The sequence below is a fragment of the Oncorhynchus mykiss genome, chromosome 6 (genome assembly GCF_013265735.2).
Source record: "Oncorhynchus mykiss isolate Arlee chromosome 6, USDA_OmykA_1.1, whole genome shotgun sequence".
In the NCBI taxonomy this organism is placed as follows: Eukaryota; Metazoa; Chordata; class Actinopteri; order Salmoniformes; family Salmonidae; genus Oncorhynchus; species Oncorhynchus mykiss.
This window is the reverse complement of record NC_048570.1, coordinates 29,701,471-29,761,097: the sequence shown is the minus strand read 5'-3', so window position 1 is coordinate 29,761,097 and position 59,627 is coordinate 29,701,471. Positions and strand designations below refer to the sequence as shown.

General features: G+C 43.0%; 2 protein-coding genes and 1 pseudogene across 13 annotated transcripts; 2 read left to right on the top strand and 1 right to left on the bottom strand.

Annotated features, from left to right (window-relative positions):
* Window positions 1-725: 725 nt before the first annotated feature.
* On the top strand, window positions 726-6,196 carry LOC110525696 (zinc finger CCHC domain-containing protein 8). Its single transcript, XM_021606059.2, has 14 exons — window positions 726-942; window positions 1,667-1,709; window positions 1,784-1,858; window positions 1,967-2,072; window positions 2,171-2,245; window positions 2,362-2,465; window positions 2,751-2,816; window positions 2,893-2,953; window positions 3,085-3,218; window positions 3,368-3,510; window positions 3,646-3,761; window positions 3,870-3,956; window positions 4,043-4,148; window positions 4,355-6,196. Exons 1-14 carry the CDS (start codon window positions 777-779, stop codon window positions 5,245-5,247), a joined length of 2,175 nt encoding a protein of 724 aa, XP_021461734.2. The 5' UTR covers window positions 726-776; the 3' UTR covers window positions 5,248-6,196.
* A 498-nt stretch (window positions 6,197-6,694) lies between these two features.
* LOC110525694 (CAP-Gly domain-containing linker protein 1) lies at window positions 6,695-55,039 on the top strand. Of its 12 annotated transcripts, none has more exons than XM_021606050.2 (29): window positions 6,696-6,992; window positions 14,350-14,466; window positions 17,077-17,355; window positions 18,038-18,558; window positions 19,442-19,566; window positions 19,760-19,976; window positions 20,144-20,341; window positions 20,819-20,910; window positions 21,316-21,376; window positions 23,787-23,891; window positions 26,695-27,603; window positions 27,864-27,980; window positions 28,285-28,342; window positions 28,642-28,725; window positions 33,082-33,238; window positions 34,281-34,425; window positions 34,640-34,855; window positions 37,753-40,437; window positions 41,253-41,390; window positions 42,237-42,334; window positions 42,895-43,015; window positions 43,148-43,200; window positions 43,405-43,425; window positions 45,929-46,046; window positions 47,381-47,531; window positions 47,611-47,663; window positions 53,041-53,046; window positions 53,686-53,813; window positions 54,037-55,039. In XM_021606050.2, exons 3-29 carry the CDS (start codon window positions 17,265-17,267, stop codon window positions 54,266-54,268), a joined length of 6,900 nt encoding a protein of 2,299 aa, XP_021461725.2. In that variant the 5' UTR covers window positions 6,696-6,992; window positions 14,350-14,466; window positions 17,077-17,264; the 3' UTR covers window positions 54,269-55,039. The 12 variants fall into 12 exon arrangements, with proteins under 12 accessions (XP_021461730.2, XP_021461726.2, XP_021461725.2 ...); XM_021606048.2 differs by having other exon boundaries at window positions 6,696-7,189; XM_021606047.2 differs by having other exon boundaries at window positions 6,696-7,208.
* Window positions 55,040-55,134: 95 nt separating this feature from the next.
* Window positions 55,135-57,003, bottom strand: LOC110526646 (annotated as a pseudogene).
* Between the last annotated feature and the right edge of the window lie 2,624 nt (window positions 57,004-59,627).

The window sequence follows — 59,627 nt, the reverse complement described above, 5'->3', positions numbered from 1 at the left end:
TGCAGATGGAAAAGGTCTGGGATCTTTTATTTCAGCTGATGAAACATGGGACCAACACTTTACATTTCTTTATATTTTAGTTCAGTTCAGTTAACACCTGTAAAGTTGTCTGTTTCCTTTAGGGACGGGGGAGAAAACCCCAAAACACTGGAAATATTGGTATTGTGCAAAATGTCATCCGTTTGACCAGTTTTAAGGAAATGAAAAGCTGAGAACACAATGAAACACGTTTCTGATGACTTCAGTTGGTCTTGGGTGCATATTGTATGTGGTTGAAATACTGTCTGCTTGCATAACAAGTGTCAACGATATGACAGACACGCATTCACATTTTCTCAAGAGATGCTGAAAGAAAGATAACATATTTCTCCGCTCATGTTCCCTAGACAAAATTAACATGTGTTGTATCATTTTACTGCAGTTAATATTTTATTACGCTACATGTGAAAATGTATAGGCCTACAGTCAGTGTCCATATTTCAGTTATTTTTCCATTTAACCCATATGAATTTAAATTAGGAATATTCTGTTTATTCATGGGTACAGGGATACTTGTAAGTAGGATAACACAGGTGCATGTAAACAGTTTATCCCGAATACGACCTTAAGCGGGATATGAGCTACTATCCCTAAAACTGAGCATGTAAACGTGGTCACTATATCCAAATATCTGTTTTTATGGTGGCCCTTGAACATGTGGCATAAAACAACCAATCAACGCTCTTGCGTGATTAAGTGTTGACCTCTGAACTCTGGCCAGCAACAACAGAGTGAAGATGGCGGAGTTTGATTTTGGTGACTGTGAGCTCTTTGAACAATTGGAAGAGAGTATGCCTGTTGCTACTCACATTCGGTTCACTGAGGAGGGTGGAGAGGAAGGCTCTGAGCTCAGTGAAAGATTGGAGGAGTGTGAGGAGACAATCCGGAGTCTAATAGAAGAGAATATCCTTGTGTGAGAAGCTAGCGGGTGCTAGCTAGCCACCATGTCTGTGGCCTAACTTTAGCTAGCCAACGAGACATCTTTATTTCACCGCTCAACCAGTCACTGGTTGGACGTGCCTCTTGACAGCATTTCATCTCACTAGCTTGCAAACTATTTAGTCATTGCAGCTAAAAAACATACTAGCTAGAACCCATGCAAAAAAAATCGACGTTTTACTACGACTTGCCAAATAGCTAGACAGAAGACTAGTACGCTAACTCCCTAGCCGAATAAACTCAACGATTTACGATGGATTTGAGCGGCAATTAGTGTGGGTGGACTGGAGCTCCGACATCACATAACTTAATTTGATCAAAAACTACAGATTTCAGGACCGCAAGAATAATCTGCAATTACACATAACAAAACCTTAATTTTATGTGACATCTAACACATCGTTAATCGTGGAGTTGAGTTTAATCGGCTAGTAACTCCAAAATCTGGTGGGGGGAATGATAACGTCAGCCTAAAACTGTTAAATTTAGTCACTCTTGAATAAACACTGCATAGTTTATGTACAATACTAGAAGTAGATTCACTTTCAATTCATCCAATTATAAATAGTTTGTGGTTAAAACTGAATAATATTTTCCAAACAAACTAGCAGATTGGTTGAACGTGCTTGATGTCTGTTGTTTTGATCAAAAATGCCTCAGTATTATTTTTCTTTAACCTATTGTCCACATCAAGAGTTGAAGAGAAAATTGAAAGTTTTGACAAGGCCAAGGTAAGTTATTGATGCGCTACTCACTACAGGCATAACCTGTGTGTAATGTCCTCATTCAAATATTTTTCTTCCAGTGGCATTAATGTTGAAAACATCAAGATTGATGGGCCTCTTCTACAGATCCTTTTCGCAAATAATAGCATCTCAAAGTAGGATTTTTTTTTTTTGGTTTCTTAGTCAATTTCTCCAATGATTTTGTAACTTTATTTCTATGTCTATGGGCGTTAAAATGTGAACTGTTAATCTTCTTTTCCCAGGCAATGCCGTCAAGAAATTGAAGACTCCATCTGTAGTATTGTTCAGAAACATCAGCTGCATGGAGAAGTTGAAAAAGGAAATCCCTCCAGCAATGTCAACCCTCAGGTACATTTTTGGATTTGGAGATGGTCTTGCTCAAGTTTCAAAGAAGAAAATATGTTTTACATGGAAAATATTTCACATCTGTTTCCTTCCACATGCAGTCTTCAAGTTTCATTATGGAAGAAGATCAGAAGACCAAGACCTGTGGCATCAAAAAGATTAAGGAAGCCTTCAGTGTGGGTGTACTTTATTTTTTTTAATGACAATCTAGGTGTCTGTCCCCTGCATGTCTTGTGAAATGTACCATTTGCATTTGTTTGTCTGGATATATTTGTGTGTCTCTTTTTCACAGATGGTGGGAAGTGTCCTTTATTTCACCAGTTTCTGTGTGGACAAACTTGGGCAGCCCCTGCTTAATGATAACCCCCAGCAGACAGAAGGATGGGAGGTTCCAAAGTATCCTCAACACTGCTTGCTCTGCTCTCTGTGGACAGCCCTGTGTCCTTCAGTCACTTATTTTTTTCTAAAACGACACATTTCAGTGTAGAATCCAGCTTTCATTGTTGGATAACATCAACTGAAAAGAAATCTCACTTTTTGAACCATTATCTTTTCTATCTTTCATTGTGTGTATTAATGCACGTGGTAGTCGGTATATGAGTAGAAAAGTGTGCTGTGTTTTGTTACGCACGTTGAAACTACAGTTGCATCATTTAATTGAGTTCCTTAATTGTTGCGAAGATATCAGCAGGTCTTCAGCCAGGTCATCGCCTTAGATGGACAGGAAGTACAGATGAAAGAGAAAAGGTATAGCAGAGATTTTGTTTTTTTTATGCAGGAAATATCTGTACATTTTATTGTTGCTTTTGTGCCTATACTACAGACCTAAGCCTTGTTGTTTCAACTGTGGGTTGGATGGTCATCAACTGCGAGACTGTCCTCAGGTAAGTCTTGAATATCATTTGACTTTAATATGCATCTTATAACATGAAAGTTGTTTACTTACCATGGGCAGACAGAAGAGCTTAAAACCAGGTTTGACACGTGATCAACAGCTCTGTTCGTTTCCTCTTAGCCAAAGGACATGGCCAGAATCAATGAGAAGCGGAAGGAGTTTTCTCAGGGTAACCAGGGCAACTTGAGCAATCAGCGTTACCATGCTGAGGAACTGGAGGAGCGATTTGCCAGATACAAACCTGGAATCATGAGGCAAGGCACATTTGAAATGTCTGAAGGCACTGACACAAGAAGAAACTCATTTGTTTTCAGTTATTGCAAGGTCTAAGTGAAGTTGTAGAACCAGGGTTTTTGGTATCACACATCTGTTACCCGTTGCTTGTGTTTCTGGCATTGATCAGTGAGGAGCTGATGTCTGCACTGGGAGTTGAAATGAACACTCTACCCCCTCACATCTACCGCATGAGGCGGTTAGGCTACCCACCTGGCTGGCTTAAGGAGGCAGAGATGGAGAACTCAGGTCTCACGCTATATGATGGGAAGGGTAAGATTTCACCCGGAGAGACCATAACCACTTTACTAAACACTTGCCTTGCAGTTTTTGTTGAATCACTGATCTTTCCTGATTCTTCATTAATATTGGGCTGCTATGTATTTAAACTGTGTTCACCCTTTATAGTGTCAAAAGATGGAGAACTAACAGAGGTCGACCATGGACAAAGTATTTCCTATGATGTTTCCAAGCTAGTAGATTTCCCAGGCTTCAATATATCTGCACCACCTAGTGTGAAGGATGTAAGTCTTCTTGAAATCAGTTTGCTGGCCATCATTAGGGTACAAGCGTACCGATCTTTGCCACCACTTGTAGACCTTTACAAACAACATTTTCCCCCTGACTTTTAGGACTACAGGCTATATGGCTCTATTCCAATACAGCATAACCATATGAAGCAGAATTTTGCTGACTATCTGTCCAACAATTTTCCAATGGTAACTACAATTCTCCTATTCTACATTTTAATAAATTGTTTGTCCACTGTATGTGTGCACACTAAATTAATATATTTTGCCAATAGCCTGGTGCCAACTGCAATAAGAGACTGCATGAATCCGAATCAACTCCCCAGCAGACGAAAAAAAGGAGATCTGATGCCAGGAGTTCAGATATGGATGTTGATTCAGGTAGCGGTGTTATTATTCCAGGTGTCTGAATACAATGTATAACTAATTACTCTATTGCAACCAGCAGATAATTCTGCTTTTCACTGTCATGACTGGGTGGTCGGTCGGTCTGTCTGTTTGCAGAAAACAAAAGTAACTTATGTTGTATGTGTGCAATGGCCTCCCTGCTCTAGCAGTGCATAATGCTTGTCAGTGTCTGTTTCCAGACCAGGATACTACACCCCGCCGCCACCGGAGCTCAGACAGCTTCCAGTTCCAGCCCCCGCTGCCCCCTGACTCGCCATCCTTTGGTTCACCACCTCCCTTACCTCATGGTACACCACCAGCCACTCCCACTCCACCCCCTCTTCCTAAGGGAACACCTCCCCCCACACCCACTAATGGTTCACCGGCTCTACGGGGACGCACTGTGGGAGTGGGTGAGGAGTCTGTAGGTGGGGAGGAGGAAGAGCTGACACTGGAGGAGCTGGAGGAGCAGCAGAGGCTGATCTGGGCTGCATTGGAAAATGCTGATACCACCACCAACAGTGACTCTGAGACACCAGCTGTTGGAACACCCCTCCCCAGCTCGCCCAGCGTCTCCACACCTGCCCAAGTCGACACTGAAACTGAAATGGAGGAAGGTGATGCTGAAGATGAAGAAAAGGAGGGATCTGTGGAGGTTTCCAGCCACAACAGTGATGAGCAGATCAGTGTTGATCCATCTTCTAGCAAATGTCAGGATGATGTTGAAGATAAAAGCAAGGTGGTTGAAGATGAGAGCAGCTTGCTGAAAACACCAGTCCAAGAGGAGAGCCCTATGAGTCCTGAAGCTGCTGCAGATAGAGGCAATGTGCTTGCACAGAGGCCCAGCTTGCTTCAAACACCAGTCCAAGAGAGCCGTCAGCCAGACCCCTCAGATCAGGATGCTGTCGAGGGAGATCTGTCTGACTCTGTGGGGAAGGTAACAGCCGTGCCTCACCGGAGTAGGTTCGCACATGGCATTATTCCCTTTGAGGACACGCCAGAATTCACAGAGGTTGCTGAGGCCACCGGGACATACCTTCGAATCCGAGACTTGCTGAAAGGTTCCCCTCGAAATATGGCGAAAAAAAAGTGAAAAGACTGGCTTGAATTAAAATCCAGGGATTCTTTTGCATAAACACTTATTTTTTAACAAATCTGTGGTTTTCATACACTTTTCTTTAAGTGTGCCACAAAAGTTGGAGCTGAACAGTTTGGTGACCTGTCATTCAAACTTATTTTTAATGGTTTATTTTTTTTGTACCAAAATGAATGTATTTTATGCGTATGAGTTAGCTGTGGTCTATGAAGACCGCAAGGTTTTCATGGAATAGTTTTTCTTTAAGGAAACCTCATAAGCCAGTTTTGGCGTGTCTTTTTTTCCATTCACATAAAATCATTTTTGTAGCAATGACAACATCCATATTGCTCTTTTAGGTGTAAAGATACGATTTTATAAAATGTTTTTCCTCTTCTGTTTTTACCATCGATTGATCATTTTTCTATGACTCTTTGCAGTCTAGGCGCCTCTCCTCTTCTCATGGTTAAAGTAGCCTCCCATTGGCTACTCCTATCAAATAAGGACATATTCATCTCGATTTTTAAGTTCATTTGAAACTTGATTGGATTGTTGAGGTGATTTTTAACTCGATTATTTTAATTTTATTTTGACACAGGAAGTCGGTGTCTTAATTCAGAATATCACTACAACAATATGGCTCTGCTTAATATCGCACGTTTATTCAAAAAAGTAACAACCATTGTAAGTCTTTTCGTCAGCGTCATAGACTTGGTTCAGCATCTGGTTATTGCTACTACATAATGGCACTAGAGAGCAGCAAAACCTAATTGGACATTTTCAGGTAACCATATTAAATTTGACTAAGAGCAACTTGTCTAGAGGAGAAGAGTGTCAAAGGAGATCGGCCTACTTTTTACTTAGGGGTCAATGGTTTGTTTTTGTTATTCTAAATTGGACTGTCATTGTAGTTTTGCCACTGAATGTCTGAATTAAACGTACACAGTATGTGGGAAGGCTGCTTGCAGTATGAATTTCTCATGTTTCTGTTTTTAAATAGTGTTCAAGATTATAAACCATTTGGAGGGCTGGTTTTTAAGGGTCGTGCCCTGATGGTGCTTGGTGTAGAATGGCCAAAATTAGATCTAGTAATGTACTGGTCTAAAGCGATGTCACATTTCTTGACTGCCAGCCCTGCACTAATATAGCCTTTATAGAAGCAATTATTGGTCTGTTACGTATCTGTTTGGATGGTGAAATTGTACAACTGTTCTCTCCAGTCAAACCATGTGATAAGTACGTTATTAGAAAAGGACCCAACTCTTACCAGAATTTAAACGGTAAAAGGAAGCAAGTTCCACACAGGGTTTCAAAATCAGTACAGGGAAACGAGCAACTGTATTTGGGTGATAACCGTTTGCCTATATGGATTTTTTTTGAAAAATATTTGACAAATTGCATGCTCAATCAAAGTGTATAAATGATTTTTCGTTTTGACAGACGAGCAATAATAATGCAAGTTTAGTAGCTTGTTTAAAATTATATATATATATATATATATAGCAAATGGATCTTATAACCTATTGCGTGTTCGGATAACAATTCTGGTAACTTATTGTTCAATTTGTGGTCCAGTATTAGATACTTTTTTTTTTTTACTGTCTAAAGGGGCGAGACCATTTTACGTCATTGTATCACTCAATCAGCACCTCGGTCGGACTCAAAACAGAAGGCTTCGGTTGGGGAGACAACTCAGCAGTGTCTGTGGGATTGTTTCTATCTAGCTTTTCGTCAAAGAAACGGTTCATACGAGAGTGCCACAGGTAAGGAAGAGACTTGCATCCGCTATCTCACGTTAGCGTCATGGTTAACCGGGCGGGCCCTCAGCCAGGTCAATGAGCCCACAACAACCCACGGAGGAAAAGGGAGTTGCTAAGCCCCATCTTAGCTCACGGCTACATCGTTTAGCCTACTGGAGGTAGAAGAAACCAAGCCAGCCACTACTACCTGGGCCTTCAAGGTTAGCTAGCTAACAACCGGTAACTAACCACATTTTCAGCATGTTTTGATTTGGAGATTATATGTTAACAGAAGACGTGATTTAGATTTATTTTTACCGGAGATCATAATCGCTAGTTCAATACCGGTTGTCCGTCAGCGGTGACATTGCAGTACGATTCGGCGTTCGGACCTGTGATTCCGTCTAACAGTAGAACTAGCTAACGTTAACGTTAGTTTCCTTAGTAACGTCAATGGCAACCCATTGTCAGTGTGCTATGTTTGCGTGGTTTAGGAAAGCTAAAATAGTATGAAAACGTAGCAACTGGGTAGCTAACTTTTTCGGAACGCCGTGTATTTGTCAATTTTCTTCTCTAAACTTCACGATAGCCTGGCTGCGAGCAGAGACTGGAAAATGTGTCATTAGTCTAATCACTTTTCTCAAGTGGAATGATAATTTAGTATCGTATCTAGCAAGCTGAGTTGGCAGGCACAGGCCTGGCTGAGTATAGCTACTAATGTTAGCTAACTCGCTTGTGTAGTTTTTTTGCAAGACGATCTACTAGCAAGTGTTTCAATACATTTAGATTGTTAGCCCAATCGAGTTTTCTTGAAGTTCGCATCATAGCACTTTTCGAAGGTACTGTCAAACGATGTCCAGATGTGCCACCTCATCGACCACACCGAAAACAATACACTGAAATGGCAATGCGTCAGTGGGACTATGACACGTGGGAAATCTCCCAGGGAACCTTTCGAATGGACGATCATGAAGAACAACTCAAACTCAACGAACCATTTGTCTCTTGTCAGCTTGCTTATTTATACCTTGCAAGCAAACTTCAAGGAAATGCTATTCGGTGGTGGACAAAGTACCCAATGTCATACTTGAGTAAAAGTAAAGATACCTTAATAGAAAATTACTAAAGTGAAAGTCACCCAGTAAATTACTACTTGAGTAAGTCAAATTATTTGGTTTTGAATATACTTAAGTATCAAAAGTAAATTGCTCAAATATACTTAAGTATCAAAATAAAAAATGAAAGTATAACTCATTTCAATTCCTTACATTAAGCAAACCTGATGACATTATTTTTTAGTTTTGATTTATGGATAGTCAGGGTCACACCCAACACTCAGACATAATTTACAAACTAAGCATGAGAGGCAGTGGGGATGACCAGGGATGGTCTCTTGATACGAATTGGACCACTACTGGCCTGCTAAGCAATCAAAATGTAACGAGTATATTTGGATGTCAGTGAAAGTGTATAGAGTAAAAAAGTACATTATTTTCTTTAGGAATGTAGTGGAGTAAAATATTCTACCATGGTAGTGATTAAAATCACTTGATACTTTGTACCTAAACTCAGGTCAAGGTAATCTATTCTATGAATGAATGAATTACATTTACATTTTTGTGTCAAATCGCCAGTTGGCGACCCATCCCTTACTTATGGGATTAATTCACACACAAATAAACATTACATTGATTCACAGTGATAATTATTCCTGTGTTTTGGTCAGTGCACACTGCATAAATAAATAAATACATAATAGTAGATTATCTATGCAATATTAGTAACTTTGTGTTTCAAGCTCTGAATGCTGATATATGAGACCGTATACCACAGGTTTGAAAAAACATTTATATTTAGTGTTCTAATTACTTTGGTTAGCAATAAGGCACCTCAGGGGTTTGCTATATATAGGGAAAGGGGGGGATACCGAGTCAGTTGTCCAACTGAATGTATTCAACTGAAATTAGTCTTCCACATTTAACCCAACCCCTCTGAATCAGAGGTGCGGGGGGCTGCCTTAATCAACATCCATGTCTTCGGCGCCCGGTTAACAGTGGGTTACTGCCTTGCTTGGGCAGAACGACAGAGGTTTGGCCTCCACCGGTAACAGAAGCAGGTGCACCGACCAAGGTTTATTTGACCGTACATTCCTCTGTGTCCTGTGCCAGGCTCGGTGGTGGATCCTGATACCCTGCTCTCAGCCCCCAGAGCTGTACTCTGCAGAGGCAGCCAGGCCCTTTATATACTCAGGGTAAAAGAGCTCAGCCAGGTTTTAGGTTGCCAACAGTTAACCTGGTTTCCTCACTTATTGGGCACCTGAGATGCTCAAGAAGTGAGGACACTTTGGTATTTGCTCTGAAAGCTCATTTTAATTGCTAAACTAGAGCAAGATAAGTAACAGAAAGTGTGCCAGTTAGCTGACCATTTATTATTGAATAATATCTATGGCATTGAGTCTGGTGTTTGACTACCGTCTCTGATTTACAGCAAAACCAACAAACAATAACATAACATAACATACAAGCAATTCGTTTACAGTTGAATTGTTTTCACATGAATCTGCTAAATGTTAAAACAAACCAGCCAGGATTATTTGATCTCATATTTGTTTAATCTTTTGATCCAAGAAAGTGCTCGCTGTCTTAAACTCCTGCTTTGCTCACTGTACTACTGATGTTTCAGAATTTAGTCGATCCCAAACTGAGCTGTCTGATTAGGCTATTGTTTATGATTTAATATGCACGATTTCTATGTCTGCTATGATGAAACTGGCACTTAAAAAATAACAGTTATTTGGTATTACAAGTAAACCTGACAATGCTTCTTGAATGTCCTAAAGTTTAGGCTTTTTTAAAGTACAGGCAATGCTGGAGGAAAAATGTGTCTAATGAGCCTATTTTACAACCAAGCCATGAAAACAACTTTACATGTGTTTTTTTTTTTTTTTTTGGGGGGGGGGGGGGGGGGGGGGCATTAGGCCTAACTCAACTCTAGCTCTAGAAGACAAGTGCTGAACCAGGCTGGTTGTGTTCGTGTTGGCCTATCGAAGGTTGTAAGTGGGGAGGTATAGGTATTGGGGGTTGCAGGATCCTGCCTTTTTGTTAACAGCTAATGAAGTGTCTGTGCTCCGCACACCTTCTGCTGCCATCACTAAGGTGGCTATATAATGACCCCAGTAGATGTTTCCTCAAAGAGAAGAGCTGGAGCATGTCTTTAGTGCACTCAATATGTGGTGGGGGGCAGCAGGGGTGTGTTTGATTCAAATGTATGATGTGTTGTTCACACTTTCTACAGTCGAACAGTGTACAATATTGGGAAGCGATTTGAGGGAGGACAGGGACATAGTAGGCCTTATGATTGGGCAAATTACCAAGAAAACCTATGAGAGTGCAGATGGCACACAGCTCAGCTCCTTCCATTGTTTGTGATTATAGCCACTCGCTCGGGCAGGCTCTTCAAGAGATGTGGCAGGTGCCAAGGCTCTTCTTTAAGCTAAGCCTGCCCACTGGCTGGTGCACGAGTCAAGACTAGTCAAGTGCTATTCAATAGCTGTCTTTTAGACCAAGAGCCTTAAGTCCCATGCTGAGTGTCCCTGCATGTCCCTGAATCTCTTTTTCAGCATGCGATTGTTAACCACACAAAGCATATAGGGCACATTGTTTTTTCTGGACTTTAGTTTCCCACAGCTTTGTGTTTGTTACAGCACCCCACAGAATATAGTAGTACTAACATGGTTATAGCATTGTAACAAGTTATAGTTACAAAGAAAATATTAGGTTATTTGCCCTGATATTCTTTCTTTCCATTATAGGCCTAATTATATTATTGGTCTTTTATTACGAAGGAAATCGGCCAGGAATCTGCAGCAATACACTAGCAACACTGGCATTTCCATTGAGACAATGATGGGAAGAATGGCTTGCGTAGTAAAAGGTTGATGAGAGAGCCAATTGCATTGCTATTGTGGTGCATCTAATGCAGAGAAAAGTTGGACTATGTTCCCTGGCACAGATATAAATATATTTTCTCCGTGGTAACCTGGTATTTCCCGCTGAAACCGGAAGTGTCATTCAAAGCATTATAAAGCATATAAATAGGCCTATGTCTGGATTTGATAAGAGCTTTGATCGAAAATGTAAGACTGACGCTACCTGATGCTGATGAGCCATACGTTAAAGACATTTTAAGGATCCCCAGTCCAAATGACCATGCCGTTATCCAATACATATATGATATAGGCTACTGCACATTACACAACTCTATGCTCTCTTGGGTAAATAAATGAAACTAGTTCCTGTAGGCTAATCTTTTTTTAATGTAAATTCTATTGCTGTGCTGTATTGTATAATATGGACTGGAATTACGTACATCATTCAAACCATGTTAAAGCAGAGAACATGGGATTATGGTGCAGCACATGCAGCCTACAAAGTTACAAGTATAGGCTAGCAAATTTGATTTTCATTTTGAAATATAATAGGGCCTATTTGTATAATTAATAGGCTGACTAATACACAACATGACCAAAAGTATGTGGACAACTGCTCGTCGAACATCTCATTCCAAAATCATCGGCATTCATGTGGAGTTGGTCCTGCAATAACAGCCTGGGAAAGGCTTTCCACTAGATGTTGGAACATTTCTGTGGGGACTTGCTTCCATTCAACCACAAGGGCATTAGTGATGTTGGGTGATTAGACCTGGCTTGCAGTTGACTTTCCATTAAATCCAGAAGGTGTTCGATGGGGTTGAAGTCAGGGCTTTGTGCAGGCCAGTCAAGTTCTTCCACACAGATCTCAACAAAATATTTTTGTATTGACCTCGCTGTGCTCACGGGGTCATTGTCATGCTGAAAAAAGAAAGGGCAATCCCCAAACTGTTGCCACAAAGTTGAAAGCACAGAAATCGTCTGGAATGTCATTGTATGCTGTAGCGTTAAGATTTCTGTTTACTGGAACTAAGGGGCCTAGCCTGAACCATGAAAAACAGCCCCAGAGCATTATTCCTCCTCCACCAAACACTACAGTTGGCACTATGTATCTGCCAAACCCACAATCTTCCGTCGGACTGACAGATGGTGAAGGGTGATTCATCACTCCAGACAACGCGTTTCCACTGCTCGCTCTCTTTACACCACTCCAGCCGATGCTTGGAATTGCACATGGTGATATTAGTCTGGTATATGGCTGCTCGGCCATGAAGTTCCCGACGAACAGTTCTTGCGCTGACGTTGCTTCCAGAGGCAGTTTGGAACTCGGTAGGGAGTGTTGCAACCGAGGACAGACAATTTTTACGTCCTTTTGCACTTGGCGGTTCCATTCTGTGAGCTTGTGTGGCCTATCACTTAGCGGCTGAGCCGTTGTTGCTCCTTGACATTTGCACTTCACAATAACAGCACTTACAATTGACCAGGGCAGCTCTAGCAGGGCAGAAATTTGACGAACTGACTTGTTGGAAAGGTGGCAGCCAATGACAGTACCTGTGATTTCTATTGGCTGCTGTATTTAACATTCAGAAAACAAGAGCTTGCGTACCACATCAAATAGTATATTGATATAAGAAATGCAAAATAAAATGTCCAGCAAGCTATTCTATCTTTTCCTACATGGGACTCCAAGAGCTAAGGAGCAACACCAGCGGAGCTCAGGTGCGTGCGTATTGTGCAAGAGACGGAGGCTATAAGTTAGAAGCTTATTATGCATAACCCATCATTAATTACCTATATAGAAGGCTAATACTGCATTGAACGTATACCTGAAAGAGGTAGGCTAGGACATCTCAATCAAGAACCGGATTATCTATTTGAATGGAATTGATGGAGAGAAAGACTGTGAGAGTGGTGCACTGATTTAAACCAACGATATTCGAGTGATAGTTTTTATTTTATTGCAGCGTTGTAAAACAGCCTATCTTTACAATTTAAAAAATTAAGTGACCCCTGAAAGCCGGATGGAGATGGGTCAATAAAACATGCATTCAGACTATATTAGAGGTCGACCGATTTATGATTTTTCAACGCCGATACCGATTATTGGAGGAACAAAAAAGTAAATACCGATTAATCGGCCGATTGAAAAAAAAAAAAAAAAAAAAGCATATATATATATATATATATATAACATAAATTTAGCCTCAAATAATGAAACCTGTTCAATTTGGTTTAAGTAATGCAAAAACAAAGCGTTGGAGAAGAAAGTAATATGTGCCATGTAAAAAAGCTAACGTTTAAGTTCCTTGCTCAGAACATGAGAACATATGAAAGCTGGTGGTTCCTTTTAACATGAGACTTCAATATTCCAAGGTAAGGGGTTTTAGGTTGTAGTTAGTATTTATAGGACTATTTCTCTCTATACCATTTTTATTTCATGTACCTTTGACTATTGGATGTTCTTATAGGCACTATAGTATTGCCAGTGTAACAGTATAGCTTCCGTCCTCCTCCTTGCCCCTACCTGGGCTCGAACCAGGAACACATAGACAACAGCCACACTCGAAGCATCGTTAACCATCGCTCCACAAAAGCTGCGACCCTTGCAGCGCAAGGGGAATAACTACTCCAAATCTAAAAGCGAGTGACGTTTGAAACGGTATTAGCGCACACCCAGCTAACTAGCTAGCCATTTCACATTGGTTACACCAGCCATTAGGCTGATAGGCTTGAAGTCATAAACAGCGCTGTGCTTGCGAAGAGCTGCTGGCAAAACGCATGAAAGTGCTGTTTGAATGAATGATTACAGGCCTGCTGCTGCTCAGTCAGACTGCTCTATCAAATCAGACTTAATTATAACATAACTGTTTCCAAGTGCATCCATTTCTCTGAGAAAGTTAATTACTCTTTTTGCCCTTCATGAAGGGAATGGGGAAGTGGAGGGTACAGTACATTGCAATTATTCATAATAAGCAAATTAGGTGTCATTTAGTTAGGCTTTTTCACTACTGATGTCAGCAAAAGTATATTGTACAGTGAAAAATGCAAGGTCCATTGCCTTTTTCCTGCATTCAGAGAACGAACTAACTGTCAGAGCGATGCTTCCCTACTGTGCATGGTTTAGCTAAGCCAGATATGCTGTAGATAAGCTCCTGCAACAAGTAATCATACATGGAACTTGATTATCTCTATGTTTTGGGCCCTCAAATCAGTTTCAGAAGTACATTTGATTTACAGAACACGTCCTCTTCCAGTCCCCACCCATGTCATGTATCCGAACAGAGCACCAAGGTTATGTTTATTTTTACAGTGCCGTCTTCATTGAAAAACTATTTGGAAGTACAATAGCTTGCTGGTCCACCATTCAATCTGATTTTTGATATCTCCTAAATTTACAGCATGCACTGGTGGAGTTCATTGTGTAAATTCTTAATAAGTGCTTACTTTCTGCAGGTGGCATGTGAACCCAGTGCCATAAGAAACATGTAATGAGACACTGAAATACAAAATGTCTGCACACTACAGGAAGTGGGTCAAACAAGCGCTTCAGCAAATGATCCTGGTTTGAAAGTAAGTTTAAATTTAAACAAATCAAAGTTAATTCATTTAAATTAACCTGGATGGGAATTATTTTAATGAAAATACCCTGACTAGTAACCTAGTTTAAGAAGTTGGTATGGTAACTTTTCCATAGTACCATGTCATTTTGCATGTTCATCACTAGGATATGCGAATTACCCAAAACCTGCATTGACAGAACATTGGTGTTTGGCTGCCTTCCTAACTAGAGATTAGAGTGGGAGTCAGGAGCAAAGGATTAGGCCTGCCATTACCAGCTGACTACACCGATAAACTGAAAGCTGAGAACATTCTATCACTTTCATAGGCACAAGATGTCCACAGTTTCTAAATGTAAGGCTCAGGTTTCAAGTCTAGAAATTGCTGGTCTATTTGGGAAAGCAAGTTGACTTTAGCATTTTCTATAGATTCAAGACATAAGAAGTTTGCGACGCAATGTACGAGATGTAGTCATGTTTTTGGGGAGGTTGTTCTTGTTTAATACTGTTACAGCTTTGAAAATGTCGGCCTAGACATTTGGCGTAAAGTGGCTCTTTTTTAATTTGTTATAGAGTAGAACAGATAAGTTCACTATCTTAAATAGAACAGCCACAACAATAGATAGACCCCTCTACTCTTTCTATGTATCCTCTCATTATTCGCTGCCACAAAGATATCAATAATTTCTGTGATTTTTTTCCTTGAGGGCCTGTGCTCATCCTCCTGACCTCGGGGCACAAATCAGTGCCATTCAAAGACACAGAGAGCGAAAACTGGAGGGCTGCAGGGAAACTGGGTCAATGCTGCTGATTCACCCTTTATTCTGTGCTGCTGAGAGATCTATTTTGGCATTCAGGCAGATGTGTGTTTGTGTGAGAGAGAGTGCTCGATAGATCTAGGCTTTTGTGTCTGTGACTTAGCTGCAAGATCTATTTTTAATTATTTTAGTTAGCAGTTTTCCGTTATGCAAGGTGACTTGATAATGTTAGATGCTCTCACTCAGAGGGCTGGCAGCATAATAGTCAGGGAAATGGATGTAGGAAGTTGAACTATTCCATTACTGATGTTGCCTCACCTTATAGCCTAAACAGTACGCCAGATGTAGAACGGTTGTGTAGAAAATGGGTTCCTATTGGATGACATTCTGTTGGACCACATACCTCCTACTACAATAATAGTGCATAGTTTGTGTTGCCATAGCAGCAGTACTGCAGTAGTGTGTGGTTGACCTCCAGGGGTAAGGTGGTAAAGTGATATGTGCAGGCTGGAGGCTCACTGCCCTAGCCTTGCTGTCCACCTGCTGCTCTGTCTCTTAACCACAGGCATTATTTCAAGGCTTTGGAGTTCCTAACTCGGTGCAAGTCTTAGCAGACTATCAATAAAATTCAGTCTGACCTACCTTCAGTACCACACGTTGCCACCTCTGGGCCAACGGCTTCGTCAGTTACTACATTATTAATGCTATTTCTCACATGAATAGTATCCTAATTGTAGTGTTATCTATCCTTATTGAGAAATCTTTAAAAGACAACACAAACATTTCCGGATTATGGCAAGGTCACTCTTTCATTGTCAGTCCGGTAGTAACGGGTAGGCTAGACCCTTGTAGCATCTTTAGCTATTAGCTAAAGTAGTCTGTCCTGTAGGAGGGCTGCTAAACACCCTACTCCTTTATGTTTATGCACTAATCCCTCCCTCTTCACACAAACTCTACAGTTTATGGTGAAGAGGGAGGGCCCAAGACTCTGGCAAACACACAGTAACACAGCAGAGCACTAGTGGTGGGAATGTGAGGAATTTAGAAAGATGTCATTTGTGTTTTAAATGAATGTAATGGGCCCATTTTTAAGAACTGCTTAGTAAAGCAGTGAGGGTAGAACAACAAGGTATTGAGCAACAACAAAAAAAGAAGTGTACTCTGGCTGACAAGTAGGGGCCTTGGGGCCTTTATGTTTGGTGTTGAAAGATGATTTATGCTCTGGTCAGGTGCCTCACACTGTCTTTCACAACAACAACAAAAAATCGAATATGAGTGCAAATGAATGGTACTGGGGTCGTTGATACAGAAGACTGATCGACTTTGCATGTGTGAGAGAGTGAAAGGGAAAGCGAGAGAACTTGTTTTCGTATGGTGGTGACAAATGCAGACACAGAGACACTAGAATGTGGCCTGGCTTGTGACTGAGTATTTTTAGTATAGAACTCACTGTGACGGGGGGAGAGATTCTGCTTGTTGTGACAACAGACTGCCTACATTGACATAAGATCATTTGCATGTCGAGGACAGACCATTCAGCCCATCTATTCTCACCATTAGTCCATTGTAAACAATAACCCTTGGCAGTGCCACCCATGATGTTGAAGTTGAACTAAATGAACAAATCAATGTAAGAAGCCAGTGTCTTGAAAATAAAAAAAAAGTACAAAATGGACCAGTGGAATAACACTCCTTCCTCCTTTCCATTTAACTGAAGTAGTCTATGGTTATTGAACATCCCATTTCCTTTAATGTGGTTTATTATCATTAGTAGTCTATTATGCAAAGTAAATAGGCTAATATTTAAAAAGTGCATACTGTACAAAGCTGTTTGTTGCACTAATGTATCTCCTTTCTCTTAACAGGGTCCTTTTTTCCCTCCCTCGCCCCTTTTTCCTGTCTTTTATTTGTGGTTCATTTATTTTGGTGCTACTACTCAGAGAGCATTGTCATCTCAGCGGCTGAGCACAACTACGTCGATGGTTTGGGGTCAGCCGGCGCCCACTGACGGACAGAAAGGCCCTGTGGATTTCACAGCACACAGAGAGGAAACATGAGCACAGCCAAGCCCAGCGGGCTCAAAGCACCCAGCAAGATAGGCAGGCCGACGGGGGCGCCAGCCACCAAGACCTCCCCTTCCACTGGTAAGAGCTCCTCCTCAGCACCAGCGGTTCACATGGCCTGGCTGCTTCTCATTCCCGGCTGTGGGAGCTACAGCACCTAACCTCTGGCTTGGATGTCATCAATCGGCTTACGGTTGTAATAAAAGGGGCTTTACTGCTTCATCAGTCTGGATCTGCTGATTAGATTTGATGTAGACCTTATGCTGTAGACCTTATCAGTCACTGGCCATTTTGGATCCGTAGGCTGTAGTATTTACCCCTAAAATCTCTCCAATATGGTGGATTACCTCTATTTTTCAGCAGGAGAAATTGGGTGAAGTGAGTCTACTAGAGGCTTTAGACACAGTGCTCTTTATCTTGCTGTGTGAAATGTGCTGCTATTTTGTTTCAAATCGTTGACAGTCAAAGGTCATGTGAAAATGTGACTGTGAAGTGTGACCTAATGATGTCATCCAATGAACAATTATTTGTACATTGGTCAGCTGTTAACATTTGACCAAGTTTATTTGTATATACAATATCAGGCAACAGTAATTGTTGATGGTACATAACATATGGCATTATGGGGTAAGAGTTTGAAAGTATTGAATAACAAGGTAAATGTGTCATGTTCTGTGAGCTAACTCCTTCATGTTAGATCTGTTAGCCCAGTGAAGTTGGCTCACTGGCAGTAATTGGATGTTTTCCACCCGTTTCCCTGCAGCCGGACCCAAAGTAGTCGCAGCCGACAAGTCCACTCCAGGTGGCGGTGCAGTAGGGACGCAAGATGGCGGGGAGAACTTCCAGGTCGGGGAGCGGGTGTGGGTGAATGGGAACAAACCTGGCGTGGTGCAGTTCCTGGGGGATGCTCAGTTTGCACCAGGACAGTGGGCTGGCATTGTGTTGGATGAGCCCATTGGGAAGAACGATGGCTCGGTGGCAGGGGTGCGCTACTTCCAGTGTGAGCCCTTGAAGGGGATATTCACTCGCCCCTCCAAGCTGTCCTACACAGAGGGCGAGGCCAACGGTACTCAGACAGCACCTCCATCCCGGGCTGGGTCACCCACCCCCTCCACCACCAGCCTGGCCTCTCACACCCCCTCTGTCAAGAAGGCCTCAACTGCAATGCCCGCCACTCCAGCCTCCAACCTGGCACGCACAAACAGCGAGTCTATCTCCAACCTCTCAGACACCGGCTCAGTCAAGAAGGGGGAGAGGGAGCTGAAGAATGGAGACCGTGTTTTGGTATGGCTTAGTTCATTAACACTTTGAAAGCAGCGGTTATTTTGGATCAGGCAGATTTTATCCCGAAGCTTTTATCCCGATGCTTATTTTTCTGCACCTGCTCGCTAGTTCATCTTTGCAAGTTAGTCTCAAATGTTCCCCCTCTCCCCTGGGCAAGCCCCGGCTTCACCCCCTCCTCTTGCCCCTTGTGTGGCGACTTTGCCGTAAATACAGGCTGGTCTCAGAGTCACATGACTGACCCCTTTCACCATGGTAATCACTCAGGAATGTGTCTGCAGAACAAAGTCTCCACCCACCCACCTCACTCCCAACTTCTCACTGACCAATGAGAACGTACGTTCTAACACGCCTCCGTGAGCTCAGTGTCTGTGTATAGTCACTCGGTTCACAGCCAAGCTCTGTCCTCTTATGAGCACCTTCCTTCCTGAGTGTTGGCCAAGGCCCCTCTCTCTTTCTCTCATAGTCAGCTTCAGGCTGTGTAACATATTGTGTTGAGAGGAAGTGTGTCACTGACGCTCAGAGGAAATGTGACGGACTGTCCACAAAAATACCATATATAGTAGCAAACTAAAACAAACTCGTCTGTGGAGATCCAAGATCGAATATTTGCAATATTCACTTGAAGAGAGGGTGCTTTTCTCACTTCTCCCTTTAGAGAATTGGAAAAGTAAATGCTGACTGATTTATCAGCTCTTTGATGTTGACAGGTTGCATGTATTGATGATTATTATTATGTACTGTTGCCTTAGTGGTTTTTATTACAAGCCAAGTTAGTTACCCTCTAGGCGCTTGGATATTCTTTCTGTAATGAAAAGTGTTCTATAAGTTAAATTATTATTTTTATTAGGCTTTTCTGAACTCTTTCTTTGTACTGTCTCTGCAGGTTGGTGGCACAAAAGCTGGTGTGGTTCGCTTTCTTGGTGAAACGGACTTTGCCAAGGGAGAGTGGTGTGGTGTGGAACTGGATGAGCCCCTGGGAAAAAACGATGGGGCAGTGGCAGGAACCAGGTAATCAGACCAGAGAGTATTATCAGACAGGTTTGAGAAAGATGCCACTCCCTGGTAACCAATTTGCATAAAAGAAAGTTAAGCACAGCCAAGTCTTATGGGTGTTATTTATATATTGTAAAACATTGTTTTATTTTTTTAGTTGGCACTGACATGTTTTTTTGTCTTATGCCCTTAATTTGTGTTTCCCCAGATACTTTCAGTGCCAACCCAAGTATGGCCTGTTTGCCCCAGTCCACAAGGTCACGCGCATCGGCTTCCCCTCCACCACGCCGGCCAAGGCCAAGACCACGGTGCGGAAGGTGGTGGCCACGCCCTCAGGCCTGAAGCGCAGCCCCAGCACCTCTTCCATCAGCTCCATGAGCTCTGTGACCTCCTCTGTCAGCGCCAAGCCCAGTCGCACAGGCTTGGTGAGAAACACACGCACACACACTCAAAGACACACACACATAAGTTCCCACACGTACACACCTGCAGTGTAAACAAGATGTCTGTTCTTTAATTGGGTCTTGTCTGGTAGAACTCCATCCCCCCAATTCACCAGTCTTTAACACTCTTCTCCGGTCCCCCACCACAGCTGACAGAAACGTCATCACGGTACTCAAGGAAGATCTCTGGCACCACAGCAGTTCAGGAGGTGCTGAAGGAGAAGCAGCAGCACATCGAGCAGCTGATGGCGGAGCGGGACATGGAGAGGGCAGAGGTGACCAAGGCAACCACCCATGTGGGCGAGGTGGAGCAGGAACTGACCCTGCTGAGAGATGACCAGGAACAGGTCAATACGCACTCCTCCTTATGGCTTATGCATACACGCACGCACGCACGCACGTACGTACACGTCCCCTGTCATGGTTTACACTCACGCACACGTCCCCAGTCATGGTTTACACAAACACAGCATACAAGGTTTGCCCTCAGGATTATTTACACATAAATTCCCCACAGATGAGATCCAGGACGTTCCAGCATTGGAACTCTCATTAGCAAAAGTGTATTATGTCATGCATGACAATGACAAATCTGGCGCCATGAAAACACCTTAGTGCTGTAACTCAATCAAACACTCATGTCACATAAACCTCTGCACTGCCATCTGCTGTCAATGCTCAACACTGTAAATTAGAAAACATATTTGTTTTTTTTAGCTGCTGCTGGATGCATAGCTGCCTTCGATAATGTTTTTTCTTGGGTGTCTCAGGACCTATATTCATGACCTGTTTAATTAATGCATATTCATGTGTATCATATGAAGATGGAGGCCAAGATGGACCAATTACGCACCCTGGTGGAGGCTGCTGACAAGGAGAAGGTTGAGCTGCTCAATCAGCTGGAGGAGGAGAAAAGGTGAGGATTCAGAGGGGTATGGGGTGACAGGAGGCCTGGGGGTGACAGGAGGCCTGGGGGTGGCAGGAGGCCTGGGGGTGGCAGGAGGCCTGGGGGTGGCAGGAGGCCTGGGGGTGGCAGGAGGCCTGGGGGCATGGGGTCTTACTATGGGTATAACTATGTGCTGATGGTGGAAATATGTGTTTATAAGATTATCAGCACAGTATCACAAAGGGAAAATGGGTGGGGGGCAGATGAAGTATGTGTATCCAATCTCCACAGTGGAGTGTTGAATTTAGAACCTAGAATTTGATTCCAAGTTCAGATTTGAAACTCTGTTTCAGACCTCTTGATCCATGATTCCTTTTCAGACCTCTTGTGTTCAATGTTTCTGAACTATAATATGAAGTGTGCTCTGTGTGATAGAAAGGTGGAGGACCTTCAGTTTCGCGTGGAGGAAGCTTGCATTACCAAAGGAGATCTGGAGGTAAACACACACCGTTCTACACACACTCCAGAAATATGTATACGGCTTTTCTTTGTATGCACAGAGAAGAATCTTTGATTCACATTCCCCTATCTCAAGTCGAAATCTGCCCCTAAGTGACTGGAATTAATCACTTTGATGCTGAGGTGTATCAGAAGTACACCAACGCTGCAGCTCATCAGGACTGCAGTTGAAACTCCCTGTCTTGTCAAATTGGGACATTTTGAGGTAAAAGCGTTTTGATGACAATGCAGACTGGAGTTCCTCTCTGGAATTAAGTCACTCTGGAACATCCCTGCTCCCGATCCCTGAGATTAGAGTAGTGCAGAATGTGCCTTATATTAAGAAACTATATCTTACCGAAGGTCACTATTTGGATACTCTATATGCATTAGATCAACAGTTTGGCCTCCGGCTTGGGATTTTAAGTTGTCACTGATCACTACCCTGCCATCTCCTTAGACTAGTATGCCAAGGACTGAGCAGTACATATTCTCTCCAGTCTGTCTACGTAGACCAGAGATCCGTCCTGCCCAGTTCCCACAGCCATCTCATATGCCCTGTAAAATGAGACTCTGACTGAAATCTCATTCTCTCTATGGTGCTGATGGCACTCACAAGTGACAGCAAGGTCATCCATTCCCACATGGAGCAGGGTTGTGTCAGAATCAGACCTGACTGAGCCTGGCTCTCATGCGCTTCTAGTATCCATGAAGTCATGCTACTGCGCATTGTAGAGGGTCAGCCTGAGCATGGCACTGCGCATACTCGCTGATCTACAAATAACGCCCCCAAACTACTATTCCAAATTTGCACACTGCCTTTCTCAGGCAGATCTGCACAAATCTGGAGGTCTTTCTCATTTCATGACTATGTAACATGTAGAAATCCACACAGTGGGATTCACATAGCTTGAATGTTCCTAAACATAGTTTGCTTGAAGTGAACACCTGATCCGAGAATAATTTTAGGAATTTGTTGGTGTTTATTTATTTCCTGTGTTCCACTCGTTAAGAAATACCAGTGGTACATCAGACTAAGGTTAGCACAGTGTTGTTCCCCAACACATCTCTCTAGTTCCATTTGATGGGAATGAGGAAAGGTGGGCAATTTTGGGGGAAAACAACTAACAATTGTTTGCCTCTCCCTTGGCAACCCATATCTTTGTTTACGGCTCAGATACTCGGAAGCAAGTGGGCTCAGGGTGGCTGTTTATAACATGAACATGATTTGTCATTATCTACCCCACAGTGCCACTACAATTGGGACCATCCCAATTACCCTGAAGGCATTCCACTACAAACGTTATCTTTAAAAATGAGTGCCACGGGGTTAAAGTAATACCCCTTTTTTATCTTATTTTGTTTGCGTACTAACGGTCTGTGTACTAATTACTGCAACAAATGTATTAAGCACATGCATGCAGCTTTTAAAAACAAACTTACAAAAAAAACTAAAACCAAACCAACACGGCAACAGTTGACGGTGTACTAATGTTGTCCTCTACCTACCTCAATCAGTGATGTTACTGCTTCTGTGTCCTCTCCTCCCCCTGTCCTTCATGTTGGCCCAGTGCTAAGCATGGAACCACTGGAGATGCTCCCCTCCACCATCTCACAGTCTTGTCACAGGCTTGACCTCTGACCTTCCCATTGCAATCTGTTGAAATCCAAAGTAAATGTTCTGCACTTGGTAGCATTGAATTATTAGGGGCATTTTAACCTTAATGTATCAGTTTTGTGAGGGGGAGGTGTTTATCAGATGGGGCCTACATTATAAGAGTACTAGTCCTTTTTATATGTTTTGCCCCATATTCTACAGTGTTTACTGATTTTGTCTGTTTTAAGTTGTTTATAAATGTACATGGGTTTTTGGTATTTCTTTATTGATCTACTGATCAGTGATCTTTACAAATGGGAGCAATCACAAAAGAGAGAGAGAGAGCAGTGTTGCTGTCCCTTTTCTGTGCATGAAGGCCCTCCATGTCATGGAGTAAAGTGGGGGGTGGAGGGGGGGGTCTCGTCCATTTAGATTTTCACTCATTTGCCGGCTCACTCACTCAGTTCACACATGCCTCTATGCATTCCTTCATAGTCTGTCCCTGTTGTGGTTCACCAGGTCATTCTGCATGTATTCCTCTGCATACCCATAAGCATAACACATCTCCCCATTTCCCATGCTCCTTCTCCCATATCCTCATATCACCTTCCTTCAGCAACATCCCCAATGCTCATCTGTGCTAGGCATGGGGTACCCTTCCCCTCCCATCCCCACTCCACCTCCCTCCACACCCTCCTCCACCCAACCACCCACCCGCAAATCTTCCCACCTCCCTCTTCCTCTCTGTGTTGGGCTGGCATGTGATAGTGGCACTGGTTGTGTTCTCTTCCTCTCCCTTCTTTACTAACAGACGCAGACCAAACTGGAGCATGCCCACATTAAGGAGCTTGAACAGAGCCTGCTCTTTGAAAAGACCAAAGCTGAGAAACTCCAGAGAGAGTTAGAAGACACTAGGGTAATGGATCTTGCTCTACATAGCGCTGCGTTTGGAAAGAGGGGTGGAGTGGGGATGGGGCCAGGGTAATGTTGAAAATCTTGGGATGGGGTACAGAGGATCTCCAGATGGCTGTACCACTGGCTTCCATATGCTGTTTTTCTGACCTTCTCTGCCTTAGAGGGTTGGGAACGGTAGGAGTCAATATTTACAGTGCCTTCAGAAAGTATTCACACCCCTTGACTTTTTTCACACTTTGTTGTGTTACAGCCTGAATTTAAAATTGATTACATTTAGATTTTCTTTTGTCACTGGCCTACACACTAACTGTATAATGTCAAAGTGTCTTGAGAAATTTTGACAAATTAATTAAAAATTAAAAGCTGAAATGTCTTGAGTCAATAAGTATTCATCCCCTTTTGTTATGGTAAGCCTAAATAAGTTCAGGAGTAAACACATTTTCTTAATAAGTCACAAGTTGCATGGACTCACTGTGTGCCATTATAGTGTTTAATGTGATTTTTGAATGACTACCTCATATTTGAACCCCACAAATACAATTATCTGCAAGGTCCCTCAGTCGAACAGTGAATTTCAAACACAGATTCAACCACAAAGACCAGATAGGTTTTCCAATGCCTCGCAAAGAAGACCGTTTTAAATGGATCTATTTCAGTCCTTGACTTATAATGTTCTGTACTATGTATAATGTCATGTTTCATGGGTACCCCAGGAAGAGTAGCTGATGTCTCTGCAGCGGCTAATAGGGATCCTAATAAATGGCTATTGGTAGATGGGTAAATAAAAACAAAAAAAATCAAACATTGAATATCCCTTTGAGCATAATCAAGTTATTAGTCTTTGGATTGTTTATCAATACACCCAGTCACTACAAAGATACAGGCGTCCTTTCTAACTCAGTTGCCGGAAAGGAAGGAAACCGCTCAGGGATTTCAACATGATGCCAATGGTGACTTTAAAACAGTTGCTGTGATGGGGGAGAACTGAGGATGAATCAACAACATTGGAGTTATTCCACAATACTAACCTAAATAATAAAGTGAAAAGGAAGCCTGTACAGAATAAAACAATTAAAAAATATGCATCCTGTTTGCAATAAGGCACTAAAGTATAACTGCAAAAAATGTGGCAAGTACTACTCTTCATATTTTCATGCATGGTGGTGCCTGTATCATGTTATGGGTATGCTTGTCATCGGCAAGGACTAGGGAGTCTTTTGGGGGGATAAAAATAAATGGAATAGAGCTAAGCAAAATCCTAGAGGAAAGCTTGGTTCAGTCTGCTTTCCAACAGACACTGGGAGACAAATTCACCTTTTAGCAGGATAATAACCTTAAACTCAAGGCCAAATATACACTGGAGTTGCTTGCCAAGATGACATTGAATGTTCCTGAGCGGCCTAGTTACTGTTTTGACTTAAACCGGCTTAAACATCTATGGCAAGACTTAGAATTATTTTGTGCAAATATTGTACAATCCAGGTGTGCAAAGCTCTTAGACTTACCCAGAAAGACAGACAGCTGGAATCACTGACTCAGGGGTGTGAATACTTATGTAAATTATATTTCTGTATTTAATTTTCAATACATTTGAAAAAATGTCTAAAAACATGTTTTTACTGTCATTATGGGGTATTGTGTGTAGATGGAACAATTTGTGTTGTAACAACAAAGTGGAATAAGTCAGGGGGTATGAATACTTTCTGAAGGCACTGTAGCTGCAATTGAATGTCACTAAGTAAACATTGAATGGTGTAATTGTCTAATATTTTTACTTGCTAGCAACTAATATTATCTATTGGCTTTATCCGTAGTTCCAAGAACCAATTTCAAAGTTGCTTTATAATATGCAGCATCTTACGCAGGCTTTCATTTTCTTCCCATTTTGTCAAACATGAACCATTCACATTCCTGTGTGTCACCAGTACAGCAGTCTTAACCACTTTACTGCTGTCACTGAAAACATTTGAAAACATCAGGGTTATTTTTTTTACTATACTTTTAGTTTAACTATACAACAATTTTGTTATTTTTCGATTAGGTTTTACCCAGAGAACGGCAAAGCCGTCTGATTCTTTTGCCTCTTTCTCCATGTGTTCCTCTGCTCACAGTTAGCACACAGTCTCAAATACTTTGCTGTTAGGACATGGTAGCCATGCAACCATCCCTTATTCCCAGTGGTCCTTTGTCCCACCCCCCCCAATCCTACAAGCCCCAATTGCCCTGCCCATCTAGTATCCCCCGCCTTTTGTAAGTCTCTGTCCTACTCCCATCCCTTAGCAATTGTTCTGTGCTTCCCTCAGGGGTGTGCGCCAATGCAGGTGTATTCAACTGCCATTCTCAAGAGCCTTAGTCTACTGGTTTTCTTTTCCCCTGGTACTTAATTAATAGGTTAATATCATTAGTTGGCAAGAAAGTCTATCTGGTTTTATTCTGGTCTAAATCGACCCCTGATTAAAAGGTAAGGATGAAAACCAGTAAACGCTGCAGCACTTGGGGAGTGTTGTTCAATACACAAGAATTACGTGTGAGGAATGATATGGTTTCATTTTATATCCACTAGAGGGCAGTGTAATATTTCAACTGTAGGCATCCTATGTAAATGTGGGATTGCACTGTTTACTTGCTTTACGCTACTACTGCAACTATGGTGGACATCTGTTTCTATAGGACCCTCTTTGAAAAGATTCCTCCCCATAGACCTGTCTGATGGCAGGGGGATTCAACAGTACATGCACAATCACACTGTTTCCAAAGGTTGAAGAACACAGTTTTGTTTGAGCCAAAGTTGTGCCGTCCCATAGGTGGCCACAGTTTCAGAGAAGTCCCGCATAATGGAGCTAGAGAGGGACCTGGTGCTGAGGACCAGGGAGGTGGATGACCTGCGGTTGCGTCTGGAGGCCCAGCAAGAGTCAGAGGGCTCAGACTCCACTACCTCCCCTCTCCTGGAGGAAGTGAGCTCTCTGAGGGCTCAGCTGGCTTCTCAGGAAGACCAGCAACGGGTTGAGCTTGCCGGGATGAGGGAGAAGCTGGCAGCGGAGGAGAAGGCACACAGTGAGGCAATGGCCCAGCTCCAAGTCTCATCCACCAAGATTTCCACTGACAACGAGCAGTTGAAGCTACACGTCAGCCAGAATGAGAAGGAGAATGCAGATGTCATAGAGCTGTGGAGCTCTAAGCTGGAATCTGCCATCGCCTCACACCAGCAGGCCATCGAGGAGATGAAGGTTTCCTTCAGCAAAGGGGCTGGCTCCCAGGCGACAGAGCTGGTGGAGACCAAGAGTGCCCTGGAGAGGCTGAAGGTGGAGCACAAGCAGGCACTGGAAGAGGCTGGGGCCAGGTGTGTGGCAGAGGCTGCAGCCCGGGCACAGGAGACGGGGGAGCTCAACAAACAGCTGCTGGTCGTGTCAGAGGAGAAGGAGCGCCTGGAGGAGAGCCTGCGGTCCAGTGTGGAGAGTGCTGAGGAGCAGCACCTGGTGGAGATGGAGGATGTGCTAGTCAAACTGCACACTGCTGAGCTGAAGGTAAAGGAACTGGAGGAGCAGGAGGCTAAGCTAGTCCAGCACACCCAGGACAGTGCCAAGGAGGTCCAGGAGCAGGTGGCAGCTATGGAGGCTTTGCGCTCCCAGGCAGGCCAAGGTAACCAAGAGCTCCAGAGTCTGAGGACCCAGCTGGAGGAGACCCAGAGACAAGCTTGGTCACAGGGCAACAAGGTAGGTCCATACCCATGCCATCCTCCCATTGTCCGTGTATCCAGTTTCTATTTTACGTCCATGTGAGTTTACCATAAATATAGGCATGAAATAAATACAACTGGTATGTCATGTTATGATTTACGCTTACCTTCAGTCATTACTTTGTTTTGTTTGGATTCATTTTTAGCTTGTCCTTCATATTCATAATGTCACTCATTTATTCCCCCCCAAAAATGTCCTCCATGTCCATGGTGTCATGCCCTGGCCTGTGGCTGTAGGTCAGTGAGTTGAGCTCTGAGCTGGAGGGCAGGCAGCAGGAGATCCTCTCCTTGCAGCAGAGCCTGACCTCTGTGCAGCAGAACACGGGCTCTCTGGAGCAAGAGCTGGGCAACCTGGTGAGTACTAGCGCTTATGTGGGGTGGTGAGGAGCCAGGGAATGGGAGTGGGTGGCCTTGCGTGACTGATGGGACTGTAAGGCTTAAGGTAAGCTCAGTTAAGGACGAGCATAGTATTGAAATGCTAGCTTTTTGTTTTCATGGCAATGGTAAAGTATCTACCTATAGGTAGACCTTCAATTATACACTTATGATGAAACTTGTGTATAACATTAGTAATTGGCAACCATTTTGAGGTTTGTCATGGAGTACCTTTCTGACTAAAGCATGCATGGATGTATTCATCAAAGTTTTATTTCCTCAGAAACAAAAACTGTCAGAAAGCACAGACGATCAGACTAAGTCAACACAAACTATGCAAGGTAAATATATTTACTTTGACCATGTTGGTCCTGTAACGTAACCCAAGTAATAAGAAAACAAAGACTAACGTGTTTTTATCAGCAAGACGTATCATATTCCTAGAGACAAAATGTTGACTTCAAGCTAATTTAATGACTAATAATGATGTGGTTTTATAAAAAGATAATGTTTTATTGGTCCACAGGGCCAGGCAGTACATAGTAGATTAGTACATATAGTACATGTATTTGTGCGGCATGGTGCTAAGCGCTTGAATGATGCAAGCTAATAGTGTCAGTCTCTTAATTCTTTCTTTCAGAGTTGCTTCAGAAGCTTGGCGAAAAAGAAGAGCAGTGCACATCGCTCTCCACCAAATCAGAGGCTCTTAGAAGCCAACTTGCAGGTCAGAACACCGGCCAGCACTGTGGCTGTTAACCTATAGTACACACAGCTCAATGTGACCGTTCTCCCGACATGCGTTCAGTTGTGTAACCTACACCAGGGGTCTCCAAACCTGCTGTTTGTTGTTGTAGTGTTTCTGGTAGATAGTGGTTCCCAAACTTTTTATAGTCCCCATACCCCTTCAAATGTTCAACCTCCAGCTGTGTACCCCCTCTAGCACCAGGGTCAGCGCACTCTCAAATGTTTTTTTTGCCATTATTGTAAGCCTGCCACACATGCACTACACAATACATTTATTAAACATAAGAATGAGTGTGAATTTTTGTTACAACCCGGATCATGGGAAGTGACAAAGAGCTCTTATAGGACCAGGGCACAAATAATAATACACTGCTCAAAAAAAATAAAGGGAACACATAAACAACACAATGTAACTCCAAGTCAATCACACTTCTGTGAAATCAAACTGTCCACTTAGGAAGCAACACTGATTGATAATAAATTTCACATGCTGTTGTGCAAATGGAATAGACAACAGGTGGAAATTATAGGCAATTAGCAAGACACCCCCAATAAAGGAGTGGTTCTGCAGGTGATAACCACAGACCACTTCTCAGTTCCTATGCTTCCTGGCTGATGTTTTGGTCACTTTTGAATGCTGGCGGTGCTTTCACTAGTGGTAGCATGAGACGGAGTCTACAACCCACACAAGTGGCTCAGGTAGTGCAGCTCATCCAGGATGGCACATCAATGCGAGCTGTGGCAAGAAGGTTTGCTGTGTCTGTCAGCGTAGTGTCCAGAGCATGGAGGCGCTACCAGGAGACAGGCCAGTACCTCAGGAGACGTGGAGGAGGCCGTAGGAGGGCAACAACCCAGCAGCAGGTCCGCTACCTCCGCCTTTGTGCAAGGAGGAGCAGGAGGAGCACTGCCAGAGCCCTGCAAAATGACCTCCAGCAGGCCACAAATGTGCATGTGTCTGTTCAAACGGTCAGAAACAGACTCCATGAGGGTGGTATGAGGGCCCGACGTCCACAGGTTGGGGTTGTGCTTACAGCCCAACACCGTGTAGGACGTTTTTCATTTGCCAGAGAACACCAAGATTGGCAAATTCACCACTGGCGCCCTGTGCTCTTCACAGATGAAAGCAGGTTCACACTGAGCACGTGACAGACGTGACAGTCTGGAGACGCCGTGAAGAACGTTCTGCTGCCTGCAACATCCTCCAGCATGACCGGTTTGGAGGTGGGTCAGTCATGGTGTGGGGTGGCATTTCTTTGTGGGGCCGCACAGCCCTCCATGTGCTCGCCCAGAGGTAGCCTGACTTCCATTAGGTACCGAGATGAGATCCTCAGACCCCTTGTGAGGCCATATGCTGGTGCGGTTGGCCCTGGGTTCCTCCTAAATGCAAGACAATGCTAGACCTCATGTGGCTGGAGTGTGTCAGCAGTTCCTGCAAGAGGAAGGCATTGATGCTATGGACTGGCCCGCCCGTTCCCCAGACCTGAATCAATTTGAGCACATCTGGGACATCATGTCTCGCTCCGTCCACCAACGCCACGTTGCACCACAGACTGTCCAGGAGTTGGCGGATTCTTTAGTCCAGGTCTGGGAGGAGATCCCTCAGGAGCCAATCCGCCACCTCATCAGGAGCATGCCCAGGCGTTGTAGGGAGGTCATACAGGCACGTGGAGGCCACACACACTACTGAGCCTCATTTTGACTTGTTTTAAGGACATTACATCAAAGTTGGATCAGTCTGTAGTGTGGTTTTCCACTTTAATTTTGAGTGTGACTCCAAATCCAGACCTTTGTGATTTTGTTGTCAGCACATTCAACTATGTAAAGAAAAAAGTATTTAATAATATTTCATTCATTCAGATCTAGGATGTTATTTTAGTGTTCCCTTTATTTTTTTGAGCAGTGTATAATAATAACAATCATCAACAATTGATCTATTTATTTAGGCATCTTACATATAAAACTATATTTGTTCATCAAAAATAATGAATAACTCACCACAGGTTAATGAGAAGGGTGTGCTTGAAAGGTTTCACATAACTGTGCAATGTTGGGCTGTATTGGAAGAGAGTCTGTCTTAAATCATTTTCCACACACAGTCTGTACCTGTATTTAGTTTTCATGCTAGAGTGTGGGCCAAGAATCCACTCTCAAAGGTACGTGGTTGCAAAGGGCACCAGTGTCTTAACAGCGCGATATGCCAAGGCAGGATACTCTGAGCGCAGCCCAATCCAGAAATCTGGCAGTGGTTTCTGATTTAAATTAAATTCACACAGACCTACTTGTTGCAATTTCGATGAGGCTCTATTGTTCAGATATCAGTAAGTGGCCTGGAGGCAGGGCATGAAAGGGATAATGAATCCAGTTGTTTGTGTCATCCGTTTTGGGAAAGTACCTGCATAATTGCGCACCCAACTCACTCAGGTGCTTCGCTATATCACATTTAACATTGTAAGCTTGAGTTCATTTGAACACAAAGAAATCATACAATGATGGAAAGACCTGTGTGTTGTCTTTGTTAATACAGACAGAGAAGAGCTCCAACTTATTAATCATAGCCTCAATTTTGTCCCATACATTGAATATGGTTGTGGAGAGTCCCAGTAATCATAGATTCAGATCATTCAGGCGAGAAAAAACATCACCCAGATCGGCCAGTTGTGTGAGAAACTCGTCATCATGCAATCTGTCAGACACGTGAAAATTATGGTCAGTGAAGAAGACTTTTTAAGCTCGTCTCTCAATTAAAAATAAATGTGTCAATACTTTGGCCCTTGATAACCAGCGCACTTCTGTATGTTGTAATAGTGTTACATGGTCGCTGCCCATATCATTGCGTAGTGCAAAAAATACACTAGAGTTCAGGGGCCCTGCTTTAACAAAGTGAACCATTTTCACTGTAGTGTCCAAAATGTCTTTCAAGCTGTCAGGCATTCCTTTGTCAGTAAGAGCCTCTTGGTGGATGCTGCAGTGTACCCAAGTGACGTCGGGAGCAACTGCTTGCACGCGCGTTACCACTTCACTATGTCTCCCTGTCATGGCTTTTGCACCATCAGTACAGATACCAACACATCTTGACCACCAAAGTCCATTGGATGTCACAAAGCGGTCCAGTACTTTAAAAATATCCTCTCATGCTGTCCTGGTTTCCAGTGGTTTGCAGAAGATGTCTTCCTTAGTAGACACCCCATAAACGTAATGGACATATACCAGGAGCTGTGCCAGGCCCTCTACGTCATTTGACTCATCCAGCTGTAACACATAGAATTAACTGGCTTGTATACGAAGCAGTAATTTCAAAACATCTCCTGCCATGTCAATTATGTGTGAAACAGTGTTGTTTGAGGAAGGCATTGTCTGAATAGTTTTCTGGGCCTTTTCCCCCAGCATTGTCCCAGCCATATCCGCTGCAGCAGGAAGAATTAAGTCCACCTCAATAGTATGGGGCTTGCCTGTTCTAGCCACTCGGTAGCTCACCATATAAGATGCGTCTAGCTCCTTCTTATTAATGGTATCTATTGCTTTTATGCATGTCTTACTACTTGAATGTCGTCTTTTTTCTCGCTGGCTTATTTTTCAAATTGTCACGTTTCTAAATGTCTGCGCAAGAGTGCAGGTTTCCCGCTAGAGAGTAACGGTTAATGTGATTGGATGTTAATTACTCTAGGCTACCTGTATTTGACATTGTGTTGTTATTTCGCTGAACACTAGATGGTTTAATTCTATTTTTAGCAGTGAAATGAGGCTACTCAGGCGAGAATAAAACCTCACCCAAATGTAATGCCTGTTGGAAAATATAAATGCACTGATACCGTATGTTGGCTGGGAATTGCCATGGACCTCACGATACAATATTATTGCCATGCTTAGGTGCCGATACGATATGTATTGCGATTCAAATCAAACTTTATTTGTCACCTGGGCCGAATACAACAAGACCTTACTGTGAAATGCTACTTACAATCCCTTAACCAACAGTGCAGATTCTCACGATTCTATATGTATTGCGATTCAATACTGCAATTTGATGTTCCAAACACATTGCTTACTATATTTCTGCTGCAGACAGACGAGAAAACATGAGAAAATTAGTTTTGATCAGTCATGGAAATAAGTGCTGAAAACATTGGCTCACTATTTAAAAAGAAGATGGAGAAAAAGCTAGTACAGCCGACTAGTGCTAGCTAACGCAACCTAGCACATCATAAGTATTTTTTTTTACAGAGCAATACTTGGAAGTCAAAGTATCAATATAATATTGTCCAAAATAATATTGCGATATGCAACTGTGGACTGAGGCTTGTTACCATTGACTGAATGATGTTTTTCTCTGACCTAGGGCTGGAGAGGAAGCTAAAGGCTGGAGAGGAGAAGCTTGATCAGCTCGCAAACGACAAGGCCAAGCTCCAAAGTGACATCTCAGACATGATGAAGTCATCAGGCGACAGTTCAGCACAGCTTACCAAAATGAATGAAGACCTCACTCAGAAAGAAAGGTACACAATGAAATGAAATGTCACGAACAAAGGTGTTCTCAAACGTATGCAAATAGATTGGCTTACTTTCACCGTCGACAATCGGGTTAACCGCTAGTGACAATATTTAATGAGCGTGTGACAACGATGCACAAAACCGTCAAACATGCACTGAGTATACAAAACTTTAAGAGCACCTGTACTTTCCATGACAAACTGACCAGGTGATTCCAAGTGAAAGCAATGATCCCTTATTGATGATATATATGTTATATCCACTTCAATCAGTGTAGATGAAGGGGTGGAGACAGGTTAAATAAGGATTTTTATGCTTTGAGACAATTGATTGTATGACCCTGCTGGTCATCTATGAGCATTTGAACATCTTGGCCATGTTCTGTTATAATCTCCACCCGGCACAGCCAGAAGAGGATTGGCCACCCCTCAGAGCCTGGTTCCTCTCTAGGTTTCTTCCTAGGTTCCTGCCTTTCTAGGGAGTTTTTCCTAGCCACTCTGCGTCTACATCTGCATTGCTTGCTGTTTGGGGTTTTAGGCTGGGTTTCTGTACAGCACTTTGATATCAGCTGATGTAAAAAGGGCTTTATAAATACATTTGATTGATTGATATGTGTTCTGTTCAGAGGGTGAATGGGCAAGCTTAAATATTGAAGTGTCTTTGAACAGGGTATGGTAGTAGGTGTCATGCACAATGGTTTGTGTCAAGAACTGCAACGCTACTGGGTTTTTAACGCTTTTCAGTTTCCAGTGTGGGGGTAGGGTAGTGCAACTCAATATTAGTAAGGTGTTCTTAATGTTTGGTATACTCAGTGTATAATCACTTATTTATTGACTGAACTTGTCATGATCCTGTAGTTTTCATAGGTTGTTATTATTATCCTTAAAACAGGTTTGACCTTTCCATCAACCTGGTTTTCAGTTCATCAGTTTCAGTCCAAAAACATTTGAATCTGCCCCCTACAATGAATCCCTGGTTTGTTTGAATGCCACCTGTCTCACTTGGCCAGAGAGTCACCCCCCTCTCCCCCTCGTCCCCCTTACCTAGGAAGCTGGAAGAGTTACAGACCCAACTTGCAGAGGAGAAGGAGCAGAGAGCACGTTCTGAGGAGCAACAACAGCAGGAAGTGGCCCAGAAGGCGCAGGAGCATCAGGGTCAGCTAAGCAACCTGCAGGAGAAGATCACACAACTGGTGAGTGACAACCCAGTGAAGGCTTTGAGATGTTGAAGGTCAGGATAAAGTAGATGATTAGATGTTTGTTGTAAAACAGCATACATTTTTCTTCTCAGGAATATACTTTTTACTGTCTCTACCATGAACACTGAATACCTCACTCTACCACTTTCCCCCTTTCAAACAGCAAATTATTGATGTTAGCTACTCTTGCCCTCTATGTTGTGTGTAGGAGAAAAGTTTGCTCCAGGGTGAGGCCCAGGCCAAGGAGTTGCAGACCTCCCAGCAGCAAGCCCTGTCTCAGGCCTCAGAGCACCATGCCAAGCAGCTCAAGGAGCTGCAGGGTCAGGCTGACCAGACCAAGCAGGAGCTGAGTGTCTCCAGGGAGAAGGCCCAGGAGTTGGAGAGGCTGGTGGCTGAGCTGCAGCCTTACAAGGAGAAAGTCCAGGTGAGCACCCACCGTATCATTATCAGGACCACCATGTTTTAAGTTCTCAGGAGGTGTTACCTTTTGGTACAAAAATCTACTGACTTGGTTATTATTGTGTAATTGACCATTTTACCATGTAGTTTCCAAGTAAATAAAAGTGGTCTATGGTCAGGATGGATGTGGACTTAGACCACCTCACTTCTAATTAGGGCTGGGCGATATGACCTAAAACTCATATCTCAATTTGTTTTCAAACTTATCGGCGATTCATGATATATAAGCTTTGTTGTACAATTAAAGGTAAAAAACACTGCATTTAAGACAGTCAGAAATAATGTAATGAATTCAGAGCTTTTGAAATGATACCTAGGCTGAATATATTCCTTCCATAACCATAACCGGGGCGGCAGGGTAGCCTAGTGGTTAGAGCGTTGAACTAGTAACCGGAAGGTTGTGAGTTCAAACCCCCGAGCTGACAAGGTACAAATCTGTCGTTCTGCCCCTGAACAGGCAGTTAACCCACTGTTCCCAGGCCGTCATTGAAAATAAGAATTTGTTCTTAACTGACTTGCCTGGTTAAATAAAGGTAAAATAAAAAAATAAATAAAAAAAAATAAAATAAGACCCACTAATAATGTATTGATTTTATCAAAATAGCTGTACCTGCTTTTTTTTTTGCAATAATCACTGATCTGGCTTTCAGGTCTGTCTATAAAAATGCCCATTTTGTAACAAATTTAACCAGAACCATGCATAATGCATATTCACTAATAATGTAGCAGGCATTATAGCAAATCATAAACTGGGTGGTTCAAGCCCTGAATGCTGATTGGCCGAAAGCCGTGGTATATCAGATCGTATACCATGGGTGTGACAAAACATTGCTCTAATTACAGTGGTAACCAGCTTATAATAGCAATAAGGCACATCGGGGGTTTGTGATATATGGCCAATATACCATGGCTTAGGGGCTGTTTCCTAGCACTCCGCGTTGCGTTGTGCATAAGAACAGCCCTTAGGTGTGGTATATTGGCCATATACCACACCCCCTCGGGCCTTACTACTTAATTAACACTGTTTATAAAAACTATCTCTCAAGCACAAGCCCACGTGCTAGTGAGTAGCCAGCTAGTATTTATATTTGAAATTTAGCCAACTTGAATCTAGGTATAATTTCATAAACTCTGAATTCCGCTAACAAGGCAAAACGGTTGAACTGTTATGAACACAACCTTCTGTCTGTCTCCAACTGTTTGAACAGCATGCTAGCCTGTCCACTTTGTTCAGATGTTGAAATCAAGTGGTCTACCTTATTTCTCAGAATGAGAACGAGTTGCCAATTGCATGTAATTGTTTTATGCTTATTGCACATTTATAAAATACAGACTAAACAGCTAGTATAACAATCTTGATTTGACTAAAATGCGGCTAGCGATACGTGGTAACGTAATGCGCGCGCAACAAACCTGAGCATTCATTTTCCAGAATGAATGTTCATTGGTACATCCGTTTTACTAGTGTCTGCTCTGCTCGAAATTTGAAGAGTTGAGACCGTGTATGGTTCCAAAGGTTAACTTCGCTATTACAGTACAATAATGTCTCAATGTGTTTTGGTGTTGGTGACCGATTCTGTTGGACCAAACCTCAAATGCAAATAGCCAGTTGAAACTGTTTGTCAGAGAGGAAGAGGTGATCTCTCATATTTGTTGTTGTGAGTGGTAGGAGGAGGGGCTTGGAAGAAAGTGGTGAAGCAAGAGGTTTCACTCCCAAAAATATATACAAAATAAGTCCAATGCGTTTCTATGCACTTATTTTGAACCTAAGCTTGTCGCCTGCATTCCTGCCTTTGGGACAACGGCTCCCGTTATTAGGGCGAAAAGACTTGAGCATCTCGTCTTTATATGCAGATCTCTGGTATAAATGGGAAGGTGCACAGCACAGAAGGAGCGAATGAGACCAGACCAAAAAGACCATATGAGAACAAGCAGACATAAACGCTCATAAAAACAAAAAATACAAAAAAAAATTGATTCTGCGTTACTGGCATTTGGAATATTTGCAAAAACATACATTCAAATGAATTTAATGAATATATCGCCCAGCCATATTTCTATTGTCTGGGTAGTTATCTTACCGTAAGAAGTACCTGAAGTCCGTTTTGTGAAGGGTTCACAGACTGTTATGCCATAATTATTCTGCCACCGTGACCTCATTCTTTGATTTCACTAACACAAATATATATTTTTAAAACTCACTAAGCCTATTCCTAAGGCTATGAGATTCATGTTAGCATTTTACCTGCTCATATGATAGTTTTTTGTTCACTGTGTTTATTCAAGTCCATTGCACTATGTAGAATTAACAGCCACGGATGATCGACTTATATGCACCATCTTCATTTGACCATTGACAGTGTGGCTATGTTGTGGTGTGGTTTTTAGGGCCTACTTAAAAAGCAGGGGCACATCTTAGAGATACATTTTTTTTTTTTAAATGATACTGACAGTCTTGAAGAGTTAGTGTACGGTTTCTGTCTGTGCTCACCAATTATAACACCTTTTGAAAAAGGGTTATATACTTGTCAATCTTCTTCTGAATGGAAAGTACACAATTACGCAGACACTCTCTCATCCTCACCTAATACACTGCACACCGATTGAAAACCTGAAGCTATCATTAGAGCACACTTACAAGACAAACACACATACATAGGCATGCATAAGCACTCCATTGGCGTGCCCCTGTTTTCAATGTTTTCTGTTTACATTGTGGTGTCAGCTACTGTTTCTTTTCTCCCAATTGTTTTTTATGCTTGCACCAGCTTAACCTTTCCAGTTGCATTTTATTACTTCTTGACTTATTTTGTAACTTTTCCCTTTATATGCCCCTTTTTTCTTTCAACTTCATTCCCTCAGTTTCTTTCTGCTGAGCTCGACTCCTCCATGCAGCATGTTGAGCGATTGTCCACAGACCTGGAGAAGCAAATCTCAGCACTGGAACACATGTCTAAGGAGAGTTCAGATCTCAGGGCTCATAAGGAAAATCTTGAGAAGCAACTCTTCGAACTCCAGGCCAAGCTCTCTGCCTTGGAAGCTGGTCACAATGAGCTCTCGGTTAAGACTAAAGAACTGCTGACTCTAAGGGACAAGCTTACAAAAGAGCAGGAGGAACTTTTGACCACAAATCAGCAGCTGGATGGAGAGAAGGCCTCACTATTCAGAGAGATTGAGAAGCTCAGAGTTGCTGTTGAGGAGGCACAGGCCAAAAACAAATCCCTCAGTCAATCTGAAATGGAGCATCAGTCCCAAATTGAGGAGCTACAAAAGACAAATGCAGAGAAGCAGGAGGTCCTCTTAAAGTACAAACAGGAGATCCAGCAGCAGGAAACTAAGAGGAATCAGCTAGCAGAAATCTATGAGAAGACCTGTGAGGAAAGGAATGGGCTCCAGGAAGAGCTCAAGCAAAGCAGGGAGAAGCTGATCTCTGAGATGGATAGCCTCGTGTTAGAGAGGGATGCAGCAAGAAATGCTAAGAAATCCCTTGATGCAAAGAATACAGAGTTGCAGACAAGGTGTCAGTCGTTGAGCTTGGAAAAAGTAGATCTCTGTGTGAAAAACACACAGTTGGAGGCCCAGAAGGAGACCCTGGCCAGAGGTAAAGAGGAGATGTCTGCTCAAATTAATGATGCTATATCTGACAAAGAGGCCCTCCAAGCCATGAATACGGAGCTTCAGAATCAGCTGAATATCACCAAGAAGGACCTTGAGAAGTCTGTCCGTGACAACGGCGAGCTCCAGGCTTCCAAAATGAGCCTGGCCAAGATGCTGGACGAGTCCAAGACCAGCAGTGAGGTTACAGACTCCGAGAGGCTTCACCTCATGCAGGAGAAAGAGGACCTGCTTGCTACCCAGCGAAAGGTGCGTTCTGAGAAGGATGAACTTCTTAAGGAGATAGAAGAGTTGAAGGAGAAGCTCAGACTTTCTACACAGGAAGCGGCTACCTCAAAGGAGAAAGTCAAAGAGGTGTTGTCATCTTTTGACAAGGAGAAGAAAGCTCTGTGTCTCCAGAATGAAGAGACAGAGAAGGCACTACACTCCGTACGGAAAGAGAAGCTGGCCATGGAATCAATACTGGAACAGCAGAAGATGGAGAGTGACCGTTTGGTACATGAAAAGGAAGAGCTTAAAGAAAAGCACACAAAGGAGATCTCTGAAAAAGTTACTCTAACAAAAGAGCGCGACAAGATAGCAGGTGAGATCCGCAGTATGAAAGACCAGCTGGACAGCTCCTCCAAGGCCATTGATGACCTGAAGCAAGCCAATTACAACCTTACGTCCTTGCTAGAGGAATCCAAACAGAAGATCCAAAAGGTGGAGGTTGAGCGAGCTTCCTTGAAAAATAAAAAGTCTGATCTACAGGCACAGCTGCAGAAGCTTTGCTCTGAGAGGGAGGCCCTTGAAAAAAGCACAACTGAACTTGCAGAAGAGCATCATAAACTAAAAGGCAACTCTGAGCAGGTGCATTTGGAACTCATCCAGCAGAGGGACACCCTAAGAAAAGAGCGGGATCTCCTGCACTCCCAGCAGGCAGAGCTTAATAAGAGCCTACAGATCCTGCAGAAGGACAAAGAGGATCTGCTTCTGCAGGTCCAGGAGTTAAAGGGTCAGACAGACTCACTCTCAAAGGAAAAAATGATTATTGAATCGCAGCAGCAGACTGAAGCCACTGAGCGAAGTAAACTGTCCTCTGCAAAGGATGACCTCTCCAGAGAGAGAGATAACTTACAGAGTCAGTTGTCCACTCTGACACAGAAAAACACTTTCCTCCTGCAGGCTGAATCTATCCTGAAGGCAGAGATTGCCTCTGTTAGTGTTGAAAGAGACACAATGGCCTCTGAGAGAAATGGTTTGTGTTGTGATTTAAAGCAACTTAAGATGACTCACACTGGATTGTTAGGTGAGCAACATGGTCTGCTTGAGGAGAATGCCCAGATGCAAGCCAAAGTGCAGGACCTCACTCAGAAATCTGTCACTAGAGACAAGGCCATTGATGAGTTGTCTGCCAGCCTTAAGGACATTGGAGAGGAGAGAAAAGCCTTGGCTAGGGAGGTTGAGAACTTGAAGGCACAGCTGAAGCAGAGAGACCAGGAAAAGGATGGCTTGGCTGAAGACCAAGAGTGCCTGTTTACCAAGCTGGAGGAGCTTGGCAAAGAGGTCTCCTCCTTGGCTAAGGAGAAGGTAGACCTCCTAGCTATACAGTCCAGGCTGGAGAAAAACCTTTCCTCCCTCCACAGCAGCCAAAAGAGTGGTGATGAGGAATGCTCAAGGCTCCTGGAGGAAGTGGAGAAGCTGCGAGCTGCCCAGACACAGCTTGAGGCAGATGCCCAGACCCTACGTGCTGAGAAGGCAGGGATAGAGGGACAGCACAAAGTCTCTGTGGAGGAGGCATCTGTGTCTGCCAAGGCCCGGGAAGAAATTGGCACCAAGCTGGAAGACCTGAAGGTCGAGAAGGATGCCTTGCTCAAGGAGAGGGACGAAGCCACCCAGCAAGTCACCCAGCTTGAAGCTCAACTCAAAAACATTATTTCCAAGCAGCTTGAGGTACTCCACTACTAACAAATCCTGTATCTAACCCTCATGTTGAGATGGCTGTGGTCATGTTTCACCCTCACTGCATGCTAGTCTGGTCACCTTTTCTATTTATCTCACTTTTTGTTTCATCTCCTTTACTAACTGCGCTAACTTTATTCTAGTCTCCTGCAAAAAGTTTATATATAAAATATATTCCTGTGGGCTTAGAACGTTGTTTGAGAAGTTAGGGTCTGTTCCTTGGTTGGGGAATATGGTTACATCTCATCTCCCTTAGAATTTGGTTTTAAGAGTCATGTCCACAACCATGGTCTCTGTTGTCTAATTGAGATGTCAAGCAATATGTTAGGTTCAAAATACATTACTGCAAGTATCCGTTCTCAGGTCACAGGATGTAATTAGTTTCTTTTTCTCTACTCCTAATTTTTCATTTTAGCCTTTAGGTCCTTCACCAACACTGTAGTCAAATCTAGTTGCCTGTTACCTGACTGTAGTAGTAGATGTGGGTATTGCAATGATTCCTGAGGATTACATCAATTGCATAGTAATTTCGGAAACACAATCATCGTAACCCACTAAAGCTTCAAAATCAAGTTTGGATGACTGACATGCAATGCATGCAAATTAATTCTGCACGATATGAGAAAATGCAAATAGTGATCCCTCTGCGTTGATTTGGGCTTTGTAAAATAAGTATGCATCAAATGATGATAAATCTCAGGACATAGGGGTTTGCTGTTCACGTCAACCAACACCAATCCAAGTATGTTGCAGTTATTTCATCATATATGTCTGGTTGACATGCCCCCCTCTCCCCCACTACCCAGGCAGCAGAGTCCTCAGGGAAGACTGCTGAGGCCGTGGAGCGGCTGACACAAGAGAAGGGCCTTCTGGAGCAGGAGAAGAGTGAGGCCCAGTCTCTGCTGGAGGAGTTCAGGAGTGCCAAGCAGGAGATGACCAGTCAGGTGAGTCAGGGATAAGGAGTATGCAATGCCTCAGATGGGGTGTAATGTAGTGGTTGAACAGCATGTATTTTCAGTAAGGTATGTTGAAAAGGTTGACATTTTGTGGGTATGGAATGATTTGTCACTGTCATAAAGGGTCCTCACTAAGGACTCTGGAAGGGGTTCCTTAGGGTTAACATGGAATCAAATAAACAAAATGAACTTAATGATCCTCTTTGAACAACTGAACCAATTTGACATTTCTGGCTGTTGTGTGTTAACTTACCAGAAGTTGGGTGTGTGGGGTGTCATGGTTGCAAACCACTTTCACAAGTTAGTCTTCACAACATAATACAGTGTTACACGTAAACAGAAATTCAGCCACAGATGCTGACATGTTCACACTTACCAAGATCACATGACCATTCCTGTGTGTGTCTGACATGGAGGGAGAGAAAGTAGCCAAACCGACGTGCGCAAGTTACACAAACTTGTTGCTATGATGGGTTATATATCATCTCATCTGGTATTGTCAGTCTTGACTGCGTCAGTCCAGTCAGTTAAGTTAGCTAGCTAGCTTGCAAGGCTAATTGAGGCTACTTTGCTGTGCTCCCCATCCTTGTCTACAACAACATTCATATTAAACAACAGCCTACCTCTTGGTTGATCATTGTAGCCTATTCCTTCTCAGTTAACCAACTTAAATCTGTAATTATAATTCTAGTTTGCATTAATTAGAAATCTCCCACTTTAATTGCTACACATGAACCTTTGACTGTAGTGCTTCTTTGATTGACCAACAATAACAAGCGTCAATGTATTATATGCATTAGAAGTTCTTTATGTTTTGTGTGTGTTATTTCTCAGCTGGATGCATTGAAGCAACAGAATTCTAAATACCAAGAGGAGCTCAACCTCCAGCTCTGCTCAGAGAACCAGAAAATCAGCAGCCTGTGCCAGGAGATGTGAGTATATTGTGTGTGTGTGTGTGTGTGTGTGGGGGGGGGGGGGGAGTAATGCGAACGTTGCAAACGTTATACACACACACATTGCTCTAAAGTCTTCAGACTTATAAGAGTCATTCTGTCTTCATACTCAACCTCAAAAACCTCAAGGCCCAAATATCTTAGAGAATTGTTTTTACTGAACTACGGCACAGTGCAATTCTCATAAATGTGTCACTTCATCACTATTCGCTACTGTGCACATATCTTATGGTGCAGTTGACACAAACGTTCATGCCTTGAATGAATTTGGCCATGAATAATGAAGCGACATTAAAGTTACAATTGTTTTGCTGTTTGTTGTTGAACAAGTGAAGGGGCCTGTATCCTGCCAGGTGATAGGTAGACAGTGAGGTGAATGATATCTGGCATGCAAATCCTAGCAGCTACCAGTTGTAGAAAGTGATTTCTTCATACCTTTCCTTGTACCTATTTCCCTCTCTCACCCCCTTACCAGTTGTCTGTATATTCCTGTACTCATGTAGCTATGTATTTATAATATTGTCTGTGTGTGTGTTTAGTGAGGAGCTGAAGCAAGTTGCCTCTGTGAAGTCCCAGTCCCTGGTGGCCTTACAGGAGGAGAACAACAAGCTGACTAAGGAGGTTGGCAGCAGCAAGAAGGAGACCAGTGGCCAGCAGAAGGTACCACCACTGGACTACTGATCTATTCCCTCAAACTGCCTCAACTATTTTAAGAATGTAACACGTAGCCTCCATTGAATCACTACACCTGTTCAACCAAGTAATTTAATTCCATAATGTTTTTCTTTTAAGCTGGAAACTCAGCAGTCCAAGCTCAATAAACAGTTGCAAGATATGAAGCAGAGGTGAGAAACTGTTTCATTTCTATCCAAATCAAGAGTGCAAAAAAGTATAATTTTGACATTTCTAGCCAGATGGCATTGGAGACAGTTCTGCAATTTAAGCATGGATGCTGGCATCAATTTGCCCTTCGCCAACGTGGCATGTCTTGTTTGTGCTCTGTCCTACATGCTCTGTTTGATTACATCCTCTTCTTTTGCCTTTCAAAGCTTGCCCAATAATACCTTCAGGTACTTCCATGCTTTTTTAAATTGTTACCTAACGTGTCATACTGTTAGCTTAGGAAGGTAAGAAGAGATCAATGCTTTTCAATGAGTAATCCCTCTTAATTCACTTGCTTTTTGTCATCGTATTTATTTGTCCTTATTTGTAATCAAACTGTAGACTCGGAAGTTCGCGTGCCGTAGATTATAAAATGGCAATGCAAAATTTCCTCACCCCACCTGTTTTTTCCAATGGAAAATTATGATTACACCATTGACATTGGATCTCTGTTTGTTTTTAAACAGAGATCCGTCATGTCTGTCCAATACCATGCCTGCTTTATCCACAGGAGGCTGCTGAGGGTAGAACGGCTCATAAAAATGTCCGGAACAGAGCCACATTTATCTGATTATTATAGGCCCACCGTCTCTCTTTTCTTTCTTTGTTCTCTGTCTTGATGTTATGCCTTTGTTTCCCTTTGAGCAGACTTCATCTTTTCATTCCATGCTTCTAAATTAGATTCACAAGCACACTTCTATGTACAATTGAAGTCGGAAGTTGACATACACTTTGGTTGGAGTCATTAAAACTTGTTTTTCAACCACTCCACAAATTTCTTGTTAGTAAACTATAGTTTTGGCAAGTTGGTTAGGACATCTACTTTGTGCATGACACAAGTCATTTTTTCCAACAATTGTTTACAGACAGATTATTTCACTTACAATTCACTGTATCACAATTCCAGTGGGTCAGAAGTTTACATACACTGTGCCTTTAAACAGCTTGGGAAATTCCAGAAAATGATTTCATGGCTTTAGAAGCTTCTGATAGGCTAATTGACATCATTTGAGTCAATTGGAGGTGTACCTGTGGATGTATTTCAAGGCCTACCTTCACTCAGTGCCTCTTTGCTTGACATCATGGGAAAATCAAAAGAAATCAGGTAAGAAAATAAATTGTAGGCCTCCACAAGTCTGGTTCATCCTTGGGAGCAATTTCCAAATGCCTGAAGGTACCATGTTCACCTGTACAAACAATAGTACGCAAATATAAACCCCATGGAACCACACAGCCATCATCCCGCTCAGGAAGGAGACCTAGAGATGAACGTACTTTGGTGCGAAAAGTGCAAATCAATCCCAGAACAACAGCAAAGGGCCTTGTGAAGATGCTGGAGGAAACTGGTACAAAAGTATCTATATCCACAGTAAAACGAGTCCTATATCGACATAACCTGAAAGGCCGCTCAGCAAGGAAGAAGCCACTGCTCCAAAACCGCCATAAAAAAGCCAGACTTCAGTTTGCAACTGCACATGGGGACAAAGATCGTACTTTTTGGAGAAATGTCCTCTGGTCTGATGATTGTGTGGATATATTGAAGCAACATCTCAAGACATCAGTCAGGAAGTTAAAGCTTGGTTGAAAATGGGTCTTCCAAATGGACAATGACCTCAAGCATACTTCCAAAGTTGTGACAAAATGGCAACAAAGTCAAGGTATTGGAGTGACCATCACAAAGCCCTGACCTCAATCCCATAGAAAATGTGTGGGCAGATCTGAAAAGTGTGTGAGAGCAAGGAGGCCAACAAACCTGACTCAGTTACACCAGCTCTGTCAGGAGGAATTGGCCAAAATTCACCCAACTTATTGTGGGAAGCTTGTGGAAGGTTACCTGACATTTTTGACCCAAGTTAAACAATTTAAGGGCAAGAGTGTATGTAAACTTCTGACCCACTGGGAATGTGATGAAATAAATAAAAGCTGAAATTAATAATTCTCTCTACTATTATTCTGACATTTCACATTCTTAAAATATGTGATGATTCTAACTGACCTAAGACGGGGCATTTTTACTAGGATTAAATGTCAGGAATTGTGAAAAACTGAGTTTAAATGTATTTGGCTAAGGTGTATGTAAACTTCCGACTTCAACTGTAAATAAAGTAGTCAAAAGTGTAGTATTTGGTCCCATCTTCCTAGTATGCAAAGACTACATCAAGCTTGTGACTCTACAAACTTGCTGAGTGCATTTGCAGAAAGTTTTGGTTGTTTCAGATTATTTTGTGCCCAATAAAAATGAATGGTAAATAATGTAAGGTGTCATTTTGGAGTCACTTTTATTGTAAATTAAAATAGAATGTTTCTAAATAAGTCTCTATTTAATGTGGATGCTACCATGATTAGGGATAATCCTGAATGAATAGTGAATAATAATGAGTGAGAGTTTGTGTGTCAAAGATCATACCCCCAAGACATGCTAACCTCCCCTGTTATTGTTAATAGTGAGAGGTTTATCAAGGGTGTCAACCATTTCAGACCACACTGTATATACTGTGTATAAAAATGGATCTTAACCAAACTTAAACTACCGGCCACAGTTCATTGCAGGTAAAAGTCACATTATGTTGGCTGCTGGTGGTATTCCATTATACATTAGATTTAACACAGATTATGCATGGTCAATGCTCCACTAGTCCTTGTTGGAGTGGTTAAACTCTATTCATAATAATTGTGTGTTGTCCTTGACAGAGAGACCGCCTTGAAGAAACAGTTAGATGAGGAGAAAGCCTCCCTCCAGAAGTCCATCCATAAAAGCAGTGCCTTGATCTCCGAGAAGGATCAGGAGCTGGAGACCCTAAAGAGTGAGGTAAGAATTGGCGCTCTTCCCTATTTCTAGACATTTTAATTCCCTAACCTCATGGCAGGCTTCTTGGCACTATTTCTAGGCCAAAAAGCATTGGGGTAGTCTAATTAGATCTGGAGTAGTAATGAGTTCTCTTTTCAGGATATTTTCTTTTTCAGCATTTGTATACTATATTCATTGTATAATGTACACTACCATTCAAAAGTGTGGGGTCCCTAAGAAATGTCCTTGTATTTCAAGAAAAGCAACAAAAAAATGTCCATTTAAAATAACATCAAGTTGATCAGAAATACGGTGAAGACATTGTTAATGTTGTAGATTACTATTGTAGCTGGAAACAGCAGATTTTTAATGGAATATCTACATAGGCGTACAAAGGCCCATTATCAGCAACCATCTCTCCTGTGTTCCAATGGCACATTGTGTAAACTAATCCAGGTTTATAATTTTAAAAGGATAATTGATCATTAGAAAACCCTTTTGCAATTATGTTAGCAGAGCTGAAAACTGTTGTTCTGATTTAAAGAAACGATAAAGCTGGCCTTCTTTAGACTAGTTGAGTATCTGGAGCATCAACATTTGTGGGTTCGATTACAGGCTCAAAATGGCCAGAAGCAAATAACTTTCTTCTGAAACTCATCAGTCTATTCTTGTTCTGAGAAATGAAGGCTATTCCATGCACAGAGTTGCAAAGAAAATACAGTATCTCAGACTGGCCAATAAAAAGAAAAGATTAAGATGGGCAAAAGAACTCAGACACTGGACAGAGGAACTCTGCCTAGAAGGCCAGCATCCCGGAGTCACCTCTTCACTGTTGACGTTGAGACTGGTGTTTTGCGGGTACTATTTAATGAAGCTGCCAGTTGAGGACTTGTGAGGCGTCTGTTTCTCAAAGTAGACACTAATATACTTGTCCTCTTGCGCAGTTGTGCACTGGGGCCTCCCACTCCTCTTTCTATTCTGGTTAGGGCCAGTTTGCGCTGTTCTGTGAAGGGAGTAGTACACAGCGTTGTACGAGATCTTCAGTTTCTTGTCAATTTCTCGCATGGAATAGCCTTCATGCCATCCAATGCCATTGGAACACAGGAGTGATGGTTGCTGATAATGGGCAGCTGTACGCATATGTAGATATTCCATACAAAAAATCTGCCATTTCCAGCTACAGTAGTCATTTACAACATTAACAATGTCTACACTGTATTTCTGATCAATTTGATGTTATTTTGATGGACAAAAAAAATGTGCTTTTCTTTCAAAAACAAGGACACTTCTAAGTGACCCCAAACTTTTGAAAGGTAGTGTGTATGACATAATATTGTATTTTTCCCTCTGAGCAGTTTTCAGTGCTGCGAGGGGAGAGCGCCACAGCGAAGACACTGAAGTCTACTGTCCAGTCTCTGGAGAAAGACAAGTTGCGGCTGCAGGAGCGTGTTCAGAGCCTGGAGAAGAGCCTTGCAGGAGGACAGGACACTCTTACCAGCACCTCTGGTATGACTGGGCAGTCAAAGCTTAACTCTACAGATTGGGCTTCACTGTCACTGAATGCTTATACATGTTTTCCCTTCAGGTGATGCAGCTCTGAACCAATTAAAGGAGGACAAGGAGACTTCAGAGAGCCAGGTATGCATGACTTATTATGGCCCAATTTAGCAAAAATTGGTATATAAAACACAACTTGGGTATGCCATTCAGTTGCTTTTTTACCAATATGTATATTTTTGGATGATTTGTGCATTCACTTAGTTTCCATACTATTGCCATATGTCATGCACTGGATGTTTTGCGTACTATGATCATGTCAACTTTCATATTGGCAGTGTTATGGTAATTACATCTAAAGCAATCACATTTTGCTCAAACTCTGCTGAAACTGTTGTCCATGTCTGCCAAGTCCATGGCTGGCAATATAGGCTTAATTTAAATTCGCTGTAGAACCTCTGACGATTGATTTGTTATGTGAAATTAAACCTTATTTTAAACCTCACAAACCTCTAAACAGTTTAACACAAAACGATCATGTGCACTAAAATTTCTTAACGTGTATATTAAAATGGACTCAGGTACGCTCTAATGTGTGTGTGTGTGTGTATAGGTCACTGGGAGTAAATGGATACCGGACTGCACTCTAGTCAAAGAAGCCCAGTCTAGGAGTTTAATGATGAAGCAGAGTATACATGTGGTAGTTACTCAAAAACGCATAAAATATCCCTGCAAATGAAAACGGTCTGATCGCCACAAAAGCCAACCAAACTGAGAAATAAATTCAGTTTTTAAACTAACAATTGGTTGCCATGGTGAATAATCCAATAATAATTGATAGGACACATAAAATGAAACCTCAGTTTACCGGAGTCTCTAAATTGAAATACTGGAAGATCAATAAATGTCTTTGTAGATCTAATAACATTTTGAGGATTCTAAATTCAAATCTAATGGGCTTTTATACAGCCGCCCCATCTTCCTTTCTATGAAAGCAGGTCTGCGTCGTCTAACATAGTGGGAAGCTCCACCAATCGGGCTACAGGATGTGGTAGATTCGAACCTTGACCGGATCCTTCCATCTGCACCTGGTATCATCTTCACTAACCGTCCGATGGGCCACAAAGCTCGTGGTAGCTGAGGATCCACTATCATGGCCACTTGTCCAACCTTCAAGTCTGGAGTGTCAATCTGTCACTTCTGCCTCTGCTGAAGACTTGGCAAATAGTTCCGCATTATTTGGGTCCAGAAGTGGCCCACCAGGACCTAACTATGCTTCCAACAGTGTCATCCAAGAAGGTCTCTGTCTGCATATACGGCATGTGGGAGCAAAGCATCATGCCGTTCCATCGTTCAGATTACGTTTGACTGGATCGAGGCTTCTACGTCTGCTGAAACAGCCAAGGGTCTTGGAGCTCAGAATGCATTCCACCTCTGTAAGGAACATCAGGAGGACATCTTCATGTTGTGACTTGTCTTCAACTGCTACACGAAGAGCAAACTTCACATACCTTATTTCCCTCTCCCAGGCGCCTCTGAAATGCAGTGCATTCGGGGGGTTGAACCGAAAGGTGACCTTCTGTTCAGCCAGCTGTTCCTGGAGTGCAGGCCCGAGGGCCATGAAGGCCTCTAGCAGCTCTCTGTCCGCCCCTCAGAAATTGGTCCCATTGTCCGACAGGATCTCAAAGGGTTATTCTCGTTGGGAAATGAAGCTGCGGAGCGCCATCAGGAAGGTATCTGCGTCCGTTTTGGTCAGAACATTGAGGCCGGTGCATTGAGTGGTGAGACGGGTTAGCTCAGCCAGAGTTTTCCCCCTCGTAATGTCGTCTGCTGGGTTGTTAGGGAGTGGAGATATGTCGACACCGCTATCAGTGAGATCTTGAATCTCAGCAATTCTGGTGCCGACAAACACTTTATGACACGATTTCGATTGAAGCCAGTTCAGGAAGGTTGTTGAATCTGCCACAGGGTGGTCCTGTGGACCTCCAAAGTAACCTCAGTTTTGCAGAAGATGAGCTAGTGTTGGGCTCCAGTTGGCAGCACTGAGCTCCAGGCGGGGTATTGAGACTTGGCGCTTTGGTGCCACTCGAGATCTTGCCGCGCGGAATGAGACCTGTACTTGTCGTTGGTCATTCTCAGTGTGGAGGTAGGCCACAGAGCCGTAGCTCTCTCTGAAGCATCGCAGAAGATGTGGATGTCGGTGGTTACTGTGGGGCTGTCTATGTTTGGAGGGAAATAACACCTAGGGATGAAAAACTTCTAACCCTGTCAGAGGTTGCGCTCCCACTCCTTCCACTGGTCTAGTAGGTGTGCCGGTAAAAGGGGTTGTCCCATACCCTCTCCTTCGTCCAGAGCTCCTGTTCCAGGATCTTTGCTCTCGTCTTGAAGTGGATGATATATTCCATGGGGCCATACTGGCTGGCAAGAGTATGGTAGATGATCCTCATGGTGAGTGTTGGCTCCACCACAGGGCGTTACTTGTACCCCAATGTGTCTGTAGGGCAGTGCCAGCGGATTCCTAATGTGGTCGCTTCAAGAGCTTGATCACATAGCCTGCAGTTTTTAGCTTCTGAACTTCTTGGCAGTAGCTCTTCGCCTGCTCTGGGTTCTTGGCTAAATTCCGCTCTGTGCTCCTCAGATGAGCCAAGACTGCCTCCTTGAGTGCTTTCAAGTGTGGAGAGTCCTTAATTCGGAGTAGCGGAGTGGTATAGTGTGCAACAGTCACACATACAGTGTCAGTCTCAAGGGTGCGGAAAGCCTCATGATTTTGCTTGGACCGGGTCAAGGCCATCTTTTCATTGTGGTAAGGCAGAGTATCAATCTGCAACAGCTTCTCCACATGGAGGAAAAGGCCATCTGAACGATAGTGTAAGTGAACAGGCACTGTTGTTCCTTGCCGGAATTGGACGGGAAGTTGGAAGGCCCTTGGAGTGCCCAAACAAGTCTTGTATTGACTGCAACAGGTCCACATTGATGGCTCATGCGCACCATTTCCATCAGTGTTAGCAAGTGAGGGTGATCTGAACAGATCAGGACCAGGGGACTGGCCTTGGTGAAGGTCTTGAAGGGAAGACCTCAGAGGTGTTGGTAATGCTTACTGCAAAGCCTCCACTGGGTAGCAGTACTCTGCGAAGCCTAGGTCACCAGCAGTGAAGGGTTTGGTGATACTGAACTGCTTGGATGGGTTGCACACTGGTGAGAGCTTCAAAGTGACCGAGTTGCCTTTTAACTGCACCACCTCTTGATGTACAGTCCTAAGCATCAGGGACTCTGCTTTCTTCGGCAACGCCATTTGCTGAACAGCAGCGGGAATGGTACACTCTGAGCCATAATCTATGACTGCATAGGTTTCGAGCGATCTGTTATCATTGTAGAGCCGGACTTTCACCACCTTTAGCATCACACTGCCAGAGTGATTTGGGAGGTCCAGGTAGACTGTGGTCGGAGGTGTGCTGACCATCAGGAAGCTCTTATCGTCTTCTTCAGCGAGGTCATGATGGACAGTCAGGTGTTGCTCTTTTCAGACGTTGCACGGCTTCTTTAGGATGCAGGAATCTGGCTGGTGTCCTCTCCCACACTGCCAGCACTGGTCTTTATCCTTGACCCACTGAGGTATTTGGAGAGGAGCTTAAACTCCTCACAATAACTGAGGTAGTGTTCTTGGTTCTTTCAAAAAGGGCAAAAAAAGGCTTCTTTGCCCTTAGATGCCTTTCCTTCCTGTGGAGCTGAGGACTTCTCGGACTTTGTTGAAAATTCAAAGTTCAGTAGTCTGGTCTGTGTTGTAGAGGACGGTGGTAGACTCGTTCTTGTTGTGGGAAGACGGGCTCTGTTCTATAGCGCCCTTGTCCTCTTTCTGGTACAACTCAACGGCTTGACTGGCAATCCGCTTGTCCCGAGACTTGACTTGTAAACAGACAGTCAGGTCAGGTAGGCTGTAAGTTCTATCGACCCCTGTTTGTATCACAGGAGATTGGTGGCACCTTAATTGGGGAGGACATGGTAAAGGCTAGAGCGGAATAATTGGAAAGGTATCAACAACATCCCATTCCATTTGCTCCATTCCGGCCATTATGAGTTGTCCACCCCTCAGCAGTCTCCACTGGTTTATAGAATGCCTTTTGTAATGCAATACTCCATAAAATCGTCTATGTAGGCTCTTGGCAGCTTGGTGAGTCGGCGATCCACATCAGCTCGAATCCGTTGGCACTCTAGTCTGAGTGTCTGGAGCATACTCATGAGAGAGCGAATTCATCAAATGCTGTAGCATCTCCCATCTTGATAGGTGGCGCATTCAGGATGGCTCCAAGCTCGCTCTGCACAACTGCCTTGGCTGTCCATACTTGTCCTGAAGTGCGCTCAGGGCAGTGGAGTAAGGACATGAGTGGGACAGTTTGTAAGCACTTGGAAGCTTGAGGTGCTCCAGCAGAACTTGGTACTTGTAATGTCGCCGCCATCAGCTTGTTCTGGGCCTGGCGAAGGAGTTGCTGCTCCCTCCATTGTCTTTCTCCACTCTTCAGCTGCATCTCCTGGTATCTTCTCTCCATGGTGAGTTTGAGTCTCTCCATCTCTTTTTCGGAATTAAATCGCACTGCCTCTCTCTCTTAAGCTAACTGGTGTCCCAGTTCTTCAAGTGCTGTCTTCTTAAGATGAACCTGAATAAATGAGTGATCATTGTTGTCGCCATTGCTGCTTTGTTGACTGGGGGCTGGCGACCCCCTTCCTTGGAGGGGCTGGGATTGTAATGCCGTACCTTGTTGTGGCTGGCCTGGGCTCAACAGTTCGCTTTGTTGAGGTTGGTGATGATCCTCTTCATCAGAATCCTCCTTGAGATCTTCTTCTTTGGGGGTGTGGCTTGCCTGAAGCTGTCCTGTGGGGGAGGGCTCACCAGTTAGAATACCCTCACCTCGGTGGGCATGCCTACTTGGAGTGGTTGTTCGAGTGTGTGGGTGGTTGACTGTTTAGGCTGCTGAAATCTGCCGTCGTGGACGTTCATCTCCTCCACCGGACTGCACTCTGGTCAAAGAGTGATTACAGACACAGAAGCCAGTCTAGGAGTTTAATGATGAAACAGAGTATACATGTGGTATTTGGTCAAAAATGCACAAATATCCCTGCAAATAAAAAAGGGTCTGATCTCCACAAAAGCCAACTGGACTGAGAAATAAGTTCAGTTTTTATACTAACAATTGGTTTCCATGGTGAATAATCAAATGATAATTGATAGGACACATGAAAGTTAACATCAAACCGTTGACTGGAGTCTCTAAATGAATATACTGGCAGATCAATAAATGTTTTTTATAATCTAACAGGCTTTTATACATAGATCGGCATCCCTTTACTTACTGTGATGTCTAGCTGAACTGCTTGCCTACTATTTTCTCTGTCAGTGATGACTTGAGTCTGTTTTGTCTGGCTTTAGGTGGGTCCTAATTTTGATTTTGTTTTGTCTCCTCCCTCTCTTTCTCATTTACCTCCTCCTCTGTCACTGATGTTGGCCATGCTACCCGAAAATCAGGCAGCGGTTTGTTACTGTTATTCATCAGCTCCACTCATGCATGTCTATTTGTCTGTAGATTTCCCCACGGTTCTCGTTCCATCTGTGCTGTTGTGTGTTCTGGAAAATAATTCCTAAAAGTTCCTGTTGGTTTACATGTCTGGTCGTCTCCCAAGGAGGAATTAGGCCTTCTCTCTGACATAATTTACCATAAGGATGTATTTAGAATTAGCTTTAAAAAATAAATGAACACCATATCCTATTCATAAAGGAAATGTACCAGAGTTATGATTTCCAGCAAATTGGCATGCCTGGATGCCACAATTTCTCATTGGTGGACGATTCAGAGTTTTACTGTTCAGTGTTGCCCTCTTTACTCTTGCTCATGCCAGTTTTCATAACTTAGAAACTGGACAAGCACGTTGGTGAAGGTGATGGTGCACTGTTATTCTTGTAGCAGGGTGGGTTGGGGAAAGGGGTGAATATATTAACAGCTTGTGTGATTTTAGCACTCAATGAGATGTGGATGCTGTTGGATGACCTGTTGTTTGTGTTCCATTTTCCAAAGTTTTAAGTTGGCTACATTTACGTTTTAACTGAAGTCTGTGCCGTATGAGCATAAAGAACTCTGTTACTGTCCGTGATTTCCCTTTTTGTCTGCGGCAGATTGAGTTCCTGAACTCGGTTATCGTGGACCTGCAGAAGAAGAATGAAGACCTTAAGGGCAAGCTGGAGAAGATGGCGGAGGCTTCCCTTAATGGGAATAATGCAAGCGAGCTTGATAACTATGACGGGTCAGCCTTCTCCCATGCTTTTAAACACTGACCCTGAGTCAGACAAGTTCAAGCCCACACTAACCTCATACTTTTTCATTTGTTGTTAATTTCATTAAGTTAGCTCAGAGCATAAAGCGGTATTTCTATTTTAACAATTCATCATAGTCCTAGTTTGCCCATTTGTCTAGTCTTCTGTACATACTCACGCCCTGACCCTGTATGTTTCCCACCCTCTCCTCAGCGGTTTTAATGAAGGTCCCTCCAAAAAGAAGGTCCCACCAAGGCTCTTCTGTGACATCTGTGACTGCTTCGACCTCCATGATACAGAAGACTGTCCCACTCAGATGCAGATGCCGGACTCCCCACCCCACACTGCTTACCACGGCAGTAAGGATGAGGAGAGGGCTTATTGTGACATCTGTGAGGCCTTTGGCCACTGGACTGACTCCTGTAACGACGACCAGACCTTCTAATCTAAAGCCTTCGAGAACCATCTTTGGCACAATCTCAACTTTTGCACATAAACCAAATTCTGAGGTGTGCAAGTGCACATGGAGTTCTCTACTGTATGGGTGTGTGCATGTGTTTGTTTGTGCAGAAAGTATTTATTGCACAAGCCCCTAAGTGCTATAAATGGGAGGATATTGTCTCAAAACGATCAACTTAATTATCCGCACCCACACGTCATTGACTAGCAAAAGGGGCAGAAATGCTGACGTATTGTGATATAAGGTTTTCATTGGGAATTGTTTCAAAAATCCACTGTTTGTGTTGCGACCTTCTTCAGTGTGTGCAAAAGATGAGGCTATAGTTTATTTTTTTACACTTGGACATACTTTGTACTTAAAAAAAAAAAAAATGTTGCCTTGTCAATCTGTCTGTGATAATTGTGTGGTGGAAAGGCATGGAGAGGGGCGTGGCTGGCGCCTGTTGCCTGGCAGAGTTGGAGCAGTGAAACAACGGCGTTTGACTTTTAGTTTGAAAAAAAAGACTACCTCGGCCGTGTGGGATGGTGGTCAAGGTTGAAGCCGCTAAACAAACCTAAAGCACTGCACACACTTTATTCCTCTCCTCTGTTTAAAATCCTTGGTTCCTTTTTAAATGGCCTTTACAAGAACAATGCATAATTCAATTATAATTTAAGGATAAAATATTGTAAACAGATGGTATGATGCTCATGAATTTCTGTACCTAACTTTTTGAATGTTGAATATCTGTACAAAAATAAATTACATTTATGGATACATTTTAAGTTTGTTTCATAACAGTTGCAGGAGCTCGTGAAATTACCCTTCAAACACATTTTATATTACAGTATTTTTTTTAAAGTTCTCTCACCAAATATTTTCTGTACACAATTACTTCCTGAGTACTCTCTATACTAAGCAATACAGTTTCTTTGATTGTATGCCTTGGAAATGACCACTTGTACTGTAAGCACTTCATGGTTTCAGCTAGTGTTATGACATCACGTTTAAATATACATTACACAGATTACAGCTATGGTGCAGTTTTAATCACTGTTCCCTTTAAAAACAATTTATTAAGTAATATGTTTTTTTTTGCCTCTGCAGTGTGTAATAATTTTACACCACAGCTCTCGACATCCCCCCCTTAGAACACAATAGACCTGTTTTGTTTCACATCATTACCTCAATCATTTGACCTGTTTTTAAAATGTACCATCAATACCTCTGTACTCTTAAATGGCTCTTTAACCCTCTGTGCTGATCTGATGCGTGCGTCAGGGTGACGCACATGCCCACAAAGACATCATCAATGAGGAACAAATCAGCGCAGGACGCTGCCACTCCCAGGCTCATCACTGTCTGACGTGACATCAGGTAGCCCCCACCGCCAGCGTATGGAGGATCTGGCTTGTTAGGGTACATCTCCACTGGTATGAAGTACATCCGGGGCGGCAGGGTAGCCTAGTGGTTAAGAGCGTTGGACTAGTAACCGGAAGGTTGCAATCCCCGAGCTGACAAATCTGTCGTTCTGCCCCTGAACAGGCAGTTAACCCACTGTTCCTAGGCCGTCATTGAAAATAAGAATTTTTTTCTTAACTGACATGCCTTGTTAAATAAAGGTAAAATAAATAGAAATCCATTGGTTGTGCCGGATTGGATAGGCTCTTGGAATAATATCACCAGCGAACAATTGATCGGAGGACTTGTGGTCCTTAATGTTCCAGCAGATTGCTGGTGTGAACAAAAACGTCATCGTCCCCTTAGAACACATGGGCCCGCAGGCACTCTAGGCTGAACCAGTTCAGGAAATAAACCTCCAGAGTCAGGTTGAAAAAAACTCCTCAAAATCCCACTGCAGGATGTCCCCAAACTGCCTGTTCTCATACGCCAGTAGCTGCTGCAGCGGGAATCCCTGTATTCTGTCTGATGACTTGCCTACTAAGAACAACAGTTTCCCCCCTTTTACCCTGAAAGTACACCCTCTTCCCACAAGTGCTCCATAGTGCAATCCTGCTGTCCACCTGGATGGCTGTGGATTTATTGGCCAGCAGGAGAAAGCGATTATTCTCACAGGGTGTCGGAGACAGCAGGCGGGGGAATGTCTTGCAGTGTTTATACATGAGGAAGTTACGGTGTGGAGGTGGGATAGAGGACGGAATGTTCTGCATGCTGTCATTCAGGGAGCACTTGAAAACATCCACAGTGGACTGTGGAGGTGTGGCAGAGGTGTTCCAGTGCCAGTCTGTGATTCATGCGCCACAGTCTGAGCACTCTATCTGGTGGTGGGACATTGAGGTCCATCATCATAAAGAGGAAGCCCATCAACAGTCACAATGACAATGGACCATCTACTGCAGCTTTGGTTTCTGAAGAGGATCCTCGTTGTTCTGAAAAATAATTAGCACACCACTTTTTAGCAACAAGGAGACATAATTGTCACTAGTATATGAAGTAAGCCTACAATAGGCTACAAGCGGCACAATTTATTTTGTCTCACTACCAAAACTACGCAGGTCACACAATTGTTCCTCTGTTTGCCTGGTCCCAGATCTATTCACGCTATCATGTTAACGCCTTGCCATACCAAACATGTCACTCCTTGTTATACCAAACAGACTGGTGGTCCCCAGGCTACCTCTGGGGCTTTCTCCATTACAGAATAATACACATTTTTGGGACAATGTAGGCCCTAGGCCAGTGGCTTTCAAACCTCTCCTCAGGAATCCTCAGACATTTCAGTTTTGTTGTAGCCCAGAACTAGCTCATCTGATTCACATACTCAAGGGCTTGATGATTACTTGACAAGTTGAATCAGGTGTGCTAGCTGTGGAATAGTTCAAATGCATGTAACGGCTGGGGGTCTCGAGGAGATGTTTGTAAACCCCTTCCCTATGCTTAACAACTAGGTGTCTAACATGGCCGTAACTACATACAAGGACACTGAGGTTTGGACCTCAGTAATTGTTTCTCATCCGATTTAAAAAATATATATATTTTGTACTCAAAGAAAATCAATTACGGGTCAACATAAATTGGGCTCTCCAACCCTGTTCCTGGAGAGCTTCCTTCCTGTAGGTTTTCACTCCAACCCCAGATGTAACTAACCTGATTCAGCAAATCAACCAGCTAATTATTAGAATCAGGTAGGCTTGATTAGGGTTGGAGTGAAAACCAACAGGACAGCAGCTCTCCAGGAACAGCCCTGGTCTAAATATTGCACCTGCCTCTTTGTGAAAGAGTGGAATCATGAACAGTGGTTTGTTCTTTATAGTCGCCTGCGTCCCCGGATTTGACTTTTTTAACATACTTTCACCACTCTCTCAAACGGCTAACCCAGCCCTGTTGCGGCACAGACAGAGGGCCTGAGAAGTGAAATGAACTACCCCAGCTAGCAGTCGGCTCAAGTAGGCAACTAGAGAGTCAAACACTGCTTACAATGTGTTTGCGAGATGCCGGACAAAATACCATTTTAAAACCGTCCCACGTCTCTACAGACATCCCCAAAACAAACAAAAATGTAGGGCACCACTAGTAAATAGTCACTCATACACTTGCTCTTTCCATGACATAAACTATATTTCAATCTACATTTTTTACGTGAGTAAAGTCATTGCATATAAAAAAAAAACATGACAGCTGTGATGGAAACAGGACGTTTTTGTAAAATGTTATAAATGCCAACTGATCATTTGTTCTTTCGACATGGTCTGATCTTTTTGTATTTGTAAAATGAATTATGCAAAAAATGGAGGTGGAAACACCTTTATGAGCAAATATTGATATACAGTGGATTCGGGGAATATTCAGACCCCTGAACTTTTTCCACATTTTGTTACATTACAGACTTATTCTAAAATTGATCAAATATATTTTTTTCCTTATCAATCTACACACAATACCCCATAACGACAAAGTGAAAACAGGTTGCAAATTTATTAAAAATAAAACGGATATCTTATTTCCTTAAGTATTCAGATCCTTTACTGTGAGACTCAATCGTTTCTACAACTTGATTTGAGTCCACCTGTGGTAAATTCAATTGATAGGACATGATTGGACATGATTCAGAAAGGTACACACCTGTCTGTATAAGGTCCCACAGTTGACAGCAAAAATCAAGCAATGAGGTCGAAGGAATTGTTTGTAGAGCTCCGAGACAGGATTGTGTTGAGGCACAGATCTGGCGATAGGTACAAAAAAGTCTGCAACATTGAAGTTCTCCAAGAACACAGTGGCCTCCATCATTCTTAAATGGAAGAAGTTTGGAACCACTAAGACTCTTCCGAGAGCTGGCCGCCTGGCTAAACTGAGCAATCAGGGGAGAACGGCCTTGGTCAGGGAGGTGACCAAGAACCCGATGGTCACTCTGACAGAGCTCTAGAGTTCCTCTGTGGAGATGGGAGAAACTTCCAGAAGGACAACCATCTCTGCAGCACTCCACCAATCAGGCATTTATGATAGAGTGGCCAGACGGAAGCCACTCCTCAGTAAAAGGCACATGACAGCCCGTTTGGAGTTTGCCAAAAGGCACCTAAAGACTCTTAGACCATGAGAAACAAGATTCTCTGGTCTGATGAAACCAAGATTTAACTATTTGTCCTGAATGCCAAGCGTCACGTCTGGAGGAAACCTGGCACCATCCCTAGGGTGAAGCATGGTGGTGGCAGCATCAGGCTATGGGGATTTATTTTCAGAGGAAGGGACTGCGAGACTAGTCAGAATCAAGGGAAATATGAACAAAGCAAAGTACAGAGAGATCCTTGATGAAAACCTGCTCCAGAGCGCTCAGGACCTCAGGACTGGGGCGAAGGTTCCCCTACCAACAGGAACCCTAAGCACACAACAAAGACAATGCAGGGGGGGCCCCGGGACAAGTCTCTGAATGTCTTTGAGTTGCTTAGCCAGAGCCCAGACTTGAACCTGATCAAACATCTCTGGAGAAACTTATGGTCTGATTTATGGTCAAATGCATTCACTTTAAGTGCAGATTGGTCTGGATTAGTGTGCTTGTATAACTAACTACACCTTGCTGCTTTCTGCTCTGAGAAACCAACGTTTTTGCAAGCTCAGTGCTGTTGCAATGAGTCACCTATTTACATACATTTTATGGTGTCATTTCAGTAATGTAGTTATATTTACTTCATCATTATCAGCAGTAGGTTAAGCTGATTTATAGCTATGCTTCTATCATGCACCATGCACTTGACATAGACTGACAGGGAGGGACTACCTATCTTGCACCTATCTATTCTATCATATGCTATTGTATTGTATGCTATTGTAGTGATCACTTCATCCTAGTCATGTTTTAGCTCTTATTAATTATTCTGCTTGCATTTTACCTTCAGGTCTTACATACTAA

Excerpts from the sequence above, each read along its gene's own strand:
- LOC110525694 (XM_021606049.2), top strand. The coding sequence starts at position 17,265 with ATGAGCACAGCCAAGCCCAGCGGGCTCAAAGCACCCAGCAAGATAGGC. Across the intron at positions 27,604-27,863 it reads CTTGGTCACAGGGCAACAAG|GTCAGTGAGTTGAGCTCTGA; the intron begins GTAGGTCCATAC and ends CTGTGGCTGTAG. Across the intron at positions 27,981-28,284 it reads AGCAAGAGCTGGGCAACCTG|AAACAAAAACTGTCAGAAAG; the intron begins GTGAGTACTAGC and ends TTATTTCCTCAG.
- LOC110525696 (XM_021606059.2), top strand. The coding sequence starts at position 777 with ATGGCGGAGTTTGATTTTGGTGACTGTGAGCTCTTTGAACAATTGGAA. Across the intron at positions 943-1,666 it reads CCGGAGTCTAATAGAAGAGA|ATCAAGAGTTGAAGAGAAAA; the intron begins ATATCCTTGTGT and ends CCTATTGTCCAC. Across the intron at positions 2,073-2,170 it reads CCAGCAATGTCAACCCTCAG|TCTTCAAGTTTCATTATGGA; the intron begins GTACATTTTTGG and ends TTCCACATGCAG.